Source organism: Eucalyptus grandis, chromosome 11 (genome assembly GCF_016545825.1).
Source record: "Eucalyptus grandis isolate ANBG69807.140 chromosome 11, ASM1654582v1, whole genome shotgun sequence".
In the NCBI taxonomy this organism is placed as follows: Eukaryota; Viridiplantae; Streptophyta; class Magnoliopsida; order Myrtales; family Myrtaceae; genus Eucalyptus; species Eucalyptus grandis.
This window is the reverse complement of record NC_052622.1, coordinates 11,332,339-11,404,427: the sequence shown is the minus strand read 5'-3', so window position 1 is coordinate 11,404,427 and position 72,089 is coordinate 11,332,339. Positions and strand designations below refer to the sequence as shown.

General features: G+C 38.6%; 1 protein-coding gene, 1 long non-coding RNA gene and 4 pseudogenes across 2 annotated transcripts; 2 read left to right on the top strand and 4 right to left on the bottom strand.

Annotated features, from left to right (window-relative positions):
• Nucleotides 1–21,766: 21,766 nt before the first annotated feature.
• On the bottom strand, nt 21,767–24,114 carry LOC104427215 (annotated as a pseudogene).
• A 5,045-nt stretch (nt 24,115–29,159) lies between these two features.
• On the bottom strand, nt 29,160–31,061 carry LOC104424852 (CYP enzymes assisting alcohol dehydrogenase). Its single transcript, XM_010037365.3, has 6 exons — nt 30,845–31,061; nt 30,699–30,736; nt 30,183–30,585; nt 29,813–30,070; nt 29,534–29,692; nt 29,160–29,447 (listed from the first exon to the last, which is right to left on the bottom strand). The coding sequence occupies exons 1-6, from the start codon at nt 31,028–31,030 to the stop codon at nt 29,337–29,339; spliced, it is 1,155 nt and encodes a 384-aa protein (XP_010035667.2). The 5' UTR covers nt 31,031–31,061; the 3' UTR covers nt 29,160–29,336.
• A 2,132-nt stretch (nt 31,062–33,193) lies between these two features.
• On the bottom strand, nt 33,194–36,027 carry LOC104427213 (annotated as a pseudogene).
• Nucleotides 36,028–36,986: 959 nt separating this feature from the next.
• LOC104427212 lies at nt 36,987–54,817 on the top strand (annotated as a pseudogene).
• Nucleotides 42,798–54,622, top strand: LOC120289999. The gene is made up of 2 exons (XR_005547823.1): nt 42,798–42,882; nt 54,311–54,622. It is a non-coding gene; the product is annotated as an uncharacterized LOC120289999 (long non-coding RNA).
• Nucleotides 54,818–57,249: 2,432 nt separating the features above from the next.
• Nucleotides 57,250–59,219, bottom strand: LOC104424853 (annotated as a pseudogene).
• Between the last annotated feature and the right edge of the window lie 12,870 nt (nt 59,220–72,089).

Sequence of the window (72,089 nt, the reverse complement as noted above, 5' to 3'; positions counted from 1 at the left end):
TGACACAAAAACCAGTGCACGACCTCAAAATGTAAGCTTTGACATGTTTGTTGTTTATTAACTCAGTGTACAGACTTAAGAAGAGTGCAAAATAAGCACTATTTATGAGAGGATTGCATCCTTCCAATGTCCACCGTCTGCAAGTAGGAATTCATGATATGAGGAAACTAAGCCCATTGAATATTTGTTGGCAACAGAGGCAAGCTGATTGCAGAAGCTTATTACAGAATCTTGCAGATGCAGCTGAATGTACAAAAGCGACTACTTCAATAGTTGGAGGTTGCTATTCTGAAAATGTTACCTTCTGTCACATTGACACATACACACACATCTGAACTTTCAGAAGTCTCCACATGAAAACAATGATATGAAAGCAAGTTTTAATTTCATCCTCCTTAACCGTACAGATGCAGAGGAGTCTACAGATGAATATTGAAGAACAGGGAAGGCAACTGAAACGCCTCTTAGAGCAGCGTCTTCACAATGAAAATTCAGCACCTCACTCAGATCCTCCTAAAACCTAGGACTTCTGATGGCTTATTTGAAGTACAAGGAAATATCTTCCTTTGCATCTGCCAACCTCAGTGCTCTTAGAGTCCAATATGTGCGGGATGCACAATAGAAGGAAGCATTAAACTCCGGAACGTTTGGCCTTGGTCTTACACTATCGTACTTTAAAGAGATCAGATTCGAAATTCTTATAGTCTTGACTAAGAGATTGAGTTCTATGGTCAAAACTGGCAGCTGTAATATTCCATCAACTATTGGTTAAGCTTGGAAAGTAGATTGTACTTTTACTCAATCTTACTAGAGATAAATTTGATGAGAGGGGAGACTTCTATATTAATGCGTTGATCATGCTACGGAGACGGTATTTTGTTCATCAATTGTCTCATATGGTAGTGACAAGTAAAGCACCAAGCTAATCAATGACAAGATTTGTCAAAATTTGTTGATAAAGGTCGTTAAGATTCATACTACACGAGTATCGTCATTCGCTCGTCACACCACGTCAGCCGGGCAATTGATATGTAAAATAGTTTCTAAAGCACTGCGATTATGGACCATACAAGAAAAATGCTAGTTCAGGATAAAATCATGAAATGACTTGAATCAGTTGTTTGATCTGCTGTCGTCACGATTCACATCCTAATAGTCCTCTATGGAGTAAACGAAATGTGAAAATAGGTGGAACGACCTGAATTCATATTCATGACACAGAATACAAGAAGAAGATGAAATGAATGAATGCATCAGCTACAGCTTGAGGGTCTTGATGGTAGGAACCACATCATCAAGCTTGCGGTTTTAGAAGCTTTGCAAGTATTCAGAGTGCGAAAGGGTTTGGTAGAGAGGGGTGAGTCCAGTGGCGGCGAGGAGCTGTGGAGAAGATCCAACCGGAAGAGATGGGCTGGGATAGCAAAAGTTGTCAATTTTTTTTTTATACTTTTATTTGTAAGAGTCGTGCACGTACTCTAAGATATGGCTTATCACGTGACTCATTAGCAGGTCTCATGCACAAACTCACATTCAATAAATTTTTCCAGGACTTGCGTCGACTGTAGATGCATATTTTGTTAAACGCAAATTGCGTAACCAAGATCTCTATAACTAGAACAAGAATATGCATTATTGAGTCGAAAGATTAACGCATCTGTTTTGTGATCTATTGTTATTGAAGCGGAAGCGGAAATATAATGTTCCACGCGCAAGTCTTTCTTCTCTATTGCCCTCCGTATCACTGGCTCAATGGGGCGGCCCCCTTATGTGTAGCGAGTTTCCAGACAGCTTTCTCATTATTGGCTAGGTTCAACTCGGCTCACACTAGCCAGCCCATATTAGACTAATTAAGAAATCTTTTATTTCACTTTAGACCAAACCCCGTAAAACGATAAACGTTAAACAGTAAATTACAATATCAGTTAATGTAGTCCATAACTTTTACATATTTCAGTCCTACTATTCCTTCGATAAGCTGTAGTCTCTATCTCCCATTACCGAGAACGTATCCGAGTGCTCATATCGAGACTTCCTTTATATACAGCTTTTAAATGTGAAGGTAGATTAGATCACCAGAGAAGAACTGCAGAAGGTGGCCCGAAACAACGGATCAAATGCACTCACTCACAAGAACCCTGAAGGCTGACGTGAACGGGAGGTTCAGCATCTTAGGACAACAAATGCCGCCGCGAGCCATCTCTAACTGCTCAAACGCCCTCGCGTCTCAACTTACTGTACAGAAAAGAGAAGACCGATAAAACAAATGAAACAGGGCAAATCTGGTTCAATGAAGGAGTGGCCAAGAAAATTCACACGATTATGTCTCAATTTATTACGTGATCAAATAAAAGAATAGCTCAATATCACAACTCGGCCCTCAAAACCGGAGTTACTACTTCACAAATACACAAGAATCCAAGTTTATTCCTCCCTCAGAAATCAAATAATATGAGAGATATGAGAGAAACTACTAGGTATTAAGCCACGGAGTGTCGGTTAGTGAGATTTTGGTTCAGTCAACAAAAGTACCAAAGTCGAAGGGAAGATCAATGAATCAAGAGCGAGGTAAGTGTTCCGAGTCATGAAGCCCATTATATCTGCTTCAATCATGACAACCCATTCAATCGTGGAGCCAACACGATTACAAGATGGTAGACCTATAAATCCCGAAAGCCACGACTGATAATGGCCGAGAAACATGGGCTATTACACCCGTCAGGAAGAGGGGATGTAAGCTGCGGACGGAACTGTCGACATGAGGTGAGTGATGAAGCAATCACTATCGAGCACTGGGTCTTTGAGAACCCGTTTGTGAGCACATGTTGCTACATGTTGCCGAACTCTAGTAGTCACGAAGGATGTTGTTTGCTTTCTTTACAACTGTTGTTAACCGTTGCAAGTGGTTCTAAATATTAGGATTGTAATTTGAGCAAGGATATGTTCAGTAAGAATTCCACCAATGAATCGGGGTCCATAACCATGGGTTCCAATGTATGAGATCTTGTAGCACTTATCAATGAGGCCCTATTGATTACTATTTGCTATGTTCCTCTTCACTTTCTGAACTTGGCCCGTTTGATTCGTTCGAAAGTCATAGGCTCAAGTTCATCTGCATTTGCATGAACTGAAGAATTAGCTGAACCCCAGAAAAGATGGGCATATGCTGGTTCATTGAGAAACTTGACTGGGGATTGATCCTTGTGAACGTGTCTCGACTGTTGTCCTTTTGGGGGTTGGCGTGTTGATATTTGCTGATGGATATAGCTAGGTGATATTCCCAGCTTGGTAGTGAATAAACGTTTTCAGATTAGGCTCCGCCCCTTTGTCCAAATCAAACCATTTGAACCGTAGTCATCAATTAGTATGCCTAAGAACCAGTGGAATTGCCAATTTTTCGCGACACTTCATCTTTTAAAGAAAGCAGAGTAGGTGATTTAGATGTTGAAGACTTGTCTGTTGGCCGCCGAAGCAGCTTCCCAGGATCGAGGTAGCTAGAAAACCGAACAAGTAGGAGGAGAATTCAAAGGTTTGCGCACCTGATTTGGAATCCAACGTTCTTTATGCGGAATGACGACGATCGTGCTTGCAGCAGCGCCCGACGCCCTCGCCGAGCCCCTGCCATGTCTCCGTTCACCACCACGCCTCACTCGCGACCTGCAACTCACCACGCAGCAGCCCACTCGCCACTTGTCCTCCTTCTTGCGCCGGCCTGCGCCGCTCCGCAACCGCCCGGTGCCCGACGCCCTGCAAAGGTGCCTCGGTCCCCTCTTTGGAGTACCGACGTCGGCCCCGTTCGTCCGACGCCCACCAACGCTGCTGCAAGTCCCTTCATTTAGGTAGTTTAGTTTTAGTTTTAGTTTTTTTAGTTTTTTTATTTTTTATGCCATTTTATTATCATTTTTTAAGTTTTGTTATTATTGTTTAAATTAGAACTTAGTATGTCAATATTGATTTCATGAATTTTGTAGGCATTATCCACAGGGATTTTGTCCAAATTTTTATAATTATTAATTTGATCCGTAAGACGTCAAATCATTTTTTTTTAATTATATTAATTTTCGGGCTTTTTGGTATTATTTTGGTTGTTAAAATCATTGTAATATTATTTTGAACTCTTTGTCGTGATAATTAGAGTTAAAATAATCATTAATTTGACCTGTGAGACAACATGTTATTTTTCGATTATTTTAATCCTTTATTTGTTGACTATATTGATTGTTTAGATTTAATATTTATTTAATAATTACTCATCATAAAAAAACTAAAAAAAAAATCAGAATCTTGCATGAGCATATAGATTTAGTAAATTAGACATGTAGGTTTAGTAAATAATTTTTTTAGGATTATATTTTTAGGATTGCATTTTTAGATAATTCTTTTAAATAAGTAAGGGTTGGACCTAAATAATCTTTTTTTTTTTTTTTTAAATAGGGTTTTAGATAATGTTCGCACATTTTAATCTCATTTTTCCAAAAAATAGTTTTCTAAGATTAGATAGGGTTTAAGTCAAATTAATCCCTAAAATAAATTAGAAAATTAGTTTCTTTAGATATTTTAATTAGGGTTTTTTTTTTATTAATTTTGAATTTCAATAAAGAAAATACAAAAATATGAGATGCATATTAAGTAGTTTGCATAATAGGATCACTTGATTAGAATTTATTTAGTAGTAAAATTAGGTCATGAGGTGCATATTAACTAGTTTGCATAATAGGATCATTTAATTTGAATTTGTTTATTAGTAAAATTAGGTCATTTTGTTAAAGTGTATGTTTTATAAAACATTATAATTTCAAGAAAACTAAAAAAAAAAAAAAAAAAAAATTACTTGCTTGTGTGATGCAATTTATTTATTTATTTTTATTTGAATGTTTAACAATGATTGAACATCTGTGCGATCACCCCATTACATAATAGTAATTTAGGTAAAAATAAATCCAAGCTGCATGCAAAAATATTTTTGAAAATTAAAAAGAAATGGTACCGAAAGGGCATTAGAGAAATCTAGTGTAACCAAGTCTCCGTACCCTAGTCCCTGGTCCGTAGGAGTAAAATAATTCTTTTATTATTTTATTTAGGTATCTAATCGACCTACCATAAACCGATTAGTGATGACTCCTAAATAAAATTCATTTGCATGCTAAATATTTGAACCTAAATTGCGAATTGGTATGAGCTTGGGAGAGTCTAAGTTAAGTTTAAAGACTTAGTAGTCCATTAACCTAGTTTTAGGTGGTGCACCCGAAATTTAGGTGGTGACAGCTATCAACTTCTTGTTATCCTTATAATTAGTAAAATCTGCATTCGAATACCCTACTAACTCTAGATCGTGAACATATTTGTCAATATATAGTTTTCTTATCCTTTTCGGTGTCTCAAAACCTCATTAGTAGCAATCCAGTGATCATGTCTTAGGCTTGATTGATATCTACCTAAAAGTTTTGCTGCAAAAGTTACATCTGGTCTAGTGCGGACTTAAACATATATGATACTTGTAAATGCACTAGCTTAAAGTGTATATTTTATTTGGATTTTCCCAAAATTTGAACAAGAATAATGCCGATATTTAATCTATCGGCCCTAACAATAGCAGCAAGTCCTGGCTTATTGAATATTTTCAAACTACAATCAACATATGCAATATAAGATAAATCTAACGTGCGTCAAGAACGATCTTTATAGATCTCAGTGCCAAGGACAAAAGGGACTTGACCATGGTCTTTCAAGTCAAAATTTCTCGACAATATTTATATTATCTTATGCAGTAATCCAATATTGCTATCGCAAGCAAATTATCACTTACAAGGAATCTGAGAAAACTAAAATTTCTCCCACTGACCTTGCAGTATATACAGTGATGTATTCTACTCTCAGCAAAATTGAATGAAGTGATAACACTATAAAACTTCAGGCATCATCTGATCTACAAACTCTTTTAATGCCATAAATAAGGGTTTTCAGTTTACACACAAGCTTACATGAATCATCCACTGCAAAACATTTGGGTTATACCACATAGACTTCTTTATTAAGATATTAATTAAGAAACACAATTGGAATCATCTATCTAATGTAACTCCATAAAAATGAGCCAGTAATATCATATTCACTCTGAAATAGTCTTTAGAAAATATTAAACTTCTCTCTAAGCGAAATCTTTCTATTAGCAATTAGAGTTTAAACTTCTCAATGTTTCCCTTAAAATTTCTCTTAGTCTCATACACCTATTTACAGCGGATGAGCTTGTGACCCTCAACCAATTTAATAAGCTCCCAACACTATCACATTTTATAAATTGCATCTCGTCTTTTCATTATGTCTAACCACAGATCAGACAGAGGACAAGAAACAACATTTGCACATACAAGCCACTAGTTCGACCACGTAGCAAATATCGTAATCATGCTTTTACAGATAGACTATATAGTATTGATGGTATAACTGAATATCTTTCCGTAACAGATCTCTTGAGTAGAGCTATAGTCACTTCATCCTATACCCGAGAGGTTTGAGAAACTTCATCAGGAATCATATCAATAACAATATCCTGAACCTCACAAGCTTAATTTGTGCTATAAAAGACTCAACAATTTTATGTACAGGGAAAGATAAAGACACAATGGTCTCCATCATACCATTACTTTAATAGATTTAGAGCAACTATCCTCTGCATTTTCGTCGAACTCTAGAGACTTCGCTGTCTATGATTCCATAATTCTTATGCCTCTACTGGGATAATAAAACCTGATATCCTTTCAAATGATTTGGGTATGATACCGAGTGGTTTTGGATTCCAACTTACTTAATGTTGGATTATATAATCAAACTTTTGTAGGACGCTCCAAACTTTAAAATGATTCGAGTCAAGTTTACATTCGATCAACAACTCAAAAGGGAGCCAATGGAACACCTTTGATAGTAATACGGTTTAATGCATAATGGGCTTTTCACCAATAGAAAACTTGATAAGTTAGTCCTAGTAATCATACTCACTATCATGTCCATGATGGTGCAATTATGCCTTTCGGCGACACCAATTTGTTCCAAGATTTTCGGATATGGTAAACTAAGTTACCATCCTAGAATCTTTCTAAGTATTTGATAAATGGCCATTTAAGCTATCAAATATTGACATATTTGTCAAAATATTCACCATTGTGGTCATATTTGACAATCTTTAAGGGTCATCCCTGTTGGAGAAATCTTTCTGGAATATTTTGAAGCTGACAAAACGTTTCTATCAGTCTAGTCTGAAGTTTTGCAGACTCTTCTATTAAAGTCTGAAGACCTCCGGACTACCGGACTCAAGACTCAAAGTCTATTCTCATTGACAGTTTCTAACCCGTTGAAGAAAGACTATCCAGAACTGCTTCATTAAGGATTTGGCCTTATCGACTGGAGAAGATCTCTTGGCTGGATATGACATAACAGATTCCTTTATTCAAATAAAAAATGATTAAAGATCCGATGATTGACGAAGTATTCTTGGAAGGTTCTACTTATGGAAACTAAGATCCTGATTATATGGGCGAGCAAGATTGATGGGCTATCGACATGTTCCTTTAATAGCTCGAATAATCTTCCTAATTGATTCTGTCCAACGTGAGGATTGGAAGAATTCTTTTGGTGAGTGCCAACAGGTATGATGGCACAAAGGAGTACAAAAGGAAGACGTTCCAGTTGTTCGAGGGGTGCATTGTAGAAGAATTCTAAAGTCTGAAGCTCTTTGATTCTTAGTCAATTCATTTACTAAGCGAAATCTTGTACACAAAAGAGAGTCTATATTTTGAGATACCTTGAGGAAGTGTGGTAGAATATCTACACTTTGTGGAATCAAGGGAAAGCAAAGGTCTTGTAACATTTCTTTTGTTCATAGTGAAATCCAACCAAAGTGGGTTGTCGGTGCGAAGAGTGGACGTAGGCTTGGAATAAGCCGAACCACTATAAACTTTGTGTTCAATTTTCTCTTCCCTACTCTCTGCTTTACTTTGATCATAGTTCGATTTGTTAACTAAGAGAGCTTCCTTTCTGTTGTCTGTCTAGTATTGTTTTCATATCTCGAGAAATTATTTTTACACCTATTCACCCCCCTCTAGGTGCTTATACTAGCTATATCAATTGGTATCAGAGCTTGTATACTCACTTTGTTTGAAGTGTTTTACTTCAGAGTTAAAGATCCATGGCTAGTATGCTAGCTCCAGGGCTGGTGAAAGGGCAGAGCAATACCAAACCACCTTACTTTGATGGAAATGATTACAACATCTGGAAAAACAAGATAAAAGCGTTTCTACGATCAAAGGATCCTCTGGAATGGGACGTTGTAGAAAAATGAATCACTCCTAAAGCGGCATCTGTCACAGAGAGAGGAAAAGAACTGTTGAGTCAAGTGAAATGACTTAGGAAGAGATAATCAAGAGACAAGCTCTTGATGCAAAAGCAATTTATTCTTTATATTGTGCTTTATCACTTACTGAATATAACATAATATCTTCTTGTGTTATAGCAAAAGAAGTCTGGGATAGATTACATATCACTTATGAAGGAACTGATTGAGTGAAAGAGATTAGAATCAACATTCTCCTCGGTCAATATGAAGCCTTCAAAATGAAATCAGGAGAATCTATAACTGACATGTTTAGTCGTTTTACATAAATCGTGAATGGTCTTCAAAATCAAGGTCAACCAATTTCTGATCCCATGAAGGTAAACAAGTTACTGCGTGGACTCTCCAAGGATTGGAATCACATAAAGACCTCAATAAGAGAGACACAAAGAATCATGCCACTATCTCGTCGATGAGTTGGTTGGAACTCTTCGGTCTTATGAAGTGGAACGAATCAATGAAGACGAAGATCCTAAAGGTAAGAAATCCATTGCATTAAAATCCAATGATGATTCGATGTCACGTATTCTCAAGACGATATGGATGATGAGGAGCTTACTCTCATGATAAGAAGATTCATAAAGCTGAACAGAAAAGGAAGAAGATTCAATCCAAAGAAACAAAGTTTTCAAAAGCAACAGACCAAGTTTGTTGATGATGATGAATCAAACAAAGATGTAGTCTCGCTTTGAATGTAAGAAAAATGGACACATCGACCCAATTGTCCTCTTTTGAAAAGAAGAAAGGAAAAGCTGGAAAGTATCGAAAGGTTCTTAAAGCGAAACCTAGAGTGATACGGAGTGTGAAGAAAGTGATGATGATTATACTAATATATGTCTGATGGCACAATTGGATTCAGAATCAAACTCCGAGACAGACTCAAATTCAGATAGTGAATTTGAGGTAAGTAACTTTAAAATCCCTGTTAAAGTTTCCAAATACATTGATGAGCTGTGTTTTAGTCTTAAGATTTCTCTCAAAAAGATTTCCAAACTTAAAAAGAAAACTCTGCACTAAAACAACAGAAAATGTTTTGAAAGAAAAGTTGAAACATTTAGACATGAATGTTTCTACACTTAAAGAAAGCGAAGATAATCTCTTGAAAAAAATGCATTTTTAAAAAATGACTTATCAAATATTTCAAAAAGATTTTCAATAGGATCGAGAAACTTGAAAAAATTCTTTCAAGACAAAGACCTTATTTCAATAAATTTGGTTTAGGAATGACAGCGAAACCATTCATTTAATTGATTTTCCTAAAGTGAAGGAAAGAATTAAGCAGAGACCTTCAAAGACATTTTACAAAAATCATTTTCAAAAAGTGTTTGTAAAACCAGTGGGTCGAAATGCTCTCAGATGTTCAAAGTGCAATAGTGCAGATCATTTTGAAAAATAGTGTCCTATGGTTTGGAAACCTGTTAAGAAAGTATGGGCAAAAACCGCATATCATACTAACACCAATGGACCCAAGAAAATATGGGTACCAAAGAAAACTTGAGTCTCTTTTTAAATACAAGTCACTATCAAGAAAAAGGTAAAATGGTATCTAGATAGTGGATGCTCAAGACATATGACATGAGACTCAAATTGCTTTATAAAGCTCGTTCAAGTAAATGGTGAAAAAGTCTCATTTGGAGGAAACAACAAAGGAAAAATTGTGGGATTTGGAACTGTAAAGATTTGAAACCTCACTATAAGCAATGTTTCCCTAGTGGAAGGACTCAACTACAATCTACTCAGTATCAGTCAGCTATGTGATACTGGTTTCAAAATCAACTTTCAAGAGGGAATATGTTCAGAACCAAGAAAGATTCTACTCGATCATTCATGGGCTGAAGACATGGAAATATTTACCTCTTGGATGTGAAACCAGATGAATCGCAATGTCTAATCTCAATTCAAGATGAAGCGAGCTTATGGCACAAAAAGCTTGGGCACATCAATATGAAGCGAGATAGCCAAAATTTCAGCAAAGAAGCTTGTTCGTGGTCTACCCAAATTGTCATACCAAAAGTCTGATCTATGTACACCGTGCGTATTGGGAAAGCGGGTAAGAAATTCCTTTAAACCAATAAATCAAGTTTCCACTAATCGTGTACTGCAGCTTCTGCATATGGACCTTTTTGGACCAACCAGAACTCAGAGCATTGGAGGTAAGAAATATTGCCTAATAATTGTGGATGATTACATTTACTTGGGTATATTTCCTGGCAAGTAAGTCTGAAACTTTCTCTTACTTTGAAAAGTTTGCTAAAAAGGTTCAAAATGAAAAAAATGGTATGTTATCTCAAGTATAAGAACAGATCATGGAGGTGAATTTGAAAATCATGATTTTACAAAATTCTGTGATGAATCTGGTTTTCAGCATGTGTTCTCCTCTCCATATACTCCAGAGCAAAATGGAGTTGTGGAAAGAAAGAACAGATCACTTCAAGAAATGGCTAGAACTCTTTTAATTGAAAGTAACATCTTTTCACGTTTTTGGGCTGAAGCAGTTTCAACAGCATGTTACATTATCAATAGAGTTTTTCTAAGGCTTATTATGGAAAAAACCCCCTATGAGTTATTCAAAGGAAAGAAGCCTATTGTTTCATATTTTCATGTGTTCGGATGCAAATGCTTTATATTGAAAAATGCAAATGATAGAGTTGGTAAGTTTGAAGAAAAATCAGATTCCAGAAGGAATCTTCATTGATAACAAATCAACCGATGTCAAAATTGCTTTCTTAATGAATGGATTTATCCATGAGGAAGTCTATGTGGAACAACCACCTGGGTTTGAAGACCCAAGACTCGAAGCCAAGAAGAAGGATAGACTATGACAAGACTTACACACCAAAGAGTATTAGAAGCTGAAAAAAGAATTTCAGCCTTTGTATGGATTAAAGCAAGCACCTCGAGCTTGTATGGATTAAAGCAAGCACCTCGAGGCTGAGTAAGTAAGTTTTAATTCAAAATGGCTTTGAAAAAGGTAAACTAGACACCACTCGTTTATCAAAAGAGAAAGCAAAATTTTTCTGCTTGTTCAAATATATGTTGATGATATCATTTTTGGATCCTCTAATGAAAGTTTGTGCAAGAAATTCTCTAAGTCTATACATGATGAATTTGAAATGAGCATGATGGGTGAACTAACCTTCTTTCTTGGACTTCAAGTGAAACAATTGAAGGAATTGACTTTTATTCATCAAGAAAAATATGCTAATGATCTTGTCAAAAGTTTGGTCTGGAAAATTGCAAAAAGTTTGATATACCAATGTCAAGTTCCTTGAAGATAGACAAAGATGAAGGAGGAAATAAAGTTGACCCCGAAGCTATACAGGGTATCATCGGTTCACTTCTTTATCTTACTTGCTTCTAGACCCGACATTTTGTTTAGTGTTTGCATTTGTGCCAGGTTTCAAGCAGACCCTAAAGAATCTCATCTAAGTGCTGTAAAGCGTATTATCAAATACATTGCTTCAACTTTAAGCATCGGCCTTTGGTATCCTAAAAATGGAGACTTTACTCTCCTTGGATATTCGAATGCGATCTAGCCGGTTGCGAGTTGATAGAAAAGAGCACTTCGGGTACCGTCGCCACTTGGAAGCGGGGACGGTGTCTTGGTTTTCAAGGAAGCAAAATACAGTAACTCTTTCTACAGCAGAAGTAGAGTATGTAGCTCTTGGAAGTTGTTGTTCACAGATTCTGTGGGTAAAACAACAGCTAAGAGACTTTGGAATTGAAAATTCATGCATGGAGATTAACTGTGACAACACCAGTGCAATCAATCTTACCAAAAATCCAATTCTTCACTCAAGAGCAAAGCATATAGAGATTCGACATCACTTCATTAGAGATCATGTTCAAAATGGAGAAGTTTCGATTCAGTTTGTTGACTCAAAGAACCAACTGGCGGATATATTTACGAAGCCTTTGGAAAAAAATCAATTTGAAATCATCCGTTCCAGACTCAACATCTTGAAGCTTGAAGAAGTTAAAGTCTAGAGACTCGCAGTCTCAGACAATCATGGTTCTTGACTGTAAGTTATTTTATTTTCTCCTATATTAAATCTCGGAAAGGTACGATCATCTATCTATTTATAATTGATCTATGCTATCTTCAATTTCCATGAAAAGTGCAATTTTTCTTTTTCAAAAAGGAGTTAATATTTTAAAATTGGTAGTTATCTATTTTTTAAAAAATGCAATTATTTTTAAAAGGGGCATCTTTTACTTTCCATTACGACGCTTGGTATGCGTCTCTTCGACTGAGCTATATACAGTCGGTTCCTCTTCACTTAACTCCAAGAACCCTAAAAAGCATCGATCTTCCATTCCGGTCTTCCTCCCTTGTTTAATCTTCAAAAGTTGTTATCTTTCTTGGGAAAGTCAAGCAAGGAATCTTTCAAGACGAGAAAGATGTCGTCTTCAAGAAAGTCTTCGAGAATCGCAAGCGGGGGACCACGGCGAATGAGTAAGGGGCCTACTCACTTTGATCTCACCGAGGAAGAGGAGTCACCAAGTCAGCAACAGAGCCCACAACATTCTCAGCAACGTCATTCTCCACCATCTAGTCCACAGAATGCTGTTCATCAACAAGAGGAAGAAATCGTTGAAGACGCAAATCCTGTAAGAGTTCAAAAGCCCTCTTTTATTTATAAGCTTTACCGTGCTTTAAAGAGCATTGGTACTCCATTGAACTACATCGATGAGTTTCTTAAGGACAAGGGATATGGGAATGAGTATATCTTTTTACGAAAAATGGAGAGTTTGGAAATTGCTCCTAAGGAGTTGGATGAAAAAACCCTTGCAAATATCCCAAGTGATTAGCGTGTTAGGGGATTTAATCCGATAGATGGGAATGATGATGACAGATTGTACAGCCAATTTCAACTGAAAATGGGTGTTGTGGCGAAAATTCGAGGAAAAAGAATAGGGTTGTTTAGATCGAAGGAACATAAGGGTTTATACTCCAAATTGTTGAAGCGTGGGGTGATAAACCCTAGGAGTGTGGATTTTGATTTCCTTGATGCTGTGAATGTCAATTTGAGGGAAAAGTTCAGTTTTCTTCAACTTGAACAGTTCTATTCCAACACCACAGAAGCCTATGCTCAATTAACTGCATATTTCTATTCAAATCTTAGTTTCTTGGATGCGAATAGAATCTCTTTCAGAGTTCGAGATCGGACTTTGTAGTGGATGTGGATATGTTGCGAATGTTATTGGGGTTGAGAGAGGGAGATATCAACCCATCAGTGTCTCTATAGCTCGTGCCACATTGGAACTTATTAAAGAAAGAATGACAGAGGGAAGGATTTCCTACTTAAGGATGCATGTGTTCAACATTCTGCTTCACAAGATTGTGATCAATTGCCTCAAACCGAAATCAACTTCCAAGACTGATGTTTCTAACTCAGAGGCAAAGCTGATGTACGCCATCAATGCTGGGAAAAAGTTTTCTCTTCCTCACACTATTCTGTTTCACATGTATAGAGCAGTGGTGAAGGACAAGGGCCAACTTCCTTCTCCGTCTTGTGTCAAAGATATTCGAGACATTTGAATATTCAGCCTCCACAAATTCTCTGTGTTCGACCTTGTGACAAAATTGTGGTAGGATTGAAAATGGTGTCCAAAATGCGTCTGAAAGAGCTCGACAAGGCGTTGGAGAAATTTAAGGAGAAAACCCCTGTCAAATCTCATCAAGTCTGTTCAGCAGTGAAAAGGAAAGGGAAGGAACCCATGGTTGCTCCATCCAAGAAGAGAAAAGCTCTCATTACTGATGAAGATGATGAGGATGACCTCACAATTTCTGCTATAGCATTAAAGAAGCTGAGTCATTCTGTTCCTGAATCAATGGAATGAAAGGAGAAAGAAGCAGAGGAGAGAGAAGAACAGGAGAAAGAAGAAGAAACAGAAGCAGAGGAGAAGGAAGAAAAGGAGAAAGAAATTGAAGAAAAAGAAGCAGAGGAGGAAAGGTTTGAAGAAGAAGAAGAAAGAGAAAATCAAGAGGAAGGAGAGCATGAGAAAACTCTTCTCCACCCGAAGCCATGGAAACAGGGGAGATGATGAAAACAGATGAATGTCCTCATATCTTGTTACCAAGTGAAGGAGTCACCGCTCTCTAGTAGATCCAAAAGACATTCATGTCTCTCAATTTCCTGAGGAGGGACATGGTGCTTCATCGCCAAATCTGCGTGATTATGCTGATATACCATCGTCTGCCTTTACTCCATCAGATCGTGCCGAAGCTAGTACGCAGACTGATAACTCAGCAGATTTTCGCAGAATCATTGATGTTCTTTTGGAATTGCGTGGTCAGATATATGCTTTAGAAAGCGAAGTTCAGAACTTGAAGAATGATGGTCAAGCTTTTTCCGTTTCATTGTCTGATCAGATCCAAGCCCTTACTCTTCATATTCAAGTCAATGCTAAAGGTGAAGAGGTGGATCAATCGAAGGAAGAATTGAAAAAGCCGGAAGGCATCATCCAGTCCATGGGAGATTTCCAGCTTGTTCGCATTCCCAAGCAAACTTGACTCCATTCTATTCCCATCTCAACTTTTTTATGATGACAAAAAGGGGGAGAGATGCGAGATTTGAAATCTTTGAACTTAAACTTGTTGAATTTTTAGTTTGATGTTTGACTTGTGTGTCTGTGTCTGGATGAGGAATGACTGAAAGTGGATTTGGATTTGACTGCTGTTTATATTAAGTACTATTGATATCTTATGAATGGCTTTACTCTCATGCAAAACTAACTTATTTTCTGTGGGTGCAGATTCTAGTGTTATCATTAAGCCATTAATCTTTATGAGATATCCATATCTGCTTGAGTAATGTTTTGCAGGTCAAAGTTATTCAAATCTGCAGAAAAGTTTTGTCACCATAAAAAAATGGGGAGATTGTTGGAGAAATCTTTCTGGAATATTTTGAAGTTGACAAAACGTTTCTATCAGTCTAGTCTGAAGTTTTGCAGACTCTTCTATTAAAGTCTCGAAGACCTCCTGACTACCGGACTCAAGACTCAAAGTTTATTTTCATTGACAGCTTTCTAATCCGTTGAAGAAAGGCTATCTAGAATCGCTTCATTAAGGATTTGGCCTTATCGACTGGAGAAGATCTCTTGGCTGGATATGACATAATAGATTCCTTTATTAAAATAAAAAATGATTAAAGATCCGATGATTGACGAAGTATTCTTGGAAGGTTCTACTTATGGAAACCAAGATCCTGATTGTATGGGCGAGCATGATTGATGGGCTATCGACATGTTCCTTTAATAGCTCGAATAATCTTCCTAATTGATTCTGTCCAACGGGAGGATTGGAAGAATTCCTTTGGTAAGTGTCAACGGGTATGATGGCACAAAGGAGTATAAAAGGAAGACGTTCCAATTGTTCGAGGGGTGCACAGTAGAAGAATTCCAAAGTCTGAAGCTCTTTGATTCTTAGTCAATTCATTTACTAAGCGAAATCTTGTACACAAAAGAGAGTCTATATTTTGAGATACCTTGAGGAAGTGTGGTAGAATATCTACACTGTGGAATCAAGGGAAAGCAGTGCTGTAACATCTCTTTTGTTCATAGTGAAATCCAGCCAGTGGGCTGTCAGTGCAGAAGAGTGGACGTAGGCTTGGAATAAGCCGAACCACTATAAAATTTGTGTTCAATTTTCTCTTCCCTATTCTCTGCTTTACTTTGATCATAGTTCGATTTGTTAACTAAAGGAGAGCTTCCTTTCTGTTGTTTGTCTAGTATTGTTTTCATATCTCGAGAAGTTATTTTTACACCTATTCACCCCTCTCTAGGTGCTTATACTAGCTATATCAATCCCAACTGTTTCTTGGCTTTAGTCCAAAAGAATTTGAATTTATCCAAAGATTCAGATTTTTCTTTAATCAAAAGGAAATAGTCGTCAATATTTCTATACAACTTTACCATATATGGTCACCAATATCAATGACCTCTAACGGGTTAGGACTTCAGACTGCAGTTTTCTTCTTTATCTTAATCATCTTCCTTCTACAATAGTTTACTTAAGTCTTTATGCAACATTTAAGAGTAGACAAAATATTAACATTATCGGTCTTTCTACTCTTTCTCTAGACATATAATCAAGATATTCATGCTACAATGCATAAGATTGTTCTTCAGGTAAATATCTATTGAAAACAACATTTTCAATTTTAAAACGACATACATATCCTTGGGAGGTGAACACAACTAGTACAATTTATTTGATCCATTACAACATCCAACTTCATTTGATTTGGAAAACATTAAAATAACAACGTTCTTTGTTTCAAAAGAATAGCCGCACACTTCCAGACATGATACAAAAACTAAGTTTCGTCTAAATGAAGGTACATGAAAGTGTTTTTCAACGTTAAATACTAACCAATATTGATAGTCAAAACAACATCTCCCATTAAAACAGTGTTAAATGTTGTTTCACATGATGAGTTATGATTCATTCTAATTTGACTTTCTTAAAAATAGAGAATTCCAACACGTTCCAACACGTTGTATATTAAATATATTTTTATATATGAATACATGAATAAATAATAATAAAATAGCCTAGAATTAATTTACACGAAAAATATTAAATAATATCATTCATCATTTTGATTTGTTATAATAATACATAAAACTTAGACGAAAAAAACATTGTTTAAAGAAAAATGCCGAAATGATATTTTTAAATTTATTTATTTATCATTTATAGCATTTTTATTACTTATTTCATAGTAAAAGACTTTTAAAAATAAAACAATTCTAAAAAAACAAAACTGAAAATAAAAAAATTGATCCCATGCGTGTATATTTATAGCATTTTTTTATTACTTCTTTTACTACTTCTTTTTTGTATATTTATATTTTGATCCCTTAAGTATTATAAATTTTTAAAATTGACCCCGTGCGTGTCGGAATCGCGTGTCAGAATTCTGGACTTGTGTGTCGAAGTGTGTCGGAGAGAGTTAATCATGTGTCAGATTTTTCGACACTTGTTGACCGCGTGTCGGGACGTGTCGGAGCGTGTCAGACACGTGTTGAAGTGTCGGATACAACACAAAGGCTCCCGAAGAGTGTCGGTGCTACATAACTCACAACTCATAGCTTGCCTTATGTGAGGTGAGAGAGAGAGAGAGAGAGAGAGAGAGAGAGAGAGTTTCTTGAAAGAATTAGGGCTAGAGGAGGGACCTTAGCGCTATTTATAGGGTTTTGGACGGGCTCTCTCATCGCGGCCTGGCCTAACTTAGTCCACACAATGTCAGACCTATATTTGACCATTAAGAAAACGTTATGTCTTACCTTATTAGACCAACCCCGTAAAATGATAATTACAATCTCAATTAATGTAGTTCACATAAGGAAAACTCTTACATTGTCGTCATCCATGCATCAAACAGAACGATCGACCATAATTATTCCTAACACTTGGACTAGGTAGGATTAAAGAAATTGACAGGAACAGTCTTTTAGTGAGTGAACAATCCTCTGAAGTTTATTGAAAGTATTCGAAAGGTCATACCACAACAGCCTCGCAATCTGTATTAGAAGCTCTTGTGCTCCAATCTCAAAAGATTGAGGCACTGAGGGTGTTCGCTCCTCATGCCCGCAATCCGAAACTGTGTGGAGTGCCATTAGTCCCGTGGTTGCCGTCGGCCTCCATCGCCATCAACATCTTCCTTCTCGGGTCCATCGACAAGGACTCGTTCATTCGGTTCGGGATCTGGACCGGCTCTCTGTTGGTCTGCTATGTGCTGTTGGGATTACATGCAACATATGACGCCGCCAAGGAATTTGGGGAGAGCAAGGCTCAGCAGGTGAAGAGGATTGAAGAAGGAATTTTGAGACTAGATGCGGCGACTTCATTTATGTGTACACATTGAAAGCAGGGTCTAAGATATTGTACATATGGTAAGTCAAGGCAGAGCAAGAAATTGTGGTTTTAATTCTTCTAGAAATTGGGTTAGGGGGTATGCGTTGGGCTGATCATTTCTTAGATGACTATTTGAGAAAAAATTTAAAAAATTATTAAAAATGTTTATGTTACGTAAGGCATCCAACATTTATGTCAGCGATTTTCAATCAAAATTGATTGAATAGATTCTATTAGCAAAACATAAAAAGTCCACAACTCAATTGACATAGTTAAAATGTGTAAAATTAAATGGGTAAATATAATAAGTTTAGGAATTTTTGGATAATTTTTCCTACTAAAACTTTCTATGTGAGGAAAATGGTAAATATAGGTGGAATGACGCATCTAGCAGGGCGGGAATACAAAGCGCTTGGAATATGGATGCCATGAGGCTAAACAAGACTGCGAGATTGACTTGACACTTTGTCCAACTAAAGATGGGACAGTCCGAGGGAAACTATACACCTTCTTCCTCGAGGACCGATGAGGATTCTCCCTACACACGATGATAGAAGAAATGGTTGGAATCCTCGAGGCATATGGAGAAAAAGGATGATACGAGTTGAAAAATGAAAAGGAGCAACATGAAGTTGCTTCCTTTAAACACGGGAAGATTCGGAAATTCTGATGTTGAAAAGGGTCTGAAAATGCGGAACCAAATGGAAGAAAGTTGGTGCTCTCTCTCTCTCTCCCCTCGCCGATTTTAGAGATTGTTAGGAAAGGTTCTTTCTTTTGGAACAAAAATATTTATTAAAAGTAAATATCTGTTGATAGTATCTTCAATTAGAAAGAATTGCATTCAAATTTGCACAAATGCACATCATCTCGTATAATAAAATGAAAAGGAACAGAAAGAAAAAGAAACTCAGCCAATTTCCGGATTGATCCTAAAACCGGTCAATTTGGAACTGAGTTGGTTCCAATATAAAAAATTGGAACTAGCTCGACAAAATAAATTTCTAATTTCAGTTTTTAAGTTTGGAAGCTATTCATGCTGAAACCAATCACCCTTAATCTGAATGCTTTCAGATTGAATAATTAAGCTAAAATTACCATTAGCCTGTGAAAAAAGGAATCAGACAACTAATTGAAATATTAATAGAGTTTAAAGTTCGATTATAACGTTGCATTACCCTCTTTCTCCTCTCTCTTCTCAAAAAATAATGCAATTCATTTAGAGATGTCTCAACTCCAAAGAAGGAATGTGGCAGTCTACCATATTTGCCTGGAATTTTACTGGTCCTCGTATCCAGTTCTCTAGCAGGACGCCTGCCTTCACATGGTAGTGGCATGACTACACAGATTTAGTCAACTAGGCAAGTTCACTGAGCCCCCAATGTTACAATGAACAGAGCCAATACATGTTTTGCAAACACGATGAGCACCTTTGTCCGAGAGCATTCAACTAAACTTTTCGGCAACATCACAACATACTTTTGATCTACTTACTACATGACATGATTTAAGGGGCAATGCTTTCACCTCCCACTAACTTGCAGAAAGACAGAAGATTACATGGCCAATCACACTTGGAAGAAGAAGCCAAAAGCAGTCTTCCATGTCCAACAGCGACATTCCTTTGGTTCTCAACATTATTTACATGTCTCATTCGTCACCTCAAATATGGCTCGAGTCTTGTGACAACCTCCTCTCTTGTCCCATATCGCCTAGGGAGGGAGGTCTTGGTTAGCTTATAAGGTTTGAGTCCCTCTAATCTGTGTAATGCGTTTTAAAGCCGTGAAGAAAAATACCGTGGTTGGGATGGCGGTTCATCCGCACCAGGGCATGTGACCCAAAGCGGAAAATATTATATAGTGGGGCCCGGGATGTTACAAGTGTGACAGCCTCCTCTCTTGTCCCACATCGCCTAGGGAGGGAGGTCTTGGTTAGCTTATAAGGTTTGGGTTCCCTCTAATTTGTGTAACGCGTTTTAAAGCCGTGAGGGAAAAGACCGTGGCTAGGATGGCGGTTCGTCCCTAGCACGGACCCAAAGCGGATAATATTACACAGTGGGGCCCGAGATGTTACAAGTGGTATCAGAGCCGACTCCTGATCGTGTGTGGGACCACAACTCGAATGCTGTTTTGACGCCCGTGGGGCCACAGCGAGGACTATCTTCTGTTAAGAGGTGGAGAGTGTGATAACCTTCTCTTGTCCCACATCGCCTAGGGAGGGAGGTCTTGGTTAGCTTATAAGGTTTGGGTCTAGGCTTGGGTCCTCTAACTGTGTGTAACGTGTTTTAAAGCCGTGAGGGAAAAGACCGTAGCTGGGATGGCGTCTCGACCGCGTGTGGGACCACAGCTTGAATGCTGCTCTCTTCTATTAAGAGGTGGAGAGTGTGCGTGTAATGCATTTTAAAGCCGTGAGGGAAAAGACCGTAGCTGGGATGGCGTCTCGACCATGTGTGGGACCACAGCTTGAATGCTACTCTCTTCTATTAAGAGGTGGAGAGTGTGATAGTCTCCTCTCTTGTCCCACATCGCCTAGGGAGGGAGGTCTTGGTTAGCTTATAAGGTTTGGGTCCCTCTAATCTGTGTAACGCATTTTAAAGCCGTGAGGGAAAAGACTGTAGCTGGGATGGCGTCCCGACCGCGTGTGGGACCACAGCTTGAATGCTGTTCTGACGCCTGTGGGGCCACAGCGATGACGCTATTCTGTTAAGAGGTGGAGAGTGTGATAGCCTCCTCTCTTGTCCCATATCGCCTAGAGAGGGAGGTCTTGGTTAGCTTATAAGGTTTGGGTCTCTTGTCCCATATCGCCTACCGCATGTGGGACCACAGCTTGAATGCTGTTCTGACACCTGTGGGGCCACAGCGAGGACGCTCTTCTGTTAAGAGGTGGAGAGTGTGATAGCCTCATCTCTTGTCCCATATCGCCTAGAGAGGAAAGTCTTGGTTAGCTTATAAGGTTTGGGTCCCTCTAATATGTGTAACGCCTTTTAAAGCTGTGAGGGAAAAGATCATAGCTGGGATGGCGGTTCGTTCGCGCCAGGGCGGGTGACTCAAAGCGGACAATATTACACAGTGGGGCCATGTTACAAGTGGTATCAGAGCCGACTCCCGACCGCGTGTGGGACCACAGCTCAGATGGCGGTTCGTTCGTGCCAGGGCGGGTGACCCAAAGCGGACAATATTACACAGTAGGGCCATGTTACAAGTGGTATCAGAGCCAACTCCCGACCGCGTGTGGGACCACAGCTCGAATGCTGTTCTGACGCCCGTGGGCCGCGTGTGGGACCACAGCTTGAATGCTGTTTTGACGCCCGTGAGGCCACAGCGAGGACGCTCTTCTGTTAAGAGGTGGAGAGTGTGACAGCCTCCTCTTTTGTCCCACATCGCCTAGGGAGGGAGGTGTCGGTTAGCTTATAAGGACGCGTTTTAAAGCCGTGAGAGAAAAGACTGTGGCTGGGATAGCGGTTCGTTCGCGCCAGGGCGGTGACCCAAAGTAGACAATATTACAAAGTGGGGCCCGGGATGTTACAAGTCTCTTCCGAAAACAAATCTTCGTGTCCAATCGGATACAACCAACACCCGTGTGCGCCAGCTTACTTGCTTGCTGAAGAAAAAGGGAAAAGCTTTAAATGTCGCAACACAAAACATCAAATGATATTTTTACCAATGTATGAAGGGATTTTGCACCTCGCATATACAGAATACCACAGCCATTGAGTACTATGACCCATAGATACCCAGTCTCCGGGAAGTTCAGCAGCAGCTTGCTCTCCTCCCAAAGGAGCAAACGTTCCAAAATGCTTGTACCTTTATTTTTTGACCACATAAAAAGAAATCAGTTGTCGGGAGTGGAAAGGAAACAAATATATATATAGCAAACTCATCTATAATTCCCATCGATGAAAAAAGATAAACATAGTGAAAATGTAACATACCGAAAAGGACGAAATCGATGCTGCTCGGCACCAGTAAAACGTCTTGGACCTTCAGGAAGTTCTTGACACTGCTGTCTCCGGTTGAAGCACCTTGAAAGATAAGCTCCTTGTTGAGCAGCGACCTAGAAAGGAAAGCATTAGATGATTTAAGTGCCTCTATGATGGTGGCAAGAAAGAAGCCACAGCAAATTTTACTTGAAAGAGACTTCCAAAACTATCACCTGAGCAGTGGCTGGCAGACTCTTCGCCTGTGAATCCACATGACAAAGGGCCGATTTAAATTCTTCAGTATCTACACTCTCTCTCTCTCATTGCCTTCTGGATATCTCAGCAGATCCGTTACATCCTTCAAATGCTTGCTCTTCAAGTATAGTTCCACTTGGGGATACCGTATGAGGATATCATCCACAACATCTTGAAATTCACTAACAGTTAAAGTGCCAGAGTTATCCTCGTCTGCAGCCTTGAATATGCTCGAGATGTCCTCCTGAGTATATCAAATGTAGTAATCATAATTTAGAAGGAGAAAACAAGAGTACAATGATGATAAATACCATTTCTCAGGTCAATATTACCATTAGTAGAAAATTAAGAGTTTGTAAAATGCAGCTTTGCTTTATTTAAGCTAGTAACAATGATCAGTACTATTTGGTGCTGTACGACAGCCACATCACATTGTGGAAGATAAATACTTATATTTCACTAAGTATTTTCATGCCACATGTTAAAGATAGGCAACTTATCATGTATATCCGCTAGAGAAGAATAAGATAAATGGGACAGGATCAAGATGCTCTTTCAAAGGGGAACCATGTGCTAATCAAGAAACCCATGCATGATGTAATGTGGTCAATTAATATGAACTGAAAATAAACTTCCAAAGACATTAACCAATCTGATGTTTCACACGAGAAGCATTTTCATGCTAGTTCCACAATGAGGCCATCCATGTGAATGACTGAGATACGTTACTTTTAAGTGTTGGGGGCTGGGGCGCAAAGTGCAAACCGCTCTTCAATCTCCCAGTGAGTTGGACAGGAATGACTGAGAAATGTTACTTTTAAGTGTAAGTGCTGCTAACTGACAGAGACCGACACATCCAGCCATATGAACATACGATAAAACAGACATCAGTTAAAAATATACCATTATTTTACGTTGGTCTATTGCAGCACAATCACCTAGGGCATAGACATTTTCAGTGCCCTTCACCCGTAGCCATTCATTAGTTGCAAGAGCTCGTCTATCACCCTGCAGATTGAGCAAAATCTCAAATCATTCTGCTAAGAACAATGATACAGCATATCAGTAGTTGAGACATGGCAAGAGAAGGAATCGATGTGTAGCCGTAGGTTGAGGGCACTAAGGCAATAGATATAATCCTGCACGTTCAGTGTCACGGTTTCTTAGAGTCCATTTCATGCATGCGTGGCAGTATGTCACAAACCTGACCAACTTGCTCCATGAAGTCGCCCACTACTGGACGAGTCCCTACACCAGTTGACCAAACAACCAATCCATGAGGAATCGAGTAAACCTCTCCATGGGATTTCACCTTCACAGAAAGCGACTTTTCTGAAACCCCAAGAGCTCGACAACCAGTACGGACATCAATGCCGTCCCTTTGGAACTTCTGCTCAGCAAATGAACTGATTCTTTCATCAAACCTGAGAATTTGAAAAAAAAAAAAAAACAAACATTTCAACTTTCATAAATAAAAATTGCCTTTCTTACAAATTACTTATAGATGCAACCCCAATTACCACATGTATAAAAGGCAAAAAATTTCGGCCTCTTCAAACATTGGGACTCTGACTGTCCACCACAAAGTATCACCTTCCAAACTTATGGCGCATATACTCCAAATTCACAAATTAAACTTTTTTGATATATCATCCTGACACAATTCTCCATACCTCTGAAGTGGCAGGAGTCCATATTCCGTAGCTCTCAAAATTTATGTTCCCATTAATAAATTTCAATCTGCATATGGCTCCTACACAAGCATCTTAACTAAATTTTTGTACCATATGAAAAGCATATTTAAGGAGAAAACACAATTTGAGCTGAGATCACCACAATACTGGACAGACCTTTCACTGTAATGATAGGATGGAAAAAGGGAGAGAACACATCAAACAGTCCTGCCTTCTGTTATTCTTCATTATCCAAGTTAACAAGCTAAGTCTAAGACAGGTAAGCTGAGTATACAAGATGCAAAAGAAGTTGTTGCGGACATCTGCGAACGGTATCCACAAGTGCAGCTATACTTGAAGAAGAAAAACATGAGGAACTTTTTTGATCCACTCAAGCATGCTGACTGCCAAACACAAACTCTCCAGCTGGATATTGAACTGTTTAAGTTAGCCCTTGCTGAAGTGGATTCTCAGATGAAAAATCTTCCTGCAACAGCTCAAGTACAATTACTCTCTTCTCCTTTCTTCTTTTTGTCGTTCTTGTTTTATAGTACCAACATCTACATGTGCTGTAAATGGCAAAGGTGGCTGCTCAACAAGGTGAATATCTCGCTGACTGTTTCAATCGCATGGATGAGTGCGAAAAGAATCCCAAAGGTCCTCTGAGGTTCAGGGCATCGGGACGTCATCGGTTTCATCCCTTCAGGTACAATAAGCTTCTCTTCCAGGAAAACAAGTGCTTTATGTTACAGTTGTACTACAGAATGAACCTCAACAGGTTAGATTATTTAAGTAGATCTGTCATAATCATGAATCGGTCCATTGTTCTTATTGACACCATCTCCACCAACCAATATGTTCTCTGGATGCATAGACATACTGGTTGGGATACGTATGTCGCTCTGTTGTTTCTTTTATATCATCAAGCCTCCCATATATAATCTTTCTTTTCCCAGTCAAACACAAATAAGAGAATAATTAGCCTTTCTTCGAGGTACATCATTTGATGCTAATAGTGCATAAGGATCATCGCAGACAAACAGGTCTGAATTTTGATGAATTATTTTGCAAAAGAAACATGTGTGTTGCAAAATAGATATCTTGGTGAGTGTTAGCGCTGATGTGACATAACATCAACCGTTGCATGGTAACACTTTTCTCCAACCCACATATTAGAAGTAGACGGTGGAGTTATGTCCCCGTGATGGTTGAAAGTCTAATCATTCATTAAGATACAAGCATTTCGGACAATTTGCACCCTTGGGCGGAGAACAAACTGCAGCTGAGCTACCAGGGGATTGGGTCTCGATTGGCCACAGTACCCAGTGGCTCTGGTATTCAGTTTATGCAAGGTAAGTTTGTAATTTGCATGTGCAATTGATGTACGGATTCTTAGTACACTCAATCCTTTGATGGTGTTGTGAAACTTAACAGCAAATTAGTCAGCTGGCGCACCAGAGTGCTGGTGGTCTCTGACTGGGGACGGCGATTCATTTTCGGCAGAGATTCGAGTCGAATTTAAGAAGAAAATCACGTCTAAAGAGGACGTGTCATAACAATGTTGTCCACACGTCATCTTAGTTCACTTACACGCAGTACACATAAGAAGAAGATTTTCTTTGTTTTATTTTAGTCTTTTTCTTTAGAAGATTCTTGATCTTTCCAGTGATCATTGGGATTCGACTTTTTTTCCCCCTTTATTTGGCCAAAGCGACCATTGGATTATTATATTGTAGCATCGATGAATGATGCCACAATCTCTCTGACTGTTGCGTGTGCCATTTGAGCACGTCTTTCCACTGGCCAACTACGAAAATTTGCCGATTCTTCAGGTGCGCATCTGTAAGAATTCTATTTGTCGGGGATTTTAGCTATTTTTCAAATTCATCTGCCTTTGTGGTGTCAAATCTTATTTAATTCTTGTGTAACACTCATAGTGCGCCGGTATAGCATCTTATGGTATTATTAAAGAAAGAGAAATGTAGATGGCTTGTGCTTGAAGGCGACTGCCATGAAGTTTGGAGAATGGGAATTGGGACGGGATTTGTAATTGAGGTCAGAGAGAGAGAGGAGTTCCCTCACCTTGTAGATGTGCGGTATCTTCTCTGCGGAATGTGTGATGAGATCAGGCCGTGGAGCAAAATGTCGACAAACAGGAAACCTCGATCCAGGATAAAACGGTGGGAGTTTGGGGATACTTAGCACTTAGCAAGCTAACATCACCCATTGTAAATGTCACACCCTGATTCACAAGAAGAAGGGGCATGACACAGCCGTCCTTTTACTAAAGGACGCAGTCTCAACGTAACCAAAATTCAACCCGATATCAATATATATACATCCACATATATATTTGATAAAAAGGGGCAATTGGTTACAATATCAGAGTATATCTATAATCCACAAAAATCAAAACATAAATCTTCTATAAAGACTAACTTATAAACCTATTAACTATGCACAAGTCATACCAAAAATTTTTCACCACAAAAGACCTCCCCAAGACCTCCCTGAGCGAACGCTCACACCTACTCGCGACTTGCTGAAGAACCTGAAAAACAAGTATAAGAAATGAGTGAGTTATCACGGCTCAGTGAGTAACACATTTCTTCTAAGCGGATCAAAAAATCACTATGCACATTTAAAACATAACTCAAATACATAATCTTAACTCAAATATCAAAGATACCAATGGTCCAGTTCATTAGTCAATCTTATAAAATATGCATCAATGGTCTATTCCATTGATTAATTTCATCAAATCACATCGATGGTCTATTCCATCAACCAAACTCAAAGCACACGTCAATGGTTCACCCCATTGACCAATTCATGCTCAAATGTCTAACCATGGTCACGCGTAACGCCCGTGATAAGACGACCAAGATTCCCCCTTGGCAAGGTCTCCACCTATTATTAGCTGGTGGCTTGGCCCACAAGGATATCCTAAAATAGTATGCGCATACCCACACACCCCTGGTCCACAGCGACATTGAGCACCAACCACCAATCACAATATCTAGTAATCCAAGAAGTCATATCACAACTCAAAATTTGATATATAAATATCAAAGCATTCTCCAAAACATTTCAAAATTCTTTCAAAAAGAATTTCACAAATCCTTTTTCAAACAACCATTCAAATCAACGTCAAAATATAACTTACTTCGAACAACAAAAATGTCAGTAATAGCTCGATCCTGTTTTATGCAACAAAATATGCTTTTTATCAACTCATAAAGTATTTAATCTACCATGTTTCTCAAAAATTGAGTTTAAAATATAAAGAATAAATAGTATCACTCATCTAGGAAAAGTAAAAAATCAACTACGACGCTCACTCGAACCAACACATTCAGATTCCTAACAATTAACGGAAAAACAATATCAAAAGGCCGAGTAAAAAGGATATTCGCATAACGACTCGTATATACTAGGCTTATTTGTCGATAAAATGACACCTATGCGCCACAAAAGCTCTCATTTATCGAAAAACCTATCATTTCCTGCTAGGAGCAGCCCAAGCGCTAACTTTATCACGCCATAACTTCCTCCACAAAAATCCTTTTCAAGCTGTCTTATAGTCTTTAGAAAACTCTCTTAACGTACAACAACCCGAACTCAACCCGCCCCAAAATAGTACCGAAAACAACAAAAAAAGGCTCGAAGCTACTGTTCGCTACAGTACCAGAATGCACTCTCAACTTCAAAATTCCGTTCCGGACAAACTGCAAGCTCAAATCACGATCCGAAAGATGCTATAGCTTTACAACATCCCAAAGTACCATTTCTATAAAAATATACAGCTCGGCGACTCAAAAATCGGATTTCGCCACACAAATATCCAAGAAATCCGAATTTCGAGCCCTAATTGCGGCGATTGCTTCAAGTAGGTGATTAAAGACTTTGATTTCTTACCGACATTACTAAACACACTTGAGTCGGCTTGATCAGGCATCCGGATCACGTGTATACCAAATTTTTTCCCTTTTTCCCTTTCTCCTTTCTCTTCTCTCTCCTCTCCCGTTTCTTTCGCTGCTGCCCATGCTCTTCTCTCTCTCTCTCTCTCTCTCTTTTTTTTAAAACCCAGCCGAAGGTTCCACAATTCTCTTCAGCCTCCCTTTTTGACTTTTCAAACTCTTTCTTTTCCTTTTTCTTTCTTTCTTTCTTTTATTTATTTATTTATTAAAGAGCCCATATATTACATTACAGTAAATGTTGAACTTCCGGATAAGTTGGATTCAATTGTGACATGGTTGGTCGTCTTTTGTTTTCTGTGGATGAGGGGTGTGATTTGAAGTGATCGAGGTTCTGTTTTGGTTTAAACTTGTGACTCTGTTACTCGGCTTCGACCTCAGCTTTGTCGCGTTTGTTTACTTAATTATTCTGTTTAACTTCTAAAAGATACTTTTGTGATAAGAGTTTCCAATGAAAAATTACAGTTCAAAGAATGGGTAAAAGTTCAATAAATATCTGGAGGTTGACTAAGCGAAGCTAATGCAAATTATTGGAAAGATAAGTTGGTTAAACATCATATCTTATGATGCAGCTTTCTTAAAGAGAGGTTGGGATGCGGAAAGGAGTTGGGCAGTGAACCGTTTGGTTCGAGTTGGGTCTGATAGATACTTGACTTGAACATGGAAGGTCGCATGCTTTGTGAACTGACTCAAGGTCTAGTTTGTCGATTTCATCAATAACGAAAATAGAATTATGTTTCGTAACTATGGAGTTAATATTGATGACAGTTTTTTATTAGTGATGTGATAGAGAATAAATAAGGGAACAAAGTAATAATTGTGCGTTGAAGGTGATGGGAGGAGGAAATATAGTTTTATTATGAAAGATTACAAAGCCTTTATATAGGGTCAATAACCGACGAAACACATTCAATGACTCTTCAGGGAAATCTGAAATCTTGGTGTGGGGATAATTTGAAGTTAAGAGTTGTCAACGTTCATAATACTCTGTGGTGAAGAGATTTTTTTTTTTTTTTCTTTTCATTCTAGACCGTGTGCTCCAAATGCCATTATTAGACTAGAGTTTTGTCGAGATACCTAGAGGAGTCTATGTAACAATATCTAAATGCTAGATATTTCTCGAAATTGTATCATGAACTCCAACAATTATATCTTATTGGAGTTTCAGACGAGCGAGTGCAACAGTAAACAAAGCACGCTCAGTAGCGTAATAGGAAGTTCGACAAAGTAAGGGCAGGAGGCAATAGGCAAAATATAAAATAGGGCACTAAATCTTGATCAAAATCTTGATGCAGTCCGACCGCTTCAGTACCTCACGTGCTCTCGGCACGTCCGCCAATTTCATCTCGTGGGTCAGAAGTTCATCGAGGGGGATCTCCTGCAGAACCAGAGCAAGCAAAAGTTAAGTGGCTGTGCGCGTAAAGGTCTGAAACTGGTGGGGGTATGAAAGAGCTTGATCAGAACCTCGTCCTTGGATTTGTGGACAAGGAGGGGCAGGTGGGTCTTGCTTTTGAGTCCTCCAAAAATGGTTCCCTTCAACGTTCTGCCCACCAACAGCTCCATGAAATTAATCTCCACGACATGTTTCAGCCCTGCCCCCACTGCTACTGCCTTTCCCTTCCCCTGACCACATCAAATTATACAGTTAGGAGACTTGCCGAGATGAAGTTTAGCCGTGCGCGAGTGTGCGCGCGCATGCGCGATTGTGATTTTGTCGATGATGCGATGACATGGATTCATCACCACTTTGGTGGCTTCTAGGGCCTGGTTGATCAAGTTGGGTACTCCGCTGCACTCGAAGCAGTGGTCCACGCCAGCTCCGCCCGTCAAGTCTTTCACCATCTCAGAGATGGACTTCGAATGCGTGCCATCGGAAGACTTGTGATCGTCTGGATTTATGAAATGAGTCATTCCAAAGACTTCTCCCTTGTCCTTTTTCATCCCGTTTTTGTCCACGCCGATTATGGTAGTCGCCCCTTGCGCTCTTGCTCCTCCTATGGCCTGCTCGTGATCAAATCAAATGAACTGTTGCCGTGCTTTCTCTCTAATTAATCCTCTCAAAACAGCATTTATATATTACACAAGTAAGTAACACAAACGACCGATCACATACCCCGAGTCCAACAGCACCGAGGCCGATCACAGCCACGGAGGAGCCGCTCTCGACCTTAGAGTCCATCCAAGCAGCGCCGAACCCAGTGGAGAATCCGCACGACAACAAGCTAGCATGCGGGAGAGCTACATCAGGGTCGACCTTCACGACGTAATTGGCGTCGGAGACCGTGTACTCAGACCAGGTGGAGCAAGAGAGGAGGTGGTACAGGGCCTGGCCTCGGATCGACATTCTGGACGTGCCATCCGGCAACACGCCATTCATAGAGAGCGGATATCGGAGGCACAAGTTTGTCTTCTCGGATTTGCAGTTCTCGCACTCTCTGCATTCTCCAACATACGCGGGAATAACCACATCTCCTTCCTTCAACTCTTCTACTTCCTCTCCAACACTCTCCACAATCCTGCCATGTCATGTTGAGATCAGCTGTAACTTATGCTGATGGAATGCAACGCCTCATCGACAAAACTAACAAGGAAGAATTAGTAGGAATCGAATTAGAGAGAAGGACTTTACCCAACACCTTCATGGCCGAGAACTCGAGGGTAAAGCGGCTGCAATAACGACAGAATCAGAGAAAGAGTAAGCAGTGGTGCTGCAGAAGAGCAGAGAGAATAATACAGAGAGAGGCGAAGGGATATATGGAAAAGGATGAAACCGACCAAAGGGAAACCCTGGGAGCATAGGAGATCGGAGTGGCAAATGCTGGCGAACAGCATCTTCATCCTCACTTCACTCCCCTTGGGGGGATCCACTTGAATCTCCTCCACCCTCCATTCCTCCTCTGCTCCCCAGCACACCACCCCTTTGCACGTTATCGCTCGCGAGCTGCCGCTCTTGCTCACCATCCTTCTCCTTCTCTCTGTTATGCTCTGCTTCTCTCTCGCCACGAGTATCAACGTGCTTAACCTGGATGACTATATATATAGATATGCAGATAGATATCCAGGTAATCACCTTCATTCCTCCGCATGATCAACGCGTGTCACATGATCTGCTGGGGAAATGCGCCTTTCGCACTACAGGTCCTCGACCAACCCCAACAAAAAATAATAATACTACAGGTCCCTGCGCTGCTCTCATTTAAGTATACTTTTTTTTCAATGCTTGCCAACGTGTTTCACGACCAGACCTGTGCTTTAATTACTTGACTAAGATTAAGTGCATGAAACATGTTTGATTTTCTCTCGTGGGCTACCTCACCGATATGCAATTAATCCCATGCTTAAATCATCCATCCGGCCAACTGGACTTTGGCTTTGCATCTTATCTTATTCAAGAAACGAGAAAAATCTGACAAACTTGAAGGCCAAATTTATCACTCAACCTAAAATTGGTGTTTTTTTTTTTGGAATTAGCTTATAAAAGTACTAGATATAATAAGCAGATATGTAGAAGAACCATTGTAAGCTTGGATATATTAGTTTGTTGATAAATGGATTATTTAAGACACTACAATTCCAATAGAGTTCGAATAGAATAAAAAGAGAATGTGGAGATTTACTGTAGACGTTCAAAAGATTGGTTAAAAGTGATATTTTGAAAGACATGAACGTAAAATAGCGAAAATTATATACTCTTAGAAAGGAAACAGAATTTAAATTTGTGAAGAAGCTAATAATTTTCAAAATCTTCTTTTTTGATCTATTTACGACACATCTATTATGCAAACGTTGAATTTAAACTTTCAAGCCGCATTTTTCTATTTTCAATCGATTAATGTCTTTTATTTGGTATTTCTTACCATCAATGATTACAACCTTAAATAATATATATATATATATATATATATATATATATATATATATATATATATATATATATAAAATCACGTTTAAAAGTAGATTATTGACATGCCCATACAAAGTGCGGGCCTTGGCACCGGAAAAAAAAAACGGTGTCATTGTCCAAGACAAGAACTTTTTATTGTTTGCTCTGGGAGCGTTGCTCTCGCCACATCGGAGTCTTGTGCGTCAAATACAAGATTTTCGAATTGTAGAAGCAATCCTCCTCAGCAAGTAAAAATTTACCCAATGAGATATTATTTGCCTTAAAAATAATTGCACCTAGGTGAGACTAAGAGACGGAGGATTCAAACTTCCCCCGAGGGCTCCCTGTTCCTAGGTGAATTTTGTCTTCCACCTAGGAAGAATACTTCCAAAATTTTACGTCACAAGTTCAGGTGAAGTGGTTTATGGATATACTTAGGTTCTTGCATGTGATAATTTACTCAACCAAATATAATTTGCCTTGAAAATAATTGCCGCATTCCAGTGAGACTAAGAGATGGGGGAATCTACCTTTCCACCGAAAGCCTCCCTCACTAGGTGAATTTTGTCTTCCACCTAGGAAGAATATTCCCGAAACTTTACGTCTTAGAGTTTAGATGAACTAGTAAGTCCATGCATGTAATAATTTACTCAACCAAATATTATTTGCTTTGAAAATAATCAGCCTCTAGTATTCAATGGCTTATCTTTATCTTTTGGGGTTTAGTTAAGATGTTTATCAGTGTTGAACACCTTGAATCCATAAAAATATTGGAAAAATCAACTTCATTTAAAAATTAAAATGTGGCGATTTTTTCATAATTTTGAAGAACTTAACATAATTTTTTAGACTAAAAAGATATAAATCCAACAGGGTTCCATTTTTTTTTTCTTTTTAAGGAGTAAGCTTTCCTTTTATGAATATCTCATTGATATCTCTAAGAAGTTAAAAGTCCAAATTATTTTCCTAATTCCATGGTTCAATTAAGTTGCCATACATATTGAATTTTGTTTATTTATTGGAATCAAAGACAAGTAATGATATTAGGAAATCTAATTTTATTCGAATTTGAAATTCACATTCAGACAAAACCTAATCTAAAGGATATTCTTCAAACTGACGGGCTTCCTGCAATTCTTGATGTCTTGAATTTTTTCTTTTTGGGTGTAAAATGCATCCTTCTATTTCATTTAAGTAGGAAAAGAGAAGGAGAGGAGCAGCCCAACTGAACATCAGTACATATAATATCCAAAAGGGACTACGGGGTTTGGAAACGCAGCAGCGAGGAAGAGACTTGCGGATTTGGGCTTTAGTGACTTCTGCTAGGCATCGCTCCGCAAGGAGTAGTTAACGGTTGCATTATCCTTTTGTAGGAAACTTTGGAACCAACATGCCGAGTGCTTCATGTATCGCTTCAGTTCATTCCCATAATCCACGAAAACGAGGCCATATCGGGTTGTATAACCCTCCACCCACTCGAAGTCGTCTAGGAAACTCCACGCAAAGTATCCTTTTACATTCACTCCTTCCCTGTCAACAACGAATTCGTGTGTATGGTACTTTTTATCAAATATCATCATTGTTTACCATCTATGTACCCAATACTGATATCGAATTACTTACTCGATAGCCTTGGAGAGATTTGAGAAATGCAGCTGAAAGTAACTTATTCTCAATCTATCTGTAAGTGCATCTTTAAGCGGCAATGATTTGTTATTTGCATCTGCCATTCCTGTGGTTGGACAAAACAACGCATAGAAGGCAAATTACTAGGTGATCCGTCAACCCAAGCAATGTCATCATTAGTGACATAGATACATTTATTTACCATTTTCGATCACATAAATGGTCGGATCCTGATAGTTTTTCTTCACGTAGTGCATCAACTCTCTGATACCCTTTGGGTATATGTACAGCCACTCCGCGGCAGTCTGCAATTTTGTTTAGTTGATATCTATATTAGCATTATGCTTAGCATGTGATTAATGCGTAAACAATTGATTATGTATAAAATTCTTTCTCATGCTTGTGTAGACACATTACCGGTTGACTGATCGGAATTCCATCTTTCTCAACTAGTAGCATCATAGATAATAAACAAAGTTCGTTAGGGAATCAATTGAAGAAGAACACTAGGGGTAAAATATTTGGGCAATGGTGGTGCATGCTTACTGGTTATATTACAATGACAATCGGTGGTGTAACTTAGATTGAGAGTGGTAAAAGGGGATGCGGATTTGTCCACGTATCTTGCCGTGTAATAATTTACCCCCGTGTAGTCACGAGAACCCTTTAGTGCCTCCGACTGTGCTTTCGTGAATTTGGGTAACCGCTCGCCCACATATCTCCTCATTGACTTTGGATAGTCACCATAGGTACTAGGATGGGCAAACCTTGCATCATCAACGCGCAATGCACTTACTAATGGGACACACAAAATTGCTGAGGAACTTGTTCGTTGAGGTACAATTGCTAGATCAGTCGCTTCTGTGACTCGTTCATAATGCTTATCTAGCATCTCATAAAGGCTACCTACTTTCTTATAAATAAAATACATACCATCCAAACTGAAAGTCAAAAGCTCTAGAGGCAACCTTCCTACTGACGATCGTTGAATACTTAGGGGTCATCCAGTAAGTTGCAATGACCATGCCTATTTTCCCATTTTGAGCAGCCTGATTATGTATCAAAACACGAAACAATTAGTCAAGTCCAAACATGCATATCCAAGTCAGTAGTTTGCCGAAAGAATAAGGGGAATACACCGAGATAGGTGTCCATGTACCTGATAGTTGTCCTTGTACAGTTTCACTGCTGCTGCATGAGAAAGAAGCAAATGGTGCGCAACGATGTAAGGTTCTGTTGCTGAATTTCCGGCTGTGCAGTTATTTATGTAACTAGAACATCATCGACCAGGTGCATAGATGCCCATCGCATACCCATACATTGTAAAGTAATTGGGCTCGTTTAGTGTCACCCAATGCTTCACTCTATCACCAAACTTTTGAAAGCAAAAGTTTACATAATCAATGTAGTCCTCCCTAGTAAATAACCCAAATGATCTACGTGTTACTTGATTAAGATCGGCAATCAGTTCAAGGGATGCGTGTACACACAATTTTTAGAAACTCCAAGTCAACAATATTTGAAGGCTTACACAATATTAATACTCAGGAACCCGCCATACTCATCTTCAAGTGCTTGGGGAACATCCCAATGGAACAATGTCACAAAAGGTTGGATGCCTGCTCAAAGTTTAGTACACGTTGGAAAGAGCAATTCAATGAGTCGTGAAGGACTAGACAGTAGGGGTTACCCTCAGCAAGTAGGCTGTCGATGAGATTGTTGTAAAAGGCGACACCTTGTTCATTGACTCCCTTGCTTATCTTCCCATCCAGTATACAAAAGATACCATCCGAATGATATAATTATACGCTTCATAGTGCATATACAAGAGCTGAGTACAGGGAAAAACCGCAATTCATATTTGTTTCGGCATGACTCATTAAAAATGTAGAGAGACCAAAGAGAATATATAGGAATCTGTTGTGGGCACAATGGTCAGGAAGGCACATAATTACACGCATCGAGTCATTAACGATGTGTGAGTCTCGAACCGAATGGTGTTGGTCTACATGGTGTACGAAGGATCATATTTTTCCTTGATGTTAACAGGAGGAGCCTAATCATGTCGGAATAAGACAAAAGGAGGGTGCATGAGAGTGAGCTTACGAGGTGCAATACGAGGCCACGAGATGGAGAATCTGAAGAAATCCCATCCCATTGCTTTCAACAAGTTTATGTCCTCCTATACATACAAAATTTGCACCCATACATAACTTGTCAGGAAATTGTACATCCACATGACCGTTAAGGAACACACACGGAAGAAAATCAATTATTAAGCAACAACACATGACTTAACAGATTATTTCTATAAACTACTTGTGGTGTCGATTGTTAAGGTTTGCAGCTACCAGTCGCTATGGAAAGGAGACAAGGGCATGTATCACGTGCATTAAGTTAGAAGGGAGGGGTAAGTGAAGCAAATGGAAAATGTTAGTAAAGCCTCCATCGCTGTCTACCAAGACGATGACCCAAATGTGTTCGTTTTTTTAATTTTTTTGGTGGAGATCTCTCCCAGGGATAGAGAGAAAAAGTCACGTTTCTGGTGTTTTCCTGCACTACTTGATCGAGTTTTGTCCATCGTGATGAGCGATGTAGCTGCGCGTCTTGCTTCGGTCGACGAGTCGTGGATTTTGTTGCGATGGGGCGAGCGATCGAACAAAATATAGACAAAAGAATAAAATAAATTGGACACCGGATTTACGTGGTTCAGTCGTAAAACCTACGTCCACGGGGAGAGAGCAGCAGAAATTTCACTATAGATCAAGCGATATAAGGAGATTACACACTCAAGTCACTCAAACACTCTCTCGGTGTTTCCAAACCCCAATTACACCAAATACATCAATCTTACTTGGATGTAAATCACGAATAAGTTTTGCCGCACGAGAAATACGAAGACCCAAAGCCAAGCACCCAGCACCTATGAATGTCTCTCACGAACAGAACACCCACAGCACTCAGAGTAAAACGGCGTGGCTTTCCTCCCTCTCGGCGGCCTGCTTCACCACGTGAATCCTTCGGCGGCTCCTCTTTCACGTAGGGTTTCAAGCGGCCACTTACTAAATAATAAAAGACCTGCAAAAGAATTATTTATTCCACCGCCAGCGAATTGCATGCGTGAAGAAATCGCATAATCCAAGATTTGGTCAACAAAAGAGAAAGATTTGACTTTCCCTTTTAATTCTACAAAGCCGAGTGAGTGGGACGCTGCTTCTTTGTTTTTCTTCAATTCGGATTCCGCAAGCTTCCGTGCGGCAAAGAGGAAACTTTATTTTCATTTATTTTTATATTTCCTCTTTTCCAGCGAAAAACTCAAGACATAATTTAACAGATTTTGCTGATGAATGCCTCGTGATGCTTGCGTCGGTTGCGGTTGTTGTTGCTGTTTGCATGTTGTTTAGAGTAATGGTTTTGCGAGGTGTTTGGAACGTCAAGTGAGCCGCTATCACAGCTTACCGCTCGCGAACAGCTCTATTCGGTTCTTTTACTGTTATATCAAATGAATTAGATACTCGTTAGTGGAAATTGAGCTGGGTTCGCAATCTGCCGCTCTATGTTGAAAAATGTCACTAAATCAACTTCTGAGTTAGTCTTCAAATGTCAAGCTCTCTCTGTAAAATTAAGCTCTTTAGATCCGTAAATGTTGCCGATAATGCATGTAGCTACACAATGATCTCTGCTCTCTCAAAGCAAACTTGATGTCTGTTTTGCTGCAGTGGTGGGTGTATAGTAGCATTCTCGGATACGACTCCATTCCCTGTCGCCTATGCTGATTCAGCGCAAGGTCAATGCCCCAAAAAGAAGGTGGTTGTGCTTGGAACCGGATGGGCTGCCACCAGCTTTTTGAAGAATTTGAAGAATTCATTAATGAAGTAGAAGTAGTTGCGCCACGTAATTATTTTGCGTTCACGCCCATCTTACCAAGAATCACAAATGGCACGGTGGAAGCACGTAGTATTGTCGAACCAATCCGAAATATTGTTAGCAAGGTAGTTGTCGCAGATGACTAATGAAGTGCTTTCAGAGATTCCGGAGAGAATTATGAGCTTCTTCTTCTTTTCATTTTCCAGCACAAATTGTGTTGCTCCTACAGGATGGATATGTATGCTTGATAAGTTTTGACAAAATGTGGATCTCATACTCCTTTCAGGCTCCTCGTTGGGTTATTGTCCAGATAAGTTGGGGTGATAGACTGAGATGTTCCTTTTGTATCTAATGGCAGAAAGGTCCCCATTGTGAATATAGAGAAGCTGAATGTTACGAGATTGATGCAGAAAAGAAGAAAATTTACTGTCAATCTACTCAAGCTTCGAACCTAGTAGGGAAAGAAGAATTTGCAATAGATTATGACTATCTCATAATAGCTGTGGGAGCCCGTGCAAATACATTCAACACACCTGGTGTCGAGGAGAATACCCATTTCTTGAAGGTATATATCACCAAGATAAGATGTTGATTTGATTTACTTTGTCATCATATCAATGTGCTTCTCAATTGGATAGTGGGTTGAGTTAAAACATAAATATGCTTCTCTTCACTCAATTCCACTCCATATCGTTCCCAGTAATTATTAAGTAAAGGTGAGAATAGGATTATGCATTTTGTTGTCGTTGGTGGTGGTCCAGCAGGGGTGGAATTTGCGGCAGAGCTTCATGACTTTGCGAAGATCTTGCCCGGGTATATCCAGAAGTCAAAAACCGTATGAAGATTACACTTCTTGAAGCAGATCATATTTTGAACATGTGAGTAGAATTATGTGATTTCATCTGTTTCTGTGTGTGGACTACACTTTTGTTTCTTAGGTTAGCATCAAAATTTTTCTTTGATCAAGTGGAAAGTTTACTCCCGGTTTTGCTCATCCTGTCGTTGGAGAAATTTAGCACTTCACAAAGTAGAAGTCTCCAGTTTACCCTCTGACCAGCAGTGATCCTTTCAATCTATATTTTCTTTTTATAACATTTTTTACTAAATATATTCTCCATTTTAAAAGCTAGCTTTTCTTATATATTTAAATTGCTGACCGTTTGGAATAAATCACGAGCTGCAGATTAGCAAAGAGGGAGTTCCAAAGAAAAGGCATTTACAGTAATTGCCTCTTTTGGTTCTATTAGCAGTAACGTAACCGGTGATCAGTGGCCTTTTTTGTTTTGCTTGCATGATCACCTAAAATATCTCACGCGACGAAGTTGGCTGTCTTTGATATGTGGCTAATGCTTCTAGGCCTTACTATTTTAGGTTTGACAAAAGAATCACTGCTTTCGCGGAACAGAAATTTCAAAGAGAGGACATCAATGTCAAGACGGGCTCCATGGTAGTCAAAGTGTCCGAGAAGGAAATTTCCAAAAAGGAAAGAGGGACTGTCCACATTGTTTCTCTTCCTTACGGAATGGCTGTCTGGTCTACTGGTATCGGGACTCGGCCTTTCATTATGGAATTCATGAAGCAAATTGGGCAGGTTTGTTGCTTAGCAATTGGTTTCTTCCTCCATCTACAGCTTTCTCTTGCTTGTGAACATTCCTTTTGCCATTCGTGATCAGACTAACAGGCGTGCGATTGCCACTGATGAATGGCTGAGAGTTGATGGATGTGATAGCATATACGCTCTTGGTGATGACTGTGCAACGATCAATCAACGAAAAGTCATGGTAAGAAATCTTGCTTTTGCATAAACCTCCGTCTTAAACAAAGTCTTCTTTTAAGTGCGTCACTTAGGTTCGTAAGACGTGAGAATTCGATTTTCTTAATTAAAAAAAAGAAGAAGAAAGGTTTTGGTGCTTTCTCCAAAAAAGTAGCAAGACATGTATGCACTGAACTTATTGGCATCACCCTTCTCCTCTCTTTTCATCATTTTACTATTACATTGCAACTCATTTTTTTTAACAATTTTTTTATGCTTAATAACATAATTTAAAGTTCTCCCCATATTAGTTGGTAGATAAAATTTCTATTATTGTTTATGTACATTTTGGAATTAGTATAATGTTTATGATATATAATATTATGTATCATGTTTGTGAATTTTTACTTATCTATTAATTAATTTTTTGTAATTTGATGTTTAGTTTTATGTGTACCTTTTACGGCTAATGTTACGTTAAAATCATGTTGTATTTATGCTAAAATGTTTCCCACTCTATTTTAGTTATATTTTTATATAATGATCTGTGCAACGCCCAGCCTAGATAAACAACTAGTTTCCAATATTCAAGGTCTTTTCTCTCTAGTCACCTATATCTTGAATATTTGTACAAAAGGAAACATTTTTTTTTTATATTGACCAGTTAGAACCTTTATAACAAGGGGACACAATTCCTGATTTTGCTTCATTCAGCTGTTCTCGTCAGCCTTTGTGCAGAAAATCTTCATTACACTCAACTAACTTGAGTTGGGATAGTCGATATCGAAGGTTATGTCAAACCGTTGTTGTAATGTGTCATGGTTTATTCAGAATGTTAGAGTGGACTGAGCTCATATTTTTCGGATTACTAGTTTCAAGTTTGTACAGTATAAGACATTTTTCTCTCAGCAGTTGTTACTTCATCAAATTTATTTTTGTTAAGTACTCCTTTCTTTTCAGGAAGATATTGCAGCGATATTCAGTAAGGCAGATAAGTCTAAGACAGGTAAGCTGAGTATACAAGATGCAAAAGAAGTTGTTGCGGACATCTGCGAACGGTATCCACAAGTGCAGCTATACTTGAAGAAGAAAAACATGAGGAACTTTGTTGATCTACTCAAGCATGCTGACAGCGAAACGCAAACTCTCCAACTGGATATTGAACTGTTTAAGTTAGCCCTTGCTGAAGTGGATTCTCAGATGAAAAATCTTCCTGCAACAGCTCAAGTACAATTACTCTCTTTCTCCTTTCTTCTTTTTGTCGTTCTTGTTTTATAGTACCAACATCTACATGTGCTGTAAATGGCAAAGGTGGCTGCTCAACAAGATGAATATCTCGCCGACTGTTTCAATCGCATGGATGAGTGCGAAAAGAATCCCGAAGGTCCTCTGAGGTTCAGGGTTGCAGGACGTCATCGGTTTCATCCCTTCAGGTACAATAAGCTTCTCTTCCAGGAAAACAAGTGCTTTATGTTACAATTGAACTACAGAACGAACCTCAAGGTTAGATTATTTAAGTAGATCTTTCATAATCATGAATAGGTCCATTGTTCTTATTGACACCATCTCCGCCAACCAATATGTTCTCTGGATGCATAGACATACTGGATGGGATATGTATGTCGCTCTGTCGTTTCTTTTATATCATTAGACCTCCCATATGCAGTCTTTCTTTTCCCAGTCAAACATAAATAAGAGAATAATTAGCCTTTCTTCGAGGTACATCATTTGATGCTAATAGTGCATAAGGATCATCGCAGACAAACAGGTCTTAATTTTGATGAATTATTTTGCAAAAGAAACATGTGGGTTGCAAAATAGATATCCTGGTGAGTGATAGGGCTGATGTGACATAACATCAACCGTTGCATGGTAATACTTTTCTCCAACCCACATATTAGAAGTAGACAGTGGAGTTATGTCGCCGTGATGGTTGAAAGTCTAATCATTCATTAAGGTACAAGCATTTCGGGCAATTTGCACCCTTGGGAGGAGAACAAACTGCAGCTGAGCTACCAGGGGATTGGGTCTCGATTGGCCACAGTACCAGTGGCTCTGGTATTCAGTTTATGCAAGGTAAGTTTGTAATTTGCATATGCAATTGATGTACCGATTCTTAGTACACTCAATCCTCTGATGGTGTTGTGAAACTTAACAGCAAATTAGTCAGGTGGCGCACCAGAGTGCTGGTGGTGTGACAGTCTGATTTTCCACTTCTGTTTTCAATTAAATAAATCGGGCATTTCATTGACGTGCTTATAGCGCTATTCTCTGAGCTGATCACTCATGAGATAACTTGATTAATCGGGAAAGTTATTAAAGGATTTTGATGCAACAGACTTGAGAATTCGACCAGGAATCGACTGCTCGACTATGTTAGTCTACAAGGATTAGTTCGGCATAGTCGAAAATCTATCAGAAATTGGAAATAGGTCGATTCGATAGAGATAAAATTAGGCTTGGGTGATTCCAACTAATTACAAATTTCTCGTCGATCGGCACTAAACTGAATTTTCTGTTGTTTTGGTACCATGTGCTCATAATTGAAACCTCGAGATTTTTCACGACAATCGAGAGTCGTCAATGCTTCGAAGATGTACATCGTGGCTCGGGAATAATCGACCACGGGTCAGTTGCACCGAAAATTCCTAAAAACTAACCGATAATTTAGGTTGCGCTAAAATCACATTTGACTTAAATTAACCGAGGAAATGATGTCGATTACAGAAATTAAGAATTGTCACGTGTCACAATTCATCCCAAGGACATTGTTGCATCTTCTCAAAATTTATTGATGATGGGAATTGTTCACGAAATGTGCAAGATCAGCAAATTAAAAGAGCAAGAGAATTGCCACATTTTAAGTAGGATTTTAAGGCCTTTAATGTGAAGCAATTTAAGAGGTATTATAAGTTGTTACTAAGGGACTTGGCCCTATTAAATTAGATGTTAGATTGGTAATTAAAGAAAGAAGAGAAGTCTCCTCAAAAGGAAATTCGTAGGAATCCCTCTCTCCTACAATTTCACCTCAATTTCCTTAGTATTTAATAGAGATGGACTTGGAAAAGAGAGTGGGACCTAAGGTAGTAATAGAGAGCCAATTTTCCATAGAATTTGGGTCCAAAAGCAGAAGGTAAATGCTGAGTAACTTCCAGGCATTTACTCCCCACCTTTCTCCTCTCTTCTTGTCGTAGGAAACCGAAGTGCAGTAGCAAATGGGTTGCTTTCCCTTTTACTTTTTCCCTTTCTTTCTTGTTCTTTATTTTTCTTTCCTTTCTTTTCTCTCAGCTGAAGGGTCTTAGTCTTTTGCTTTACCCTCTTTTCTTTTTCTTCCGCACTTATTTCTTCTCTCCTGCTGCCGTGCACCTGCCTCTCTCTTTCCCTTATCCAGCCTTACAACAATTTCCTTTCCCTTTCACAGCCATAAAAAGTCTTGTCTTCTTCTTATTTAGGTTAGTTTATTCGGCCATTCTTGCTCCCCTTGGACGACAAAGTAGTGACCGAACAGTAAGGTCTCGAGCGTTCCTCCCTCCTCAAGAAAATTCGGGACTTTGTGTGCTGCTGTGGTGGTCGCTCAACGACATCTCCAGCCGTTGTGCCTGGTCCAAATCATCATCAAAAACTTCCAGGGCTGTCCTTGTGTTGCCGTCCGGCCACAAGTGAGGATCGCCATTAGTTTCAGTGGTGAGTTGTCTTCTAAATCTGGACTAGGGGTTGAGTACCACTATTAGGAATTCGTACAAGTTAAAAATATGTAGATGGCGTTATATATGGATAGATGTTGGTTAGGGATGTTATGATGGCCATAGAAAAGCTTAGATAGGGTTTAGAGAGCAAGATAAATGTCGTGGAAGAAGATTCGGACTAGAACAGTAGCTGATTTCTAAAACAGTTTCCAGGACGTGTGTGTTTTGCTAATTTCGCAGACAACTGTGTGTTGCGATTTTGAAGGAATTTTATTCTGAAGAAAAGTTTGGGACATCCTAAATAGTAACATATATTTTGTTGGAGAAATCCTCTTGAAGTGTTTTGAAGTTGACAAAACGTTTCTATTAGTCTAGTCTGAAGGCTTGCAGACTCTGCTATTTAAAGTCTAAAGACCTCCGGACAGTCATACTCAAGACTCAAAGTCTATCTTCATTGACAGTTTCTAATCCGTTGAAGAAAGGCTATCCAGAACTGGATGTTTCATTAAGGATGTGGCCTTATCGACTTGAGAAGATCTCTTGGCTGGATATGACATAACGGAATTCTTTATTTGATCATAATTGATTCGAAGATTAAGGATCCGATGATTGGCAAAGTATACTTGGAAGGTTCTACTTATGGAAACCGAGATCCTGATTGTATGGGCGAACATGATTGATGGGCTATCGACATGTTCCTTTAATAGCTCGAATGATCTTCCTAATTGATTCCGTCCAACGAGTAGATTCGAGGAATTCCTTTGGTAAGTGCCAACGGGTATAATGGCATGAAGGAGTATATAAGGAAGACGTTCCAGCTTGTTCGAGTGTGTGCACGATAGAAGAATTCCAAAGTCTCGAAGCTCCTTGTTCTTAGTCAATTCATTTGTTGAGCAAAATCGTGTAAACAAAAGAGAGTTTATATTCGTGAGAAACCTTGAGGAAGTGTGGTAGAACTTCTACACTGTGGAATCAAGGAAAAGTTGTGCTGTAACTTCTCTTTTGTTCATAGTGAAATCCAGGCGGTGGGCTGTCAGTGCGGAAGAGTGGATGTAGGCTTGGAATAAGCCGAACCACTATAAATCTTGTGTTCATTTCTCTCTTCCTTAACCTTTACTTCACTTTGATCGCATTTTCTTTCTATCGTTTGCCTAGAATCGCTTCCGTATCTCGAGAATTTGTTTGTGCACCTATTCACCCCCCTCTAGGTGCTTATACTAGCTATCTCAATTGGTATTAGAGCTTGTGTATGTTGAAGTGTTTTACTTCAGAGTTAAAGATCCATGGCTAGTATGTTGGCTCCAAGACTGGTAGAAGGGCAAAGCAATACCAGACCACCTTATTTTGATGGAAATGATTACAACATATGGAAGAACAAGATGAAAGCATTCCTAAAATCAAAGGATCCTCTGGAATGGGATGTTGTAGAAAAAGGAATAATTCCTAAAGCTGCATCTGTCTCAGAAAGAGGAAAATATGTTGTTGAGTCTAGCGAAATGACTCAGGAAGAGAAAATCAAGAGACAAGCTCTTGATGCAAAAGCAATTTATTCTTTATATTGTGCTTTATCCCGTACTGAATATAATAGAATATCTTCTTGTGTTACAGCTAAAGAAGTCTGGGATAGATTACATATTACCTATGAAGGAACCGATCGAGTGAAAGAGACTAGAATCAACATTCTCCTCGGTCAATATGAAGCCTTCAAAATGAAACCAGGAGAATCTATAACGGATATGTTCAGTCGCTTTACAGAAATCGTGAATGGTCTTGAAAACCAAGGTCAACCAATTTCTAATCCCATGAAAGTAAACAAGCTACTGCGTGGACTCTCCAAGGATTGGAATCACATAAAGACCTCAATCAGAGAGACCCAAAGAATCATGTCACTATCTGTTGATGAGTTGGTTGGGACTCTTCAGTCTTATGAAGTGGAGCGAATCAATGAAGACGAAGACCCTAAAGGTAAGAAATCCATTGCATTAAAATCTAATGATGATTTTGATGTTACAGATTCTGAAGACGATATGGATGATGAGGAACTTGCTCTCATGATAAGAAGATTCAGAAAGCTGAATAGAAAAGGAAGAAGATTCAATCCAAAGAAACAAAGTTTTCAAAAGGGATGATGAATCAAACAAGGATGTAGTCTGCTTTGAATGCAAGAAAAAGGGACACATTAGACCCAACTGTCCTCTTTTGAGGAAGAAGAAAGGAAAAACTGAAAAGTATCGAAAATCTCTTAAAGCTGAAACCTGGAGTGATACAGAGTGTGAAGAAAGTGATGATGAATATGCCAATATATGTCTGATGGCTCAATCGGATTCAGATTCAAATTCCGAGATAGATTCAGACTCAGAAAGCGAATTTGAGGTAAGTAACTTCAAAATCCCTATTAAGGTTTCAAAGTATATTGATGAATTGTGTTTTAGTCTTAAGACTTCTCTCAAAAGAATTTCCGAACTCAAGAAAGAAAATTATGCTCTAAAACAACAGGAAAATATTTTGAAAGAAAAAGTGAAATGTTTAGACAAGAATGCTTATTCTCTTAAAGAAAGTGAAGACAATCTTTTAAAAGAAAATGCATTCTTGAAAAATGATATCTCAAATATTTCCAAAAGATTTTCTATAGGATCTGAGAAATTGGAAAAAATTCTCTCTGTTCAAAGACCTTATTTCAATAAATCTGGTTTGGGAATGACTCATTGAAACCATTCCTTTAATTGATTTTCCTAAAGTAAAGGAAAGAATCAAACAAAGACCCACAAGAGATGCTTACAAAAGTCATTTTAAAAGGATCTTTGTAAAACCAGTAGGTCGCAATACTCTCAAATGCTCAAAGTGCAATAGTGCAGATCATTTTGAAAAAGAATGTTCCATGATTTGGAAACCTGTTAAAAAGGAATGGGCAAAAACCGTATATCAAACTAACACCAATGGACCCAAGAAAATATGGGTACCAAAGAAGGTTTGAGTTTCTTTTTTAAATGTAGGTCATTATCAAGAAAAAGGTAAAATGGTATCTTGGATAGTGGATGCTCAAGACACATGACAGAGACTCAAATTACTTCATAAAGATTGTTCGAGTAAATGGTGAAAAGTCTCTTTTGGAGGAAACAAAGAAGGAAAAATTGTGGGATTTGGAACTGTAAAATTGGAAATCTCACAATCAGCAATGTTTCCTTAGTGGAAGGGCTCAATTCAATTTGCTCAGTATTAGTCAGCTATGTGATACTGGTTTCAAAATCAACTTTCAAGAGGGAATATGTTCTAGAATTAGTAAAGATTCTACTCAGTCATTCATGGGTCGAAGACATGGAAATATCTACCTCTTGGATGTGAAACCAGATGAATCACAATGTCTGATCTCGATCCAAGACGAAGCAAACTTATGGCACAGAAAGCTTGGGCACATCAACATGAAGCAAATAGCCAAAATCTCAGCAAAGAAGCTTGTTTGTGGTCTACCCAATTTATCATACCAAAAGTTTGATCTATGTACACCATGTATATTGGGAAAACAGGTAAGAAATTCCTTTAAACCAATAAATCAAGTTTCCACTAACCGTGTACTTAAAGCTTCGCATATGGATCTTTTTGGACCAACCGAACACAAAGCATTGGAGGTAAGAAGTACTGCCTAGTAATTGTGGATGATTACTCACGATTTACTTGGGTATATTTCTTGGCAAGTAAGTCTGAAACTTTCTCTTACTTTGAAAAGTTTGCTAAAAAGATTCAAAATGAAAAAGGGTATGTTATCTCGAGTATAAGAACAGATCATGGAGGTGAATTTGAAAATCATGATTTTACAAAATTCTATGATGAATCTGGTTTTCAGCATGTATTCTCCTCTCCATATACTCCAGAGCAGAATGGAGTTGTGGAAAGAAATAATAGATCTCTTCAAGAAATGGCTAGAACTCTTTTAATTGAAAGTAACATCTCTTCATGTTTTTGGGCTGAAGTAGTTTCTACAGCATGTTACATTATAAATAGAGTTTTTCTAAGGCCTATTCTGGAAAAAACCCCATATGAATTATTCAAAGAAAAGAAGCCTATTATTTCATATTTTCATGTATTTGGATGCAAATGTTTTATACTGAAAAATGCAAATGATCAAGTTGGTAAGTTTGAAGAAAAGTCAGATGAAGGCATCTTCCTTGGATATTCAACCACAAGCAAAGCATACAGAGTCTACAACAAGAAGACTCAAACAGTGGAAGAATCAATGAATGTTAAATTCCAAGACTCTATGCAAAATGAATCCATTCAGACTCAATTTGAAGAATCTGAACCTGCTCTAGAATCTACAAAGTCTAAAACAGCTCAGACTTTGAAGGACCAGCAACAAGTGATTGTTGAAGATTCAAGTGAAGGAAGTGACCATCAATCTAACAAATTAACCAGCAATTGGAAACATAAGTCCAGTCATCCCAAAGATCTTATTATTGGCGACATCAATGAAGGAATTTGCACAAGATCCAAAAGGCGCGGAGAGTCTAGTGCTATGGCTCTTATTTCTGAAAGAGAACCCAAAAGCATAGAAGAAGCTTTATCTGATGAAAGCTAGATTGAAGCTATGCAAGAAGAGCTCGCAATTCAAGTATTAATGATGTCCGGGAATTGACTCCTAAACCAAAAGGTAAGTCTGTTATTGGAGCTAAATGGGTTTTCAGGAACAAGATGAACGAGAAAGGAAAAGTCATAAGAAACAAGGCAAGACTCATGGCCAAGGGATACACACAAGAAGAAGGGATAGACTATGATGAGACTTACGCACCAAGTAGCAAGGTTAGAAGCAATTCGATTATTACTTGCTTTTGCTTGTTATAAGAATTTCAGGTTATTCCAAATGGATGTCAAAAGTGCCTTCCTAAATGGATTCATCCAAGAGGAAGTCTATGTTGAACAACCACCCGGGTTTGAAGACCCAAGGAAACCAGACTCAGTATTCAGACTCAAAAATGCTTTATACGGCTTGAAACAAGCTCCTCGAGCTTGGTACGACGACGAGTAAGTTTTTAATTGAAAATGGATTTGTTAAAGGTAAAGTAGACACTACTCTTTTCATTAAAAGAGAAAGCAAGAGTTTTCTACTTGTTCAAATATATGTCGATGATATTATTTTTGGATCCTTTAATGAAAGTCTATGCAAGAAATTCTCTAAGACTATGCAGATGAATTTGAAATGAGCATGATGGGTGAGTTAACCTTCTTCCTTGGACTTCAAGTAAAACAACTGAAGGAAGGAACTTTTATTCATCAAGAAAAATATGCTAATGATATTGTGAAGAAGTTTGGACTGGACAATTGCAAAAAGGCCGATATACCAATGTCAAGCTCCGTGAAGATAGATAAAGATGAAGGAGGAAAGAAAGTCGATCAAAAGTTATACAGGAGTATCATCGGTTCACTTCTTTATCTTACTGCTTCTAGACCTGACATTTTATTTAGTGTTTGCATTTGTGCTAGATTTCAAGCAGATCCTAAAGAATCACATTTAAATGCTACAAAGCGTATTATCAAATATATTGCATCAACTTCAAGCTTTGGTCTCTAGTATCCTAAAAGGGGAGACTTTACTCTTCTTGGGTACTCAGACGCAGACTTAGCCAGTTGCAGAGTTGATAGAAAGAGCACCTCAGGTACCTGTCAACTACTTGGAGGCAAGACAGTGTCTTGGTTTTCAAGAAAGCAAAGTATAGTAGCCCTCTCTACAGCAGAAGCATAATATGTAGCTCTTGGAAGTTGCTGTTCACAAATTCTGTGGATAAAATAACAGCTAAGAGACTTTGGAATTGAAGATTCATGCACGGAGATTAAATGTGACAACACCAGCACTATCAACCTCACCAAAAATCCAATTCTTCACTCAAGAGCAAAGCATATAGAAATTCGACATCACTTCATTAGAGATCATGTTCAAAATGGAGAAATTGCGATTCATTTTGTTGACTCAAAGAATCAACTGGCGGATATATTTACAAAGCATTTGGAGAAAAATCAATTTGAAATTATCCGTTCCAAACTCAACATTTTGAGGTTCGAAGAAGTTAAAGTCTAGAGACTCTCAGACTCAGACATATAAGACTTTGACTGCAAGACTTTGACTGTAAGTTATTATCTCTCTAATCTCATCTTGAAAAGGTACGTTCATCAACCGTGTTGATTATTGTTATCTCAACTGCTATCTTTAATTGACGAGATTATTGCATCGTTTCCTTTAGATAAAGAAGTTATTTTGAAATGACCATTTTTCGAAAAAGGCAGTTATATTTTTAAAAGGAATCTTTTCACTTTCCATTACGACGATTGGTATCCCCTTCTTTCGACTGTCTTATATACAATCGGTTTCTCTTCGCTTAACTCCAAAACCCTAAAAGCACCAATCTTCCATTCCTGTTTTCTTCTCTTGTTTAATCTTCGAAAAGTTGTCATCTTTCTTGGGAAAGTCAAGCAAGGAATCTCTCAAAGACTAAGAAAGATGTCGTCTTCAAGAAAGTCATCGAGGATTGCAAGCAGGGGACTACGACGAATGAGTGAGGGGCCTACGCACTTCGATCTCACTGAAGAAGAAGTGTCTCCAAATCAGCAGCAGAGCCCACAACATTCTCAGCAGCGTCATTCTCCTCCATCTAGTCCTCAAGATGTTGATCATCATCAAAATGAAGAAATCATTGAAGATGCAGATCCTGTAAGAGTTCAAAGGCCCTCTTTTATTTATAAGTTGTATCGTGCTTTAAAAGGGACTTGTACTCCATTAAACTATGTGGATGATTTTCTTAAGGACAAAGGATATGGAAATAAATATATATTTTTGCGAAAAATGGAAAGTTTGGAATTGCTCGTAAGGGTGTGGCAGAAGAATCCCTTGCGAATATCCCAAGTGACCCTCGTGATTGGGGAGTTAATCCAGTGGATGGAAATGATGATGACAAATTATACAGCGAATTTCAGCCAAGAATGGGAATTGCGGCGGAAAATCGAGGAAAAATGGGAGAGTTGTTTAGATCAAAGGAACAGATGGATCTATACTCAAAATTGCTGAAGCGTGGGGTGATAAACCCTAGGAGTGTGGATTTTGATTTTCTAGATGCTGTAAATGTGAACTTAAGGGAAAAGTTTGGTCATCTTCAACTTGAGAAATTCTGCTCTGACACCACAGAAGCCTATCCTCAACTAACTGCTTATTTCTATTCAAATCTTAGTTTCTTGGATGCGAATAGATTCTCCTTCAGTGTCAAAGATCAAGACTTTGTTGTGGATATAAATATGCTGGCAGATGTGTTAGGAGTTGAGAGAGGAAGATATCAACGGATCAAAGTTTCTATTGCTCGTACTACTTTGGAATTGGTTAAGGACAGGACAACAGAGGGAAATATTTCCTATTCAAGGATGAGTGCATTTAACATCTTGCTGCACAAAATAGTAATCAATTGCCTCAGACCGAAATCAACTTCCAAGACTGATGTCTCAAGTTCAGAGGCAAAGCTAATGTATGCAATCATCACTGGGAAAAGATTTTCTTTTTCTCACACTGTTATGTTCCACATGTATAGAGCTGTGATAAAGGACGGAGGACAACTTCCTTATCCAGGTCTTGTGACGAAGTTATTCAGACATCTGAACATTCAGCCTCCGCAAATTCTTTGTGCTCGATCGTGCGATCATGTGGTGGTAGGACTGAAAATGGTGACCAAGATGCGTCTGAAGGAACTAAGCAAGGCATTAGAGAAATTTAAGGAGGAGACTCTAGTCAAATCTCATCAATTCTCTTCTGCAGGAAAAAGAAAAGGGAAGGAACCCATGGATGCTCCATCCAAGAGAAGAAGAGCTCTCCTCGTTGATGATGAAGATGATGAGGAAAACATCACTATTTCTGCTTTGAAGAATCTCAGTCGATCTGTTCTAGAGAAAGAGTCAGAACAGCAGACAGAAGAAAGAGCAGAGAAAGAAGCAGAGGAAAAAGAAGCAGAGGAAAAAGAAACGGAGGAAAGAGAAGAAGAAGAAGAAAGAAATGCTGAGCAAGAGAGAGTTGAAAAAGAAGAAGAAGAGAAAAGAGATCATGAAGAAGAAGAACATGAGGAGCACTCTCCACCTGAAGGCATGAACACAGGGGGAGACCAAGAGAAAAGATGAATATCTTCAAATCCTGCATCCAGTGAGGGAGTCAGTCGATCCCCAGCAGATCCTGAGGATATTTATGCCTCTCAGTTTCGTGAGGAAGGTCATGAGGTTTCTTTGCCAAATCTGCGTGATTATGTTGATCTACCATCGTTTGCATTTACTCCATCAGATCGTGCTAACGCCAGTACGCAGACCGACAATTCAGCAGACTTTCGCAGAGTGATGGATATTCTCTTGGAGATGCAAGGTCAGATATATGCATTGGGATGTGAAGTTCAAAACTTGCAGAATGCAGGACAAGTCTCTTCGGGTTCATTAAATGATCAAATCCAAGCCCTTTTCTTCAGATTCAGGCTAATGCTAAGGGTGAGGATGTTGTTCAGTTGAAGGAAGACTTAAAAAGGCTGGAAGGCATCGTTCAGTCGATGGGAGATTTTCAGCTTGTTCGTGTTCCCAAGAATCCTTGACTTCATTTTCATCTCATTTTTTTTATGCTGACAAAAAGGGGGAGAGTTGTGAGACTTGAAAAACTTTGAACTTAAATTTGTCGAACTTTTGGCTTGTTTGGTTTGTGGTTTGTCTTGACTTGACTTTTGAGTCGTGTGTGTCTGGATGTGGACTAAATTTGGATTTGGATTTGATTGCTTATTATTAACTACTATTGATATCTTATGGATGGCTTTATTGCATACTGGGCTAACCTATTCTTTGTGGTTGCAGATACTAGTGTTATTCATTTAGCCATTTATCTCTATAAGATATGCATATGTGTTTGAGAAATGTTTAGCAGGTCAAAGTTTTCCAAATCTGCAGGAAAGTTTTGTTACCATAAAAAATGGGGAGATTGTTGGAGAAATCCTCTTGAAGTGTTTTGAAGTTGACAAAACGTTTCCATCAGTCTAGTCTGAAGGCTTGCAGACTCTGCTATTTAAAGTCTGAAGACCTCCGGACACTCAAGACTCAAAGTCTATTTTCATTGATAGTTTCTAATTCGTTGAAGAAAGGCTATCTAGAACTGGATGTTTCATTAAGGATGTGGCCTTATCGACTGGAGAAGATCTCTTGGCTGGATATGACATAACGGAATTCTTTATTTGATCATAATTGATTCGAAGATTAAGGATCCGATGATTGACAAAGTATACTTGGAAGGTTCTACTTATGGAAACCGAGATCCTGATTGTATGGGCGAACATGATTGATGGGCTATCGACATGTTCCTTTAATAGCTCGAATGATCTTCCTAATTGATTCCGTCCAACGAGTAGATTCGAGGAATTCCTTTGGTAAGTGCCAACGGGTATAATGGCATGAAGGAGTATATAAGGAAGACGTTCCAGTTGTTCGAGTGTGTGCACGATAGAAGAATTCCAAAGTCTAAAGCTCCTTGTTCTTAGTCAATTCATTTGTTGAGCAAAATCGTGTAAACAAAAGAGAGTTTATATTCGTGAGAAACCTTGAGGAAGTGTGGTAGAACTTCTACACTGTGGAATCAAGGAAAAGCTGTGCTGTAACTTCTCTTTTGTTCATAGTGAAATCCAGGCGGTGGGCTGTCAGTGCGGAAGAGTGGATGTAGGCTTGGAATAAGCCGAACCACTATAAATCTTGTGTTCATTTCTCTCTTCCTTAACCTTTACTTCGCTTTGATCGCATTTTCTTTCTATTGTTTGCCTAGAATCGCTTCCGTATCTCGAGAATTTGTTTGTGCACCTATTCACCCCCCCTCTAGGTGCTTATACTAGCTATCTCATATTTTTCTTAGAATTTTTAGAAATTAAAAAGATGATGATTTTAATGACGTCATCCTCGGAACAATAATTCGGACAGTTTTGTAACTCCTGACCTGTTATGATTCAGAGGGCTGTTACTGACCTTTCGAGGTCGAATTTCCAATCGGTTTCTTCATGAAAGTTGTTTGTTATAACTTTTAGTTTAACATAATTGAATTTCAAATCAAACGGACTAGATTTCGACCCAAAAACGAACTGATTTCGATGAGTTAGGTTCTCTGGAACTAGACCCGATTTTTGTGCTGGATAGAGAGAATTTCTGGGCCGAATCTAGAGGGATCTGGATCTTGGTGTCTTCATTAAAAATGTTCTTTTACATTTCCTTTACAACATATTCAAATTTGGGAATTTTTCGAGCTCGATTGGTTAGGTTTCTGGATTTAAATTTGGAGACGCGCGAAGGCCCGGTTTCTGTAAATTAGAACTGATTTTAGTTTGATGATGGTTCTTGATGCTTTGCTTGTTTTAATTAGTGTTTTAATGACTTGCGGATTTAATTTATTAGTTATTGAACTTTGGAATTTCACTGTTCATGATGCACTGTTCACAAGTACTGTTCACACGCACTGTTCACGTACACTATTCACCCGAGAATGAAAAGTGGTCTAATTTCATGTTATTGATTTTATGAAGTGAATGGATGTGTAAAGGCATGGGCATCCGCATGAATTGGGTGATGTTTTGTGCTATTGTATGGTGATTGAAAACTGTTGGTATTTAATTATAAAATACCGGGTGTCAGGTTTTGGACGCCGAAAGTGTTTTTAAATACTATACCAAACTGTGGGATTTTAAAAGAGATGACACAAATTTTCTGGTTCGATCTGACCGTGTCCCCACACACGATTATTTTACCATGCATTTCTAATATGAAGAAAATAGGCTGGGATCACCATTTTAATTGAGGTATTTGAGTGTAATGCACGGTATCCTGGGCTGAAGTTGAATAAATGCATGAATGATGTGAAATGCTGTCACGAGCCTTTGGGGCCGGACGATGCTCCTTCGAGAATGCCCCACGTCAACGGATGCCGATCGCAGTGGAGGCTGGACCGATGCTCCTATATGAAATGCCGTCTAGATGTAGACGATACCGCGCTCGACGGTGCGAGACGATGCCCGGTTATGCCGGAAGACTGTTATCTGTGCATTGAAATCATTTGTGACACATGAATGGGTGAAAGTGAGGAACCTAATTAAAAGAAGGAACTGTGTGGTGCGGTATGGGACGTACTACAACGGTTTAGTCTGGTAATTGGGGGCCCGCGTAATTATGTGACATTTATGTCCTTACATATGTATATGTTAAAAGTATTCTGATGATATATAATCTCGATATCTTATGCATGATTTGATTGACACTAACATGCAGAAAAGTACTAGTATTAAGAAAATATGAGAAACGTGATTAGATTGCATGCATGATGTACCCTTCGCCTAATCTGGAATTAAGGGATTTACTCGCTGAGATGTGATCTCACCTCTTAGTGGGCTAACATTTTTCAGGTCCCTACATGGAGGAAGGCCGGGTCGTGTACAGTCGGTCGCAGTAAAGGAGGAATAGGATTCTTGCTATCTCCTTCCAAGTAATGACGGGTTTTCCGTCAAGACTAGATGTAGGGTGACAGCTCACCCCTGAGAAATTGAGAAGTATGGTATTGTAGTAGTAAACCCCAGTCTTATAGATAGAAGCTTAGTTAGTGGGTAATCGAACATCTTCACTTTTTGTATTAGACCTTGGGATGTTAAACTAGTCTATAAGTAATGTGATGTTGTAGGTGTGGCTTGTGAAAAATAATATCCTACGTTTTTATCCCACTGTTTTGTATAAAGATTGTTTTTACGTTTCCGCATGTGCAAAAATAACGAATGGGTCGGCAACAGTTTCTGGGATGTTGCAAATTTTAAATCGACCATTGAGGGATGTGCATGTGCCCGGGGTTCGGGTCGTGACAGGTGGTCTCTGACTGGGGATCGCGATTCATTTTCGGTAGAGATTCGAGTCGAATTTAAGAAGAAAATCATGTCTAAAGAGGACGTGTCATTACCATGTTGTCCGCATGTCATCTTAGTTCCACTTATACGCAGTACACACAAGAAGAAGATTTTGTTTGTTTTATTTCAGTCTCTTTCTTTAGAAGATTCTTGATCTTTCTAGTGATCATTGGGATTCTACCTTTTCCCCCCCTTTATTTGGCCAAAGTGATCATTGGATCATTATATTATAGCATGGATGAATGATGCCACATTCTCTCTACGACTGTTGCGTGTGCCATTTGAGCACGTCTTTCCATTGGCCAAACTACGAAAATTTCCCGATCCTTCAGTTGCGCATTTGTAAGAATTCTATTTGGCGGGGAATTTAGCTATTTTTTTTAAATTCATCTGCCTTTGAGGTGTCAAATCTTATTTGATTCTTGTGAAACACTCATAGTGCGCCGGCATAGAATTCTTATGTTATTATCAAAGAAAGAGAAATGTAGATGGCTTGTGTTTTAAGGCGATTGCCATGAAGTTTGGAGAATGGAAATTGGGTAGGGGTGAGCATCGGTCCAGGGTCCGACCCTGGATCGGCCTAACCCTGCTAGTCCTGGTCCGGTTCCCAGGGAGATTGGGTCGGTCCTTGATCTTAGAATTCCTGGACTAGCACTGTGCGGGTTGGTCCTCCGTCCTAACAGTTCCAGGTCGGTCCAACCCGGATCAATTCTGACTATATATATATCTAATATATTATTTATAGTTTTTTTATATAGAGAAAACCTTAAAATAAATAGCGTCAACAACATTAAATAGCTTTTTAGTGAGGAGTTCATGTAATTTTACATTATTCTTTAATAACTTAGATTTTTAATGTCTTTTACAGTGTCAATAGTTATAATTTATGAAAGAGGAAAATGTTTTTGTGATGAGTCCTTATAGCGTCCAAAAAAGTATAAACAACTCCTTATGGCATCATCATCTAATATTTGTTTTCTTTTGTCTTATTTGTCCTCTTACTCTTCAATTTGCCAAAATCAAAATAAAAAACTTCTCCTCTTGCCACTCAACACTCGCCTCGCTCGCTTTGGGTCATTTGTGCCACTCGTTGCTCGATGCTCGCTTGGCTTGTTGCTCCCCACTCGACATTCGATGCTCATTTGTTCGATGCTCACCCCACTTAACCCTCACCGCTTGTCTAATTGACCTCGCTCATCATCAAACCCATTAGGTAGGTATGGTCCTCAGTTACCCTTTTAAGGAGTACAAAAAATGAAATAAAAAAGTATTGGTTAGTCTTGGGTTGACCTGGAAATAAGACTAAACTTATTGGGTCAGTCTGGTCCTTAATTGTTTTTTTAAGAAATACAAAAAATGAAATAAAAAATTATCGGTTGGTTCCGGGTTGACTCTAGAACCAGACCGAACCCATTGGGCCAATCTAGTCCTCGGTCCCAAGCTCAATAGGGTCGGTCCTCGGTCAAAAAAATTGAGGATTAGCACTATGTGGGTTGGTCTTAGGTTAGGGGGTGGACCATGCTCGCCCCTAGAATTGGGATGGAATTTGTAATTGAGGTCAGACAGAGAGTTCCCTCACCCCGTAAATGTGCAGTATCTTCTCTGCGGATTGTGTGATGATATCAGGCCGTGGAGCAGAAAGTCGGCAAACAGAAACCTCGATCCGGATAAAACGGTGGGAGTTTGGGGATACTTAGCAGGCTTACATCACCTGTCGTAAATGTCGAACTTCCAGATAAGTTGGATTCAATCGTGACATGGTTGGTCGTCTTTTGTTTTCTATGGATGAGGGGTGTGATTTGAAGTGATCAAGGTTCTGTTATGGTTTAAACTTGACTCTGTTACTCGGCTTGGACTTTAGCTTTGTCGCGTTTGTTTAATTAATTCGAATATTCTGTTTAACTTCTAAAAGATACTTTTGTGATAAGAGTTTCCAAGGAAAAATTACAGTTCAAAGAATGGGTAAATGTTCAATAAACGTCTGGAGGTTGACTAAGCGAAGCTAATGCAAATTGCAGCAATTGGAAAGATAAGTTGGTTAAACATCATATCTTATGATGCGGCATTCTTAAAGAGAGGGTTGGGATGCAGAAAAGAGTTGGGCAGTGAACCGTTTGGTTCGAGTTAGGTTTGATAGATGCTTGACCTGAACATGGAAGGGGCACGCCTTGTGAAGTGATTCGAGGTGTTGATTTCATTGATATTGATAATTGATGAAAATATAATTATGTTCATAACTATGGGGCTAATATTGATAATAGTTTTTGGCTAGTGATGTGGTAGAGAATAAATAAGAGAACAAAGTAATAATTGTGCGTTGAAGGTTATAGGAGGAGGAAACATAGTTTGATTATGAATAACCGATGAAGACATAGGCATAATATCTGTAAGGTGTAAGAGATTTTCGTTTTTTGCTTTCATTCTAGACCGTGTGTTTCAACCAACATTATTAGACTAGAGTTTTGTCGGCGTGCCAAGAGGAATCTATGTAACAATATCTAAATACTAGATATTTCTCGAAATTGTATCATGAACTCCAACAATAATATCTTATTCTTGTCAAAAAAAAAAAAAAATCTTATCGGAGTTTCACACGAGCGAGTGCAACAGTAAACAAAGCACGGTCAATATCGTACTAGGAAATTCGAGAAAGCAAGGGCAGGAGGCAATAGGCAAAATAGGGCACTAAATCTTGATCAAAATCTTGACGCAGTCCGACCGCTTCAGGAGCTCACGTGCTGTCGGCACGTCCTCCAATTTCATCTCGTGGGTCAGAAGTTCATCGAGAGGGATCTCCTGCAGAACCAGAGCAAGCAAAATTTCAGTGGCTGTGCGCGTAAAGGTCTGAAACTGGTGGGGGCAAGAAAGAGCTTGATCAGAACCTCATCCTTGGATTTGTGGACAAGGAGGGGCAGGTGGGTCTTGCTTTTGAGTCCTCCAAAAATGGTTCCCTTCAACGTTCTGCCCATCATCAGCCCCATGAAATTAATCTCCAAGACATGTGTCGGCCCTGCCCCCAATACTACTGCCTTGCCTTTCCCCTGACCACATCAAATCATACAGTCAGGAGACTTGCCTAGATGAAGTTTAGCCACGCGCGAGTGCGCGTGCGCGATTGTGATTTTGTCGATGATGCGATGACACGGATTCATCACCACTTTGGTGGCTTCTAGGGCCTGGTTGATCAAGTTGGGTACTCCGCTGCACTCGAAGCAGTAGTCCACGCCAGCTCCGCCCGTCAAGTCTTTCACCATCTCAGAGATGGACTTCGAATCCGTGCCATCGGAAGACTTGTGATCGTCTGGATTTATGAAATGAGTCATTCCAAAGACTTCTCCCTTGTCCTTTTTTATCCCGTTTTTGTCCACGCCGATTATGGTAGTCGCCCCTTGCGCTCTTGCTCCTCCTATGGCCTGCTCGTGATCAAATCAAATGAACTGTTGCCGTGCTTTCTCTCTAATTAATCCTCTCAAAACAGCATTCATATATTACACATGTAAGTTAGTAACGCAAACGACCGATCACATACCCCGAGTTCAACAGCACCGAGGCCGATCACAGCCACGGAGGAGCCGCTCTCGACCTTAGAGTCCATCCAAGCAGCGCCGAACCCAGTGGAGAATCCGCACGACAAGAGGCTAGCATGCGGGAGAGCTACACCAGGGTCGACCTTCACGACGTAATTGGCGTCGGAGACCGTGTACTCAGACCAGGTGGAGCAAGAGAGGAGGTGGTACAGGGCCTGGCCTCGGATCGACATTCTGGACGTGCCATCCGGCAACACGCCATTTACAGAAAGCGGATATCGGAGGCACAAGTTTGTCCTACCGGATTTGCAGTTCTCGCACTCTCTGCATTCTCCAACGTAGGTGGGAATAACACATCTCCTTCCTTCAACTCCTCTACTTCCTCTCCAACACTCTCCACAATCCTGCCATGTCATGTTGAGATCAGCTGTAACATATGCTGATGGAATGCAACGCCTCATCGACAAAACTAACAAGGAAGAATTAGTAGGAATCGAATTAGAGAGAAGGACTTTACCCAACACCTTCATGACCGAGAACTCGAGGGTAAAGCGGCTGCAATGCCGACAAAATCAGAGAAAGAGTAAGCAGTGGTGCTGCAGAAGAGCAGAGAGAATAATACAGAGAGAGGCGAAGGGATATATGGAAAAGGATGAACCGACCAAAGGAAACCCTGGGAGTATAGGAGATCGGTGGGGCAAATGCTGGCGAACAGCATCTTCATCCTCACTTCGCTCCCCTTGGGGGGATCCACTTGAATCTCCTCCACCCTCCATTCCTCCTCTGCTCCCCAGCACACCACCCCTTTGCACGTTATCGCTCGAGAGCTGCCGCCCTTGCTCCCCATCCTTCTCCTTCTCTCTGTTATGCTCTGCATCTCTCTCGCCACAAGTGTCAACGTGATTAACCTGGATGACTATATATATAGATAGATATGCAGATAGATATACAGATGATCGGTCACCTTCATTCCTCCGCACGATCAACGCGTGTCACATGATCTGCTGGGGAAATGCGCCTTTCGCACTACACGTCCTCGACCGACTCAAAAAAATAATAATAATACTATGGGTCCCTGCGCTGCTCTCATTTAAGTATACTTTCTTTTTCAATGCTTGCCAACGTGTGTCACGACTAGACCTGTGCTTTAATTACTTGGCTAAGATTAAGTGCATGAAACATGTTTGATTTTCTCTCGTGGGCTACCTCGCCGATATGCAATTAATCCCATGCTTAAATCATTGATCCGGCCAACTGGACTTTGGCTTTGCATCTTATCTTATTCAAGAAACTAGAAAAATCCGACAAACTTGATGGCCAAATTTATCACTAAACCTAAAATTGGTGTTTATTTTTTATTTTTTTTGGAATTAGCTTATAAAAGTACTAGATATTCATTTATGTTTTCCTATAAACAAGAGTTTAGTTTTTGTTGTAGATATAAACATTGATATACTGGAAATAAAATCTTCTTCTCCAACTTTCTCTACTATCTTTAATGTTTACCTACTTTCTCTTCTCAATCTCTTTATTCTCTCTATTACATATTTGTAACGTAATATTTTACAACACATTATTAGCACGAAGATTTACTAACTGAGTAAGTAATTTTTGCAAGGTATGTATTATTTTTATTAATCAACTTATATTTCATCTTCTTCTATCAATTCTTCATTTTTTTATTTTTCTTGGCCCGAAGTCAAATTTCAAATCTAAAAGTATCATTCTGCTCCTGAAGTGGCAGTGGATACTTGGAAATCCTTTTAATTAATTTAAGGATTTATTTTTGTAAGGATTATGACAAATATTGAAAAGCCAAAATTCCACATCCTAGAAGTGAGTGGAAAGAATTATCTATCTTGGTGCCTTGACATGGAAATGCACCTCCAAGGTAAGGTCTCGCTAATCAATTACAGAGGATGAAACCTCAAATGCAAAAGATAAAGCTAATGTGCTGATTTTTATTTGCCGTCATTTGCATGAGAGCTTGCAGACTCAATATTTATCCGTTTGAGACCCTTAGATCTTGTGAAGGAGGTTGAAGGTTAGGTATGATCATACCAAGATTGTTATCCTCCCTCAAGCACAATATGACTGGCAAAATCTCATATTGTAAGATTTTAGATTAGTGTTTGACTATAATTCCGCTTTATTTGATATTGTTTCTCGGTTTGAGTTATGCGGTATCAAACTCGCTGATGCGGAATTGTTACAGAAAACTTTCTCCACCTTCCAGGTTTCGAATATTATATTGCAATAGCAATACCGGTAGATTCAATTTGCCATATACTCTAAATTAATTTATGTACTCCTTACTGCCGAGCAAACTAATGAATTACTACTAAAAAATTATGATCTTAGACTTGCTGGCTCAAAAGTATTGCCTGAAGTATATGCTAATTTTGAGAAAATTACTAGCCACTTTAAGTGCTATAAGTGCAAGCAAGAGCATACTCCTAGAAGGGATGGCAGAAAATTTAACCACCTTAGGAAATCTAACTTTGAACGGAATCATGACAAAAAAAGAAGCTAAAGAAGGTGATTAATGAAAGTATTTGTCATTGATGTGGCATGACTGGCCATTGGTCACGTATTTGTCGTGCGCCAAAACAAATATGGGTAAGCATGGTGAATCTCATGCCATTGAAATCAATTCTTCTGCCATAACCACTATTGATGCCAACAATATCTCCGTTGATGGGACTCATTTTGCTCTTGAAGTAGCAAATGTATCTCTGGATGTCTCTAATTTCTTTGAGGACCTCCGATTACTTTGATGAGGCATCAAACTAGTAGATGATAATTTGAACTTCAAATTCTATGATTCTAATAATTTCTTTTCTAGTTAAATGTATTATTTTTTTATTGTTATCTAATATGGTTATGAAATGCTTATGAACCTTATATAATATTTATTTTGAAAGTTTATTTAACTCTATAACTAATATGCAAATTTTATGATACTTGACACCTGAAATTGTCAACATAAATGCAAATGGAAAATACCAAGAAAGGAATATGTTTGTTTGTTTGATAGTGCAACAACACATATTATATTTCGTAGTAGATACTTTTTCTCGAGTATGATATTGAGTAAAACACAAATCCATACAATATCAGGTTATGTTCTGATTATTGATGGTGTTGGGAATGCCACAATTGTTTTGCCAAATGGCATCATTCTATATATTGAGAATGCATTCTAAGCATTAGATCAAAATGGAATCTACTCAGTTTTAAAGATGTACGCCGTAATGGGTACCATATTGAAACTATTTATGAGCAAGAGACCATCCATGAGAAGTTAGAAGCTTCTTCTATGAGTTTGTATTGTGTCATGATTAAGGATGTTGAAACCTACGCCACAACATCCTGGAGATTGGTAAATTTTGATCAGTTTGGATTGTGGCATGATGGCCTTAGTCACTCTGACGCTTCAATGATGCGTACAATAATTCAAAATATAAAAGGGCACCCTTTAAATGATATAAATGTATTGTTGTCCAAAGATTATAATTGTGAGGCTTGTTCACAAGGAAAGCTCATTATCAAACTTTCTATAACAAAGGTTAATCTTAAATCCCCTTTATTCTTGCAAAAAATTTAGGGTGACATTTGTGGACCAATACAACCACCAACTAGACCATTTCGATAATTTATGGTACTAGTGGACGCATCTTGTAAATGGTCCCATGTTTGCCTATTATCTACGCTTAATGTCATATTTGCACGTTTATTTGCGCGGATTATAAAGCTTCGGGCACAATTCCCTAATTATCCAATTAAGAGTATAAATATGGATAATGCTGGTGAATTTACATCAAAGAGTTTTGATATCTATTGCGCTTCATTTGAAATCGAGGTTAAGCACCTAGTTGCATATATTCATATTCAAAATGAATTGGCAGAATTCTTGACTAATTATATCCAAATTATTGCTCGCACTCTATTATTGAGAACAAATCTCAATGATACAGCATGGGGTCATGCAGTTTTGCATGTGACAGCTTTAATAAGGTTACGTCCTATTGCTAGTCTTTTACAATCTTCCATTCAAATGGTTCTTGGTTATGAACAAAATATTTCACATTTACGAACCTTTGGTTGTGCAGTACAGGTGTCTGTAGAATCGCTACAAAGAACGAAAATGGTCCCCACCACTGTTTGGGCATTTATGTTGGATTTAATTCACCGTCTATTATTAGGTTCTTGAAACCAACTACCGGTGATCTTTATACTACCAGATTTGTAAATTGTTATTTTGATGAGACTAGGTTTTCATCAATTGAGATACCTACAACTACCATGACTGCAAGACAAAAACCAATTAAGGTTTTCTTCTGAAATGAGAAAAATTTATTTCAATTAGATCCAAGGACTTTTGAGTGTGAAAACGAGATGTAGCACATAATCCATTTATAGGTTATGGCCAATAGACTTCCTGACACATTTAATGATGCTACTAAAATAACAAAATCTCATATTCCAACTGTAAATGCTCCGGCTAGGATAGCTGGTCCCGAAGGACAGGCTAAAATGGATCAAAATCTCCCACACTTAAAGTGTGGTAGATCAATAGGATCAAAAGATACTGCTCATCGAAAACGAAAATGTGCAAACCCATGAAAGGAACACCTACCCCGGGATACTGAGAATTCCATTATATATTATAATGAAATTTGGGATCAAAATGAAATTATCATTGATGATACTTTTGCATTTTCAGTTACTCATAAAATTATGAATGATGATTGTAAGCTACAATCTATTATTAAATGCCGTCAAAGGCAAGATTGGCCTAAGTGGGATGAAGTAATTAATGTTGAATTAGCTTTCCTATCTAAATGAGAGGTTTTTGGACCTGTAATTTGTATCCTTGATAATATAAAGCCCGTTGGATACAAATGGGTATTTGTTGTTAGGTATAAAGCCCGACTCATTGCTCAAGGATTCTCCTAGAGACATGCGATTGATTATATTTAGACATATTCACATGTGATGGATATGATTACATTTCGTTTTTTCATTAGCCAAGTAATCTCTAAAATATTGGAAATGCGTCTTATGAACGTTGTGACGGCATATTTATATGGCTCATTAAATTTTGATATTTATATGAAAATTCCTGAGGAATTCAAAATGCCTGAAGCATGCACTCCCCGCAATTTATTCTCAATAATATTACAAAGATCATTGTACGGGTTAAAGCAATCCGGTCGTATGTGGTATTAACGCTTAAGTGAGTACCTAATTAAGAAAAGGTACAAGAATGATCTTATTTGCCCATGCGTGTTTATTAAGAAATCAAAAACCGGATTTGCTATTGTAGTAGTTTATGTCGACGATATAAATTTAATTGAAATTCCAAAAGAGTTAGCTAAAACTGCCGAGTATTTGAAAATAGAGTTTGAAGTTAAAGATTTGGGTAAAATCAAACTTTGTTTTGGTCTAGAGCTTGAGCATAAAGCAAATAGAATAATCATTCATCAATCATCATACGTTGAAAGATTGCTTAAACACTTCAACATGGACAAAGTTCACCAATTGAGCACCCCTATGGTTGTAAGGTCTCTAGATCCCCAAAATGACCCATTTCGTCCTAAAGAATTTGATGAAGAGATATTTGGTCCTGAAGTATCATATCTCAATGCAATTGGAGCTTTGATGTATTTGGCACAATGTACGAGACCAGATATTGCTTTTGTGGTAAATTTATTGGCACGTTTTAATGCTGAGCCAACTTGGAGACACTAGAATGGAGTTAAACATATTTTCCGTTATCTGTGAGGAACCATAGATTTTGGATTATATTATTCCAATGATTCCACTAACTCTAGTTTAGTTGGATACATTGATGCTGGATATAGATCTAATCCACATAAAACTCACTCTCAAACCGGTTATTTATTTTGTTATAACGGCATCGCTATTTCTTGACGTTCTACGAAACAATTGCTAGTAGCTATATCCTCTAACCACTATGAGATTATTGTTTTATATGAAACTGGAAGAGAGTGTGTTTGGTTAAGATCCGTTATAATGCATATTCATAATTCTTGTTGTTTGATACCGGTTACAAATCCTCTCACTATAATTTATGAAAATAATGCTGCTTGTGTTGCACAAGTTAGGGGAGGATATATCAAAGGTGATAGAACCAAGCATATCTTGCCAAAAAATTTCTATACTCATAAACTCCAAGAAAGTCGACAAATTAATGTTAAACAGATTCGATCCATAAATAATATGGCAGATCTTTTTACCAAATCATTGCCAACATCAACTTTTAAGAAATTAGTATATGGCATTGATATGCGGCGAGTTTACAAGAAGCAAGAATAATTAGTCTCAGCAGTGGCTATATGGTTCAATTGAGGAGGATATATTATGAATTATGTATTGCACTCTTTTTTCTTTTTGTCCGGTTTTTTCCCACAGGGTTTTTTCGGTTTAAAGTTTTTAACGAGACAATTAATACATCCATAAAAATGAGAGATCATAAAATTTGTGCTCTACACTCTTTTTTCCTTTTGTTCGGTTTTTGTCCCATTGGGTTTTTCCGGCTTAAGGTTTTTAATAAGGCAGTATCATTCGATGCACATTCGTAATGAATACAATGAATATTCAAAGGGAAGTGTTATGAAATACATGCATGAATATTTATTATATTCATTTTATTTAATATAATTATTATGGTACATTTGTATCATACATTCTAAGTGTATCTCCCTATACAATGAATGTTCATCTCCCTATACAATGCATGTAATATTCAATACATTGATATTAATGATAAGTATATTCTTGTTTTCCTATAAAAAAAGGAGCTTAATTTTTGTTGTAGACTTAAACAGTGATATATTGGAAATAAAATATTCTCCTCTGACTTTCTCTATTATCTTTGGTGTTTACCTACTTTCTCTCCTTAATCTTTTTATTCTCTATATTACATATTTGCAATGCAATATTTTACAACAACAAGAATCATTGTAAGCTTGGATATATATATGTAACCGAGGATCCGCCGAAGCATGCCCTTATCAGCTTACATCGATTCGGAGTCTCACGGGCCTTCGTGGTGGAGGCCCAACAAAGATTATACCTTGGGAGAAGCTAGCCTAGCAACCCACCACTAGGGGCATCCACTTAAATCGCTAGCGCCGCGGGGATTCGAACTCTCAACCGCATCAAAGTAGGGAAGAACGAATACCAATGCGGCTGCCCACAGATGGGTTGGATATATTAGTTTGTTGATAAATGGATTATTTAAGACACTACAATTCAAATAGAGTTTGAATAGAATAACAAGAGAATGTGGAGATTTACTGTAGACCTTCAAAAGATTGGTTAAAAGTGATATTTTGAAGAACATGAACGTAGAATAGCGAAAATTATATACTCTTAAAAATGAAATAGAATTTAAATTTGTGAAGAAGCTAATCATTTTCAAAATCTTCTTTTTTGGATCCATTTACGACACATCTATTATGCAAACGTTGAATTTAAACTTTCAAGCCGCATTTTCTATTTTCAATCGAATAATGTCTTTTATTTGGTATTTCTTACCATCAGTGATTACAACCTTAAATAATATATACAAAAAAAAATCACATTTAAAAGTAGATTATTGACATGCCCATACAAAGTGCGGGCCCCGCAACTAGCCAGCGTTACAGAGTTGGGGTAGACTTGGTTTCGAATCCTTGGCACTGGAAAAAAATGGTGTCATTGTCCAAGATAAGAACTTTTATTGTTTGCTTTAGGAGCGTCGCTCTCGCCATATCGGAGTCTCGTGCGTCAAATACAAGGTTTTCGAATTGTAGGAGCAATCCTCCTCAGCAAGTAAAAATTTATGCAATCAGATATTATTTGCCTTAAAAATAATCATCGCACCTAGGTGAGACTAGAAGACAGAGGAGTCTACCTTCCCTGAGGGCTCCCTATTCCTAGGTGAATTTTGTCTTCCATCTAGGAAGAATACTTCCAAAATTTTACGTCACAAGTTCAAATGAAATAGTTTATGAATATACTTAGGTTCTTGCACGTGATAATTTACTTAACCAAATATAATTTTCCTTGAAAATAATTGCCGCATCCCAATGAGGACTAAGAGACGGGGGAATCTATCTTTCCACCGAAAGCCTCCCTCGTTTCTAGGTGAATTTTGTCTTCCACCTAGGAAGAATATTCCTGAAACTTTATGTCTTAGAGTTTAGATGAACTAGTTTATGAACATACCCAACTCCATACATGTAATAATTTACTCAATCAAATATTATTTGCTTTGAAAATAATCGGCCTCTAGCATTCAATGGCTATCTTTATCTTTTGGGGTTTAGTTAAGATGTTTATCAGTATTGAACACCTTGAATCCATAAAAATATTTAAAAAATCAACTTCTTTTAAAAATTAAAATGTGGTGATTTTTTCATAATTTGGAAGAACTTAACATAATTTTTTAGTCTAAAAAGATATAAATCCAACAGGGTTCCATTTTTTTTTTTTTCTTTTTAAGGAGTAAGCTTTCCTTTTATGAATATCTCATTGATATCTCTAAGAAGTTAAAAGTCCAAATTATTTTCCTAATTCCATGGTTCAATTAAGTTGCCATACATATTGAATTTTGTTTATTTATTGGAATCAAAGACAAGTAATGATATTAGGAAATCTAATTTTATTCGAATTTGAAATTCACATTCAGACAAAACCTAATCTAAAGGATATTCTTCAAACTGACGGGCTTCCTGCAATTCTTGATGTCTTGAATTTTTTCTTTTTGGGTGTAAAATGCATCCTTCTATTTCATTTAAGTAGGAAAAGAGAAGGAGAGGAGCAGCCCAACTGAACATCAGTACATATAATATCCAAAAGGGACTACGGGGTTTGGAAACGCAGCAGCGAGGAAGAGACTTGCGGATTTGGGCTTTAGTGACTTCTGCTAGGCATCGCTCCGCAAGGAGTAGTTAACGGTTGCATTATCCTTTTGTAGGAAACTTTGGAACCAACATGCCGAGTGCTTCATGTATCGCTTCAGTTCATTCCCATAATCCACGAAAACGAGGCCATATCGGGTTGTATAACCCTCCACCCACTCGAAGTCGTCTAGGAAACTCCACGCAAAGTATCCTTTTACATTCACTCCTTCCCTGTCAACAACGAATTCGTGTGTATGGTACTTTTTATCAAATATCATCATTGTTTACCATCTATGCATACCTAATACTGATATCGAATTACTTACTCAATAGCTTTGGAGAGATTTGAGAGATGCAGCTGAAAGTAACTTATTCTCAATTTATTTGTAAATGCATCTTTAAGCGGCAACGATTTGTTATTTGCATCTGTCATTCCTATGGTTGGACAAAATAATGCATAGAAGGCAAATTACTAGGTGACCTGTCAACCCAAGCAAAGTCACCGTTAATGACGTAAATATATTTATTTATCATTTTCGGTCACATAAATGGTCGGATCCTGATAGTTTTTCTTCACATATGCATCAACTCTCTGATACCCTTTGGGTATATGTACAGCCACTCCGTGGCAGTCTCCAATTTTGTTTAGTTGATATCTATATTAGCATTATGCTTAGCATGTGATTAATGCGTGAACACTTATTATGTATTGGAATGACGTATTTGGGTCATTGGCCTGTTTGCTTCTTCTTCTCCGGGCAAATGTGATTGGAAAAATATAAATATCTTTGAGCTAAAAAAATTTGTGAAAATGCAAATAGCATTTAGTAAATTATAATTTTAAAGTACATTATGAAACGATTTTAGTTTAAACATCGTTTGGTAAAAACTACATTTTATAAAAGACTTTTGCTAAGTTTTATATATAAAAAAAGTTTTTTTTTTTAAATTTATCCACTGGCGGCTAATGTTCGACGGCTAGATATGGCCACCGGATAGCCTTGCCTAGGGTTGTGACCCAGCGACCTCAGACGGTGGTTGCCTAGGTTTGTGTGACCTAAGCAATGGTTGCCTGATGCCATTGGACCTCAAGCGATGCCTGGGGTTCGCGACCTAGGCCGTCGTTGCTCCTGGGTCACACGGTCATCGCTTGGGTCGCGCGACCTAGGCGTCGCTTGAGGTCCGATGACCTCAAGCCACTATCGCTTGGGTCGCGCGAACTCAAGCGACCACGGCCTAAGGTCGCGCGACCCAAGTGACGATCGCCAGGTGGCCGCAACCCCTGGGCGACAGTCACCAAAGTCGGCCAATCCTTGGCCGGTGGTCGTTGGCCTCCGTTCATTTCTCCAAAGAATATGAACAGTACCGTGGGTCTTGCATTCTGAAGATGTAACTTCCTAAAGTGCCTCCAAAGCTATTTGAAGATGCAATTACATCTTGCCAAAGTCGTCCAAAAAATTAAACCAAATGTGTTTAAATTTAGCCAAATCCCTTTGGAGTGCAAAAGCCCCTTCCAAATGCCAAACCAAACGGGAATTGTGGGCTCATCATGGTTCATTGTATAGAGTGTCCACATCCAAATCATTCAGTATTCACGGGTTATCTTGAGTATCTATACTAAAAATATAATATAATAGGCAAATTGTCTGTCTTAATAGACACTTTTCTCCAAATGATTATTGGGCTTTGGCTTTTGGGTGTACCATTGATCTGTCATCGTCTGACGACCTTGGCCCTGATAATCTCCACTTGAAGTTCATCGCAAGACTCTCTCTTTACTCCTGTTGATCAAGAAAGGCATTTTGTATGCCTCATGATCCCTAAAGTCCAACAATTATAACTCTGTAGCTTTTTATTTCATTGTGCCTCTCATCTACCAATCCACTGCCGAGATGAGTCTTGTGAACCATATTTTTCGCAGCATATGGTGATGAAGAAAGAAACCTCTGGCAGCAATAGCGCTAATATGAGCACCGCAAAAAGTAATGATCAAGAACAGAGCCCCTGTACATCCTCTGAGCTTTGCTTTCATCAGTTTTGGCGTGGTCAATCACCAGCGTCACAATTAGGATACAGCCAAAGCTGTTTTGCCTCAAATCTAGGTAGAAGTGAACTCTATACAACGGACAACAAGTCAAGCAATAACACATCTTCTCCTTCTGTTCCTACTGCAGTTACATGTTCCATTGGCCGTCCGCAAGTTGATTTAGATGCTTGTAACCTATTTACATGTAATTTACAGCAGTCAAGATCAATAAATTGCGAATCATTGGTTTATGATCATTCAGAAGACCTGCAGTGCCTTGCTCCTCAGTCCCATGATGATCCTCGTGGAAACTCCATTTTACCAGCAGCTGCTATTTCTAGTAAAAGAAGAATTAGATGGACTCAGCATCTCCACAACCAATTCCATGAATGGGTAAATCGTCTGGGAGGAGCTGGAAGTAAGTAATGGATAGAGAATGTCACTTTCGAGTCAATGTCTATATTAACTTCAACTGACGTCCAAGTCACCATTTATTGGACAGGCACAGGAGCAAAACCAAAGTTAATTTTGAAGCTGATGGATGTCGAGGGGGTAAAAATCTTTCATATTAAGAGTCACTTGCAGGTACTGCAACATAATGACTTTTCATCTATTAGCTGAAAATTAATGCCCATACTTAACATTTTGTCACAGAAATTCAAACCAAAACTTTGTTTGTCTATTGCATTAAAGAAATGTCGCATCGCGAAGTGCATTGCAGAATCTAAAGAAGGTTGTTCTTTGCATCCACTACGATAAGCACAAATGAACATTCCTTGCAAGAGACAGGAACTCTGTTATTATTGAAGACAAATCCAAGTGTAACCAGTCTTTGTTTGGCAATAGGACAGCTTATTTTATGTGCATGAATCATATTGTACATGCAGGAAAATCAGAGAAGAACAATTTTGACACAAAACCAGTGCACGACCTCAAAATGTAAGCTTTGACTTGTTTGTTGTTTATTAACTCAGTGTACAGACTTAAGAAGAGCACAAAATAAGCACTATTTATGAGAGGATTGCATCCTTCAAATGTCCACCATCTGCCTTAAAGTAGGAATTCATGATATGAGGAAACTAAGCCCATTGAATATTTGTTGGCAACTGAGGCAAGCTGATTGCAGAAGCTTATTATAGAATCTTGCAGATGCAGTTGAATGTACAAAAGCGACTACTTCAACAGTTGGAGGTTGCTATTCTGCAAAAGTCACCTTCTGTCACATTGACACACACACACATCTGAACTTTCAGAAGTCTCCACATGAAAACAATGATATGAAAGCAAGTTTTAATTTCATCCTCCTTAACCGTACAGATGCAGAGGAGTCTACAGATGAATATTGAAGAACAGGGAAGGCAACTGAAACGCTTCTTAGAGCAGCGTCTTCACAATGAAAATTCAGCACCTCACTCAGATCCTCCTAAAACCTAGGACTTCTAATGTCTTATTTGAAGTACAAGCAAATATCTTCCTTTGCATCTGCCAACATCAGTGCTCTTAGAGTCCAATATGTGCGGGATGCACAATAGAAGGAAGCATTAAACTCCGGAACATTTGGCCTTGGTCTTACACTATCGTACTTTAAAGAGATCAGATTCGAAATTCTTATAGTCTTGACTAAGAGATTGAGTTCTATCGTCAGAACTTGCAGCTGTAATATTCCATCAACTATTGGTTAAGCTTGGAAATTAGATTGTACTTTTACTCAATCTTACTAGAGATAAATTTGATGAGAGGGGAGACTTCTATATTAATGCGTTGATCATGCTATGGAGACGGTATTTTGTTCATAGTCCTCTGTGGAGTAAAAAGCGAAATGTGAAAATAGGTGGAACGACCTGAATTCATATTCATGACACAGAATACAAGAAAAAGAGTTCAGGAAAAATGAATGAATGCATCTGCTGTCGTACATTCACATCCTAATAGTCCTCTAGGGTCTTGAAAATGATAACGACCTGAACCACATCATCAAGCTTGAGGGTCTTGGTTTTTGCGGTTTTAGAAGCTTTGCAAGTATTCAGAGTGCGAAAGGGTTTGGTAGAGAGGGGTGAGTCCAGTGGCGGCGAGGAGCTGTGGAGAAGATCCAACCGGAAGAGATGGGCTGGGATAGCAAAAGTTGTCAACTTTTTTTTATACTTTTATTTGTAAGAGTCGTGCAGGTACTCTAAGATATGGCTTATCACGTGACTCATTAGCAGGTCTCATGCACAAACTCACATTCAACAAATTTTCCAGGACCTGCGTCGACTGTAGATGCATATTTCAGTCCTACTGTTCCTTCGATAAGCTGCAGTCTCTATCTCCCATTTACCAAGCACGTATCCGAGTGCTCATATCGAGACTTCCTTTATATACAGCTTTTAAATGTGAAAGTAGATTAGATCACCAGAGAAGAACTGCAGCAGGTGGCCCGAAACAATGGATCAAATGCACTCACTCACAAGAACCCTGAAGGCTGACGTGAACGGGAGGTTCAGGATCTTAGGACAACAAGTGCCGCCGCGAGCCATCTCTAACTGCTCAAACGCACTCGCGTCTCAACTTACTGTACAGAAAAGAGAGAAGACCGATAAAACAAATGAAACAGGGAAAATCTGGTTCAATGAAGGAGATTATGTCTCAATTTATTACGTGATCAAATAAAAGAATAGCTCAATATCACAACTCGGCCAAAACCGAATACACAAGAATCCAAGTTTATTCCTCCCTCAGAAATCAAATAATATAAGAGATATAAGAGAAAATTACTAGGTATTAAGCCACGGAGTGTCGGTTAGTGAGATTTTGGTTCAGTCAACAAAAGTACCGAAGTCGAA

Bases quoted from the DNA above. Each gene is read 5' to 3' on its own strand.
- LOC104424852 (XM_010037365.3), bottom strand. From the start codon at position 31,030: ATGGTGAGCAAGAGCGGCAGCTCGCGAGCGATAACGTGCAAAGGGGTG. The intron at 30,586-30,698 runs GTAAAGTCCTTC...ATGACATGGCAG, and splicing joins CTCGGCCATGAAGGTGTTGG to GATTGTGGAGAGTGTTGGAG. The intron at 29,693-29,812 runs GTGATGAATCCA...TGATGTGGTCAG, and splicing joins CCCTAGAAGCCACCAAAGTG to GGGAAGGGAAAGGCAGTAGC.